This window comes from Cryptomeria japonica, chromosome 7, assembly GCF_030272615.1.
Source record: "Cryptomeria japonica chromosome 7, Sugi_1.0, whole genome shotgun sequence".
Taxonomy (NCBI): Eukaryota; Viridiplantae; Streptophyta; class Pinopsida; order Cupressales; family Cupressaceae; genus Cryptomeria; species Cryptomeria japonica.
Genome location: NC_081411.1, coordinates 846,328,648 through 846,400,736, shown reverse-complemented (window position 1 = coordinate 846,400,736; position 72,089 = coordinate 846,328,648).

The window sequence follows — 72,089 nt, the reverse complement described above, 5'->3', positions numbered from 1 at the left end:
TTACCTAAGAGCATAGTTTCAGATAGAGACTCTAAGTTTGTTGGATATTTTTGGAGAACACTTTGGAAGAAGATGAAGACAAATTTGAATTTCAATTCTACTTTTCACCCACAGACCGATGGACAGACAAAAGTAATGAATAGGAGTTTGGGAAATTTGTTGAGATGCTTAGTTGGAGAGAAAACCAGAAGTTGGGACTTGATTCTTGTACAAGCAGAATTTGCCTACAATAATTCAGTGAACAAGAGTATCGAAAGAACACCTTTTGAGATTGTTATTGGAGCACACCCTAGAGGCATATCAGAGTTGAGGGACATCAGTAATGAAGATAAGAGAAGTGTAGAAGTAGAAGAATTTGTAGAGCATATGAAGATAGTGCATACTCAAGTCACACAATATTTGGAGGACATGAACAACACGTATAAAGAGAAAGAAGATGAGAAAAGGAGACATAAGGAATTTGAAGTTGGAGATGAAGTGATGATATATCTGAGGAAAGAAATATTTCCATTTTATACCTATAACAAGTTACAAATGAGAAAGTTTGGACCTTGTAAGATCTTGAAGAAATTCAGTTCTGAAAAATGCATATGAAGTGGACTTACCAGATGGTTTGGGTCTTTCACCTATATTCAACATTGCAACCTACATCAATATCATGAGACAAAATTCAGTGAGGATAGTATAGAAAAATTGGGGAAACAGATACCCTAAAGGGAACCAAATTAGATTGAAGACATTTTGAATAGTAGGATAGGGTATAGCACCCGTAGCAACTAGTACAAAGAGTATCTTGTGAAGTGGAAGGGAAGATGAGTTGAATATTCATCATGGATTTCTTAGGCAGAGGTAGACCGACTTGGTTTTCCTCTCACCCCAACAAAGTGAGGGACTCATTTTTTCAACAACCTCAGATGTCTGATGCAAGAGCATCCCTAGTTCATGGCAATCTTGCATGAAACAAAAACATTTTCTTTTCAGTTTTTTTTTGTTTTATAGTTTCAGCATTTCCTTTTATGTTTCTTTGCATTTTCTCACCGGATCTTGCGGAGTTGGATCTTGTTCGTAGACATGTTCATCTACCTTATCCTAGGTCTGCAAGACATTTGGATATATTTTTCTAGAAACTTATCGCTTCCAGAATTTGAGACAATTTTCTGGCTTGGAACACTAGAACAGCTTGGACCTATTTTCTATTGGCGAATCTTGTGGATCATTTTTGTAGCTTGCAGAGCTTCAATTTGTTGTTTCCAACATTCTTTGGCATGTGGCCAAAATTCCCTTGGGTTCGCACTTCATTCTATGGATTTTTTCGAGGGATCTCTTTGCAAGAGGCAGACCTTGTTGTTTTACATGTTACATCTTGTTCTTCAGCATTTGTTTCATCTTGGGCCGACGCGGATCATTCTTGATCGTATAAATTAATTTAATTAAGCATTTAGAAATCTGTTTTTAGAACATAGAAGATAAATCTAAAGGTTAGGAGGTTTGGAGTGGCTCGCATTCTAGCTTGAGCCCGAATATTGTAATTGAGCATTTCTGTAATCAGGCCTGTGAGCTGAACCTTGTAAGCCCACATGTTGCCGACAGTTTGTAATTGATTTTCATGATATAAGAAAGTTTGTTTTGTATTGCCTTCATCACGATTGTATTATTTCTGACGTGTAACTCTTCCTACACGATCCAAACTATTCTCTTTGAGGACTCACTTGTCATGATAGCACCACTATAGGAAGGCGGATATCCTCCAGTTCTAGATAGTACCAAACTATTCCCCCGATCATAATGGATGGCATACTTTTTATTAAATATTCTAATGGAGTCTTACTAAGATGCATAGAGCAAAATCAAGCTAGCGGATTATTAGAACAATTTCATGATGGCTCCTCAGGTGGATATTTCTCTAAAAGGACCACAATGGTCAGGATAACAAGGATTGGTTATTATGTTGGATGTAGACAAATCCAAAGAAAGAAGACATTCAAAGTTGATGGTATTTGGAGTGGTCCATATGTTATCACAATATCTAAAGAGGCCAATGTGTTCTACCTCTCCAAGCGATATGGAAAGGTATTTTCTATCTTAGTTAATGGGATTTATCTCAAACCTTGTCTCTAAAGGTTTGATGATATTGTAAATATTAATTAGTCATTGTGTCTTTTCAAGAAGTACTCATGCATATGGGGATCACCTTATGGTGTAGTTGTAAAGTGGTTGCACTGTTAATGGTGAAACCAAGGTTCAAATACCCACTTAGCCCAAATGGTGTTAATGTTGATTTGGGCCCACCTTGGTAATTTAAAGATTGAAGGATATGCTAGTGATTTTGGTGGTGGAGATTAGACATCATATATGAGAGGACATGTGAGGAGATGTGGAGGATGAGCTTAAGGACAAACTATGCCAAACACTTGTTGAGTTGGTGTGCTCATGGAACTTATGTTAGACCCACATTGAGAATATGCTACTCATGGATCTATATCCTCATTAGCATGTGTTTCTTGGAGACACTCTATTGAGCCCACATAGGGTTTCACTCCGATGGGTTCAAGGTCCATGTTGGGCTTCTGTGCTCGTAGGTGGTGCAGGAGCACCTCTTCAACAACCTAATTATGTAACTAATGATGAAGACTAGGATCTTAGGTTCATTGTGAAATTATTTTGTGTTAAATTTTCATGTATTCAATAAAGACGCCACCTTGTAAACCAATGTCACAAATTAGGCATCTTGATAAGCCAATTTGGGCAATTTGGTCAATAGGGGTAGTAGGATGTTTGTTTTGGTGTTTGATACATTTTTAGGGTGTCTTAATGGTGTTTGGTTGATCCAATTTGTGTGGATCCCAAGCTCATGATGTTTGATAACTTTTGTGTCAAAATGCAACTTTTGAAAAGGCAACTTTTGAGAGCAAAAGTGCAACTTTTCAAAGTTGGGTTGTTGTAAGCCTCTCAACAGCTCCAACCCATTCAAAATTTAGTTGGAAACTATTGGAGAGGGCTATAAACATTTTGTAAATTATTCCCAAGGTTAGATTTATTATGGTTTGAAGTTTGGAAGAAAATAAATACTAAATAAACTGAGTTTTCCTAGGAATTTTGAGTTTGCAGAGATTGTACATCCTTGTACGGATTGAATTCGACAAAACCATTCATGGAGTAGTTGGAGGGTTGAATCACCTTCAAATTTTTGACTGTTACTCGGAAAGTAAGGGTTTGGCTAGGGTTTTACTGAAATATGGTCATATCTAGCATCTCCTTCCTCTAGAAGTTCTTTCCTTTGGTGGAATGCAATATTGATCAGTGTACATTAAGTTTTTCATGGGTTTTTATAGGGAATATGTGTTTGTGAGGAGTAAGAGACAAATCTAGGTAGGCATCTCCATGTGACTACCTCATGCAAAATTAGGACAGTCACCCTAAAACCTTGTAGCAGTGGATTCTAGGTATGCAACCCTGGAATTAGAAGTTATTTACCATCCCCCACTTGCCCATGTAGTTGGTTTTTCAATTTGGAATGAAGAAATGATGGTTTCTTTGTAAAATAGGCTTAATCGCCCTAATTAGGTCTTTAGGCCTCTAAGGGGTTTAGATCCTTAAAGTGCAGATCTTGCCAAATCATTTTGGGGATGAGTAGAACTCCTTAAAGGCTATTTGGAATGGTAATTTTTTTGTTAGGTTGTGTGCAATATTTTAGAGTTACGAGCAAAATATTCTCTAAATAGGGCTACTAGCCTAGGGGGAGGTTTCCTAAGGAGGTATAGGTCATCAATGCCTAAGTCTAAAACCAATGATTGAAACAGTTCTTATATGTCATGAGTGGACCAAATCCAAGGACCCTAAGAGAAGGAATCATGGTGAGGCATGTTGGGAATGTTGAGGCTATTTACTCATCTTGAGTAGGTGCCAGTTTAGAGGAGTGTGAATAGTACAAACCTAAAGGTGTGGAGTCCTTCTTGTAGGATGCTTGTTACCATTTGGAAGTGATCAAATTGAACCTTTTTTACCTTTCCTTATGTGTAATAAGGTCTTTGCATCAAGTGGTATCAAAGCTAAGGAGTGTAGTTTGGACCAGAGAAGAAGACAAGATGTCAAAGGAAGAGGGATCCCAAGATATCCCATCAAGGATGACCAATGCTGAGTTGGCTATCTTGGTAAAGAAGCAGATGGCAAAGAGCAGAGAAGTCGGGGCTGAGAATCATGCCTTGAGAAATGAAATAGACCATTTGAAGGGAAAAGTGGAGAGGGGAGAGAGAGACTCTGGAGGAGATGAAGAAGGGGATGAAGAGAAGATCCCTAGGCAGGAAGAACTAGAGGTTCTTGCAGACCAGAGACCCCTGATGAGTGTCCTCAAGTCCATGGAAAGAAGAACAATGGATGTGAAGTTGAATATGTCAGTATTTGCAGGCAAGATGGAGCCTGATATAGTGATGGAGTGGAAAGACTTAGATAATTTCTTTGAGAGTGAAGACATACCAGAACACCAAAGGGTGAAGATGGCCCAATCCAAAATGAAAGGGGTTGCACTGACTTGGTGGACTTTCATCCAAGATGAGAGGGTGAAAAAGGGAAAGAGAAAAGTGGCTACTTGGAAGAAGATGATGGTTTTTGTGAAGAAAGCCTATGTTCCAGTGGACTATAATGTCCAATTGCATAAGAGAAGACAAAACTTGAAGCAGAAGGAGTTAGACGTGAGTTCCTACACAGAGGAGTTCATGAAGTTGTGTGTGAAGACTAAGTTAAAGGAGAGTGAATATGAGAAGGTGGCGAGATATCTCAATGGACTAAGATTTTCCATCCAAGAAGATTTGAACCTCCACACCTTGGAGACAATCCAAAAGTGTTTTCAGTTGGCACTCAAGGTGGAGGAGAAGATAAAGAGAAGGAAGGAACAAAATAGCAAAGGAAAAGGGAGACAACAAAGAGGGGGAAGAAGTCCTTTCAGAGGCAAAGGAAGTGGTTTTGGATACCAAGGTGAGTCTAATCAAGAAGGCACCAGAGGAGGCTACAATCAAAGAGGGAACTTTAGGGGCAAAAGACAATTCTCTAGAGGAAGATCCCAAGGTAGAGGACCTCCTACATGTTACAACTTCAACCAAGAGAGGCACATGACCAATAGGTGTCCTGATAAATCTACAAGTTGTTGGCATATGCACACTCCAATGAGACATTGTAGGTGATTGAAGGTTTTGTCATTGATGACAACCTTGCAATCCTATGGCACTAGCAAGGAATTATACTGGCAAGGCATTACACCGACAAGTTGTGCACCGACATCAGCAGATCACACTCTACACTAGCACTCAGGACACCGGCACAGAGGCCGACAGGATTTTGTTATATTATATTTTGTTTATTATTGTAAAAACTTTGTAAGCCGACTTGGCAAATTGTAAAATGACTCTTATATATAAAAGAGATCATTGTAGACATTTTGTAGTGGATAAGTAAGCGATAAGGAAAAATATAAGGCCGACCTATTATGTGAAATATAGGTTGAAGGGTTTATGTAAGAAGCAGAGCAGCAACCAGTACTGGATCAGGCATTATAGATGCTATTGTAAAGCAATACAAGATATTGGATTTGTATAATCCACATTGTAAGTCAGTGAGACTTCCCATTGAGCAGTGAGCTCTAGGCAGTTGGCCTTCCTACATGTGCAGGCCCCTATTATAAGTACTATTCTCTTATTGGCCAGTGAGTGAATATTGTGGGTCACAAATCCCACCGAGGTTTTTCCCACACCGGGTTTCCTCGTTAAATCCTTGTATTATGGTGTACTTTTCATGTGGATGTTCTTGATTTTGTTTGTTGCATTATTTCTTGCATACCGGTACACTGTTATAATATGTTCTGCATGTTTTAAGTTAAGAAATTCTAATTATCAGTTAGATATTGATTCACCCCCCCTCTCAATATCTGTGGGATTCCTAACAATTGGTATCAGAGCCTAGTCCTCTATTTTCAAAAGTCTAACAACTTGAGGAAGATCTTGACACCAGTAAAGATGGAAAATCTGATGAAGCAACTTGAAGGAGCTCTTTCAGACTATGATGCAAAGAAATTGAAAAATATCAAACTAGAAGATGATTTAAGGGCAACTCAGGATATCATTCAGGCACTTCAAGAGAATCTTACTGTTGCAAGAAATAAGAGAAGAGAACTTTGTGAAAAGTTGCAAAATGAGAATGATGAAAAGGAATCACTTAATGATCAGATAAGTAAGCTGAAACAAGAGAACATGACAACAAAGAATGAGATGCGGGATATGACTATGAGATTTTGCAAAGAGATTGAGGATAGGAAGAAGAATGAACAAGAATTGACTAGAAGACTAAGTGAGCAGCAAATGAGAACACAAGACTTAGCTATGATAATGACATGCTGAAGACAGATCTGATGCACACTCAGAATGACTCCAATGAACTGATGAGAGAGAAAGAAGTCTTAGAAAGAGAATTAGAAATTGCAAATCAACATAAAGAAAAATTCAAGAAAAGCTCAGAGGAACTTGGCACCTTGCTGAAGAATCAAAAACCTAAAGGTGACACTTCTGGAATTGGCTTTGAAGTTGGTGAAAGCTCCGGTACTGCAAATACTCAGGATCATAGCAAACTGGTAAGACAACCTAATGCTTATAAATTCAATGGAAAATGCTTTAACTATAATAAGTATGGTCATAGAGAAAATGAATGTAGATCTAGAAATTATCAGAATATCAACACACCCACCGGTCAATGTTCAAAATGCAACAAAGTTGGTCACAACTCTGAAAACTGTAGAATGAATGTAAGATGTTATGTTTGTGGAAGATTTGGACATTTATCTAATCAATGCAGAACACAAATCGGCATAGGTTATGGGAAAGCTATTCAGAAGAATAATGTGACTTGTTATGCATGTAACAAGATTGGGCATATTGCAAAATTCTATAGAAGTAAACGATCACCGGTAGACAACAAAAGTTCTAGCTTGAAAGGTAAAGAAAAAGTTGAAGAGGTTAAGCAAGAATTCTCAAAATAATGGATTAGAAAAACTGATCTAAATATTGGGAATACTCCTCCACCGGTAGAACCAATCAATGCTTCACTGGTAGGATAGAGTGATGCTTCACCGGTAGCACAGAGCAGTGCTCCACTAGTAGGAAGTTCTTCATCTAATTGAAGAAAGTTTCCTTGAGGGTTTGGCAATCTAATGACACATGTGCTATTATTCCCTCGGTTAGAGATAAGAAGTTGGAAATTACTTGTTACCGGCAGACAATGTTAAGTGAATACTTAACCGACATGCATTTAATGTGGTAGATGGTGAAAAGATACTATAAATTTGAGGTTTTGGCTCCATTCCATTTCACTGAGATTTCAAATCTACGAAGAGCGCAAAGATTCCTAGATAAGGCATTTTTTAGCAAGAGGCAAGAACACTCCAAGCAATCATCCATCCTAAAGGCAGTAAAAGGTATTTTATCATGGCATCCACCTCTACAATTGAATATATAGAAAACCCTACTATTGTCAAAGTGATAAAAATACCTAGGCTCGTATTTCAATTAGTTCCCGAGGTAGCAAAGAAAGATGATACCTTAGGTGCTTTTTCTCAAATTCCTAAGGGAGTTGTTTATGCTGAAGACCCTAGAATTTACATTCACTATAACATTGAGGAAATAGGAGATGAAGAAATTAAAACCATGTTTAAAACTATGATATGTGATGAATCCAGCAATGTAAAAGATGAACACAAGATCATTGAGACCTTAGGATTTACAGAGATCCTTAGCATTCCTGAATTCCCCAAGGATGTGATTAGGATAGTCTTAAGCAGGGTACATGGTGAATTTTTCTGGCTAGATGCAATCCACAAAATCACTAAGGAAGCTGTGAAAGCTGTCATAGGGTTACCGACCATCGGTAAAAGACCAGACAAAACTAATAAGGTATCCAATGACCTAGTTACAAACCTAATTGGTGCCACATCAGATAAAAGGTCCCTAAGAGTAAATGATGTAATAGACATTAATGTGAGATTTATCAGCATGATATTAGGGTATAAAGCTACTCATGCAAATAGACTTAATTTAGTTTCAAGTTTATGCATTAAGAGTGATTATGATATGGTCACAGATAATGCAAAGATTGATGTATGTGAGTGGTTAAAGGATGAATTAATTGACAACCTTGGAAAGATTAAGATGGACAAGAAAGGAACTTTCAGGTTTTGAAATCTGTTAGTATGTCTAATGCTACATATAACCAAGCAGGTTCCTAGTATAGGCTACAAAGAACTTGGATATGATATATCGGTAGGTAAACTGTTAATAGAACTATTCAATAACATGGGAGAAGACAAGGAAAACAATATCCATGATTTCTTTCAAGCACTAAAGGCCAAAATGAAGAAAAGAATCAGGTTATCACAAAAGATTATTGACAAATATAAAGATGAAATATGCTTTGTAATCAAGAAGGATGAGATCTGGATGGAAGCAGTCATCCCTAGGACAATTTGGGTAATAGAGATGGGTTATGAAACAAATGATCATATAATTGAAACATATGCTAAAGCACTTTTGGAAGCCCCTAAAGAACCTAAGGAAGAAGTATTTGGTAGTGCAAAAACTATTGAAAGCCAAATACAATCTAAGAAAAGAGTGAAAATGGTTGAGGCAGTTGTAAGAAAAGGTTCCAGACAGGCAAAGGCCATCAAAGAAGACGTGTTAAAGAAAACCAATATAACAGAGGATGAGTTAGCAGCTCCACAACCTGAAACTCACCTATCACTGGTTGGTAATTCTTTGGAGAGTGACATGCCTGCAAATTTCAAGAGAGTTGTAAGGAAAAGAGATCCCTCACCGGAAACCACACCCTCACCTAGGAGGACAAGACAAAAACAACAAGCAGTGAGATCTCCGGTAAGAAAGGCTACACCAAAGAAGAAGAAGAGGACAAACAAGAACTTGGCCCCTCTTGATATATTGTTGAATGAAATTAGAGAGGAAGGCAAATTGAAGAATATAGAGAAAATATATGACACTCTAACAACTGATGAAAAAGAACAAGTTGAAAACAGTGTTATATTGCATATGGATATGTATAAGAAATTTTTTATGGAAGTAGTAAATGAAATTCCAGATGAACTATTTAAGAGACTAGAAGCAAGAAGACAAGTAGTAATAGAACTGGACAAGAAAATAAAGATTGAAAAGCTACTTGCTGTATATCCGGTAAATTCACCCAAAGAAATTGATGACCTAATTGCTCAAGCCAACCGGTCAATATTTTCTACTGCACACCGACACATTGCTTTAATGGTTGGAAGAGTTAATGAGGTGACTAAGGAGACAGAAAATGGATGGGATATATTCCTAGTTGAAAAATAAAAACAAGAAGAATACAGGAACCCCAAACCTATAAAAGTTTATCAGAAAGAAAGAGACAAGGGTAAAGGTAAAGTTGGTGGACCACCTAGTATCAAGGTTAAAGACAACTTACTCCCACCTCCTTTGATTACTCCACCGGTAAAAACAACAGCTACAAAAGATCAACCGGCAGTTGAAAGTATGGATGTAGAGGATGGTAATCCTAATCCTGAAGTCTTATATACTATGGATGTTGATACTCAAAAGATCAACATTGTGGTAGAAAAAGATACAGCTGATAAGACTGACATGGCTAGTGAGCCTCCAATAGCCAAGCAAACTGAGAACACATAGGAGAAACTGACTGAGGACAAAGAGCAAAAAGTAGAAACTCAGACTCAGACTAAGACAATGCAACAAATAGAGCAAAAGGCTTTGAAACAGCAACAGCAACAGGAACAGCAATAGAAGGAAACAGTGCCACTGACAACTGGAGAAGTAGAAAAACCATTGCTTAGGGAAATGCAAACACAAACAGACCTACCAGAGGTCAATACAAGATTGGTTACTTCCACTGGCGATACTCAGAATGTTGGTTCATCATCAGGCTACAAATCAACTAATGTGACTAAGGTACTATTAGATTCAATTAAAAAGATAACAGATTGCAGCTCACAAGCTTATAAGGCAATAGATGATACCATACCAATTTTGAAGGTAATTGCTCCTAACTGTAATATAGACAATAAAGATTCTTTAGGACAACTTGATACCTTGTGTAAATATATCATAGAAAACATTGAGAAAATAAAGGAAGAGACACTGAAGGATAAAGTAGAAATTGAAAAGCAGAAATTCTTTGATGAGCAAATAAAGAAGTGTAACAGAGATTTTGACACACTTCTACCGGAACTATGTAATTTATTGAAAGAGTACAAAACTCTGTACAAAGACACCTGTAAGACAAACCTTTTGACTATAGATATAGACAAGAAGATGAGCAAGGTACAGGATGAAATTAATAAACTTGCAGATAATTTTGTCAACTCACCTGATACACTATTAGTTTTTGAACAGAAGATAACAAATTTTGAGGAAGATTTACTTAAATTGGAAAGAGAGAAAGAAAGAATAGTGAATAAGGCAAAGCATCTAAGATTAAAACTAAGTCCAAGAATGGACTATCTAGCATCACTGAGGAAGGAAGTATCTGAGGCACTAATACAGGGACAGAAAACACCGGTAGAGCATTTGTAGCATCTCACCAGTACAGTTAAGAGAACAGAGACAACAATAAGAGATAGTAAAAAGTTCATGGAGAGTATAAACTTGATTTTGGCGGATCTATTTCAAATTGTAACTACCCAGTTACAAGGTTGAAACTACAAACTCTACTGACATCTTGACAACCTTTGTCATTGATGCCAAAGGGGGAGTAGTGGGATGAGAAAATTCAACAGCACCAGAATCATATGCTTAGGGGGAGCACACACATTTTTGGTAACATTTTTGGACTTCACATTTTTGGATACACTTTTGAAATTTCTCATGAGTGTTGCCATCAATGCCAAAGGGGGAGATTGTTGGCATATGCACACTCCAATGAGACATTGTAGGTGATTGGAGGTTTTGTCATTGATGGCAACCTTGCAATCCTATGGCACTGCCAAGGAATTATATCGGCAAGGCATTACACCGACAAGTTAGTCCACCGGCATCAGCAGATCACACTCTACATCGGCACTCAGGACACCGGCACCGGCACAAAGAAAGGAAGTATATCGGCACAGAGGCCGACAAGATTTTATTATATTATATTTTGTTTATTATTGTAAAAAATTTGTAAGCCGACTTGGCAAATTGTAAAATGACTCATATATAAAAGAGATCATTTTAGACATTTTGTAGTGGATAAGTAAGCGATAAGGAAAAATATAAGGTAGACCTATTATGCGAAATATAGGTTGAAGGGTTTATGTAAGAAGTAGAGCAGCAACTGGTACTGGATAAGGCATTATAGATGCTATTGTAAAGCAATACAAGATATTGGATTTATATAATCCACATTGTAAGTCAGTGAGACTTCCCATTGAGCAGTGAGCTCTAGGCAGTTGGCCTTCCTACATGTGCAGGCCCCTATTATAAGTAATATTCTCTTATTGGCCAGTGAGTGAATATTGTGGGTCACAAATCCCACCGAGGTTTTTCCCACACTAGGTTTCCTCGTTAAATCCTTATGTTATGGTGTACTTTTCATGTGGATGTTCTTGATTCTATTTATTGCATTATTTCTTGCATACCGGTACATTGTTATAATATGTTCTGCATGTTTTAAGTTAAGAAATTCTAATTATCGGTTAGATACTGATTCACCCCCCCTCTCAGTATCTGTGGGATTACTAACACAAGCTCCATGGGAGAAAGGAGGAGCAATTTGGTGCAGGAATCTGATTGCCAAAGTGTGGCAAGTGCAAACACCTACCAAAGTGTTAATGCTCCTAATAGCTATGGCTACCCTGAAAGAAGAGAGGCTTTGATGATGAGGAGAGAAGTGACCACCATGAAGGTACCTAATAATGAGCCCCCACAAAGAAAGTTTCTTTTCAAAACTACTTGCAAGGCATGAGGAAAATTATGCAAGGTCTTGATAGACTCCGGGTCTACTGAAACTTTTGTGTCACTTGAAATGGTAGAGAAGCTTAAGTTGAGAAGGTTGCCACATCCTTACCCCTAAAAGGTCTCATGGCTCACCCAAGGTCAGCAAGAAGTGGTAGAGTAGCAGGCTTGGGTAGAGTTTCAGATTAGATCATACAAAGATAGATTGATATAGCCAAGATGCATGCATGTCATCTCCTATTTGGGAAACCTTGGTAGTTTGACTTGAAGGCCTATCATGATGGGTTTAGAAACACCTATTCAATCACCAAGGATGGTAAGGTGATAGATATTTTCCCCCTGATGGAGAATGAGATAGAACAGAAGGGAAAAGATGCCAAAGTGTTGCTGGTAGAAGGGAATCAGTTCATGAAGGAAATTGCAAGATAAGGATGCAGTTTGCTATGCCCTCATTCCCAATTCTCAGATGACAAAGAAGTAGAAGTTTGCAGAGCACAAAGAAGAAGGACAAAGGCACATAGACCCTGCAATCAGACAGTTACTTGACAAGTACCAAGGCATCATCTCGGATGGAATGCCAAGATCCCTACCACCGGTGAGAGACATTATCATTGCATAGATTTGATCCCTAGATCTACCCTACCAAATAAGGAAGCATACAAGCTTACCCTAGATTAGAATGGAGAGATGGCAAGACAAACTGAGGAGTTTGTTGATTGAGGGCTAATTGGCAAAATTTTAAGCCCATGTGCAGTATTTGTTGTCCTTGCACCCAAGAAAGAAGGCACTTGGAGGCTATGCATAGACTCTAGGTCCATCAACAAGATAACCATAAGGTATAGGTTCCCAATCCCTAGGATAGATGATTTACTTGATTTCTTGGGGAGTGCTAAATATTTCACCAAAATGGATCTAAAGAGTGGATACCATCAGATTAGGATAAGGCTAGGGGATGACTGGAAAATAACTTTTAAAACCAATGAGGGGTTGTATGAATTGAAATTCATGCCATTTGGGTTGTCAAATGCCCCTAGTACCTTTATGAGGTTGATGAATGAGGTCTTGGTGGAGTTCATAGGCAAGTTTGTTATAGTATACCTTGATGATATCTTGATATTTAGCCACTTAAGGGAAGAGCACCTCAAACATACAGATATGGTCCTCAAAAGGTTGCATGAAGAGCAGCTAATGATAAATTTGGATAAGTGTTTGTTCATGCAGGAGGAGATCATCTACTTGGGCTTTGTAACCTCACAAGGTGAGTTGAAAATGGACCAAGAGAAGGTGAGTGCTATACTATCTTGGCCAACACCTAAAACTACGAATAGTGTCTGGAGTTTCCATGGCTTAGAAAATTTTTATAGGAATTTTATAAGGGGATTTAGTCATGTTTGTGCACCAATGCTTGACACCATAAAGGGAGGACAAAAGTGTAGGTTCAGTTGGACCAAGGAGGTAGATGAATCATTTGAAACTTTGAAGAAGAAGGTTGTAGAACAACCAGTCTTAGCCCTACCAGACTTCAACAAGATATTTCAGGTGGAATGTAATGCAAGCCACATGGCTATTGGAGTAGTACAAGGAAGGCCAATTGCCTTTTTTAGTGAAAAGCTAAATGATGCCAAGAGGAGATACTCAGTATGACTTAGAGATGTATGCTTTGGTTCAGTCATTTAAGAAATGGAGGCACTATTTATTGCCTAAGGAGTTCATATTTTTTACTGATAATCAGGCACTCAGTTTAATAAATAGTCAAGAGAAGTTAAACCACAGACACATGAAGTGGGTAGAGACCCTACAAGCCTTCACCTTCAATCTCAAGCACAAAAGGGGGTCAAGAACAAAGTGGTAGATTCTTTGAGCAGGAGGGTCTTAACCATCAACCAAATAAAGATGGAGAGTGTTGGTATTGACTCCTTGAAGAAAATGTATGATGTTGATGAAGATTTTGGAGAGATCTACAAGGTATGTGAGTCTTTTGGTGAGAGGTATCATGTTGAATTCTCTGATTTTTTGATACAAGATAGATTGCTATTCAAATGTGAACACTTATGCATTCCTAAGTGTTCAATGAGATTGAATATCATTAGGGAGAAGCATTGTGGAGCAATGGCAAGTCATTTTGGTCTTTACAAGACCCTTGACCTTGTGAAAAGACATTACTACTGGCCTAAGTTGCAGGCAGATGTAAGGAAGTTTGTGGAGACATGTGTAATCTGTCAGAAAGCCAAGGGAAAATCCACCAATGCAGGCTTGTACAAACCCTTACCCATTCCTTCTAGGCCATGGGAGAGCATAAGCATGGATTTTGTGTTGGGTCTACCTAGGACAAGGAGGGGGTTTGATAGTGTTTTTGTAGTGGTGGACAAATTTAGCAAAATGGCTCATTTCCTGGCATGCAAAACCTCTTGTGATGCCTCATATGTTGCACAATTTTTTTTCAGAAAGATAGTCCATATACATGGGTTACCTCTAAACATAGTTTCAGATAGGGATGTGAAGTTGATAGGAAACTTTTGGAGGACCCTATGGAAGAAGTTGGGAACCAACCTAGCTTTCTCATCCACCTACTATCCCCAAATGGATGGACAAACTGAAGTTGTCAATAGGTCCTTGGGGAACCTATTAAGATGTTTGACAAGACAACATGGAGAGAAATGGGACAACATACTATCATAAGCAGAGTTTTCATACAATGACACCATAAATAGAAGCACTGGGAAGTATCCTTTCCAAATTGTGTATGGCATCCACCCAAGAGGTGTGTTAGAGTTGAGAGAGTTACCCAAAGAAGAATCCATCAGTACAGATGGTGAAGCTTTTGCATTAGCTATCAAGGAGGTACATGATCAAGTGAAGTCTCATCTCCAACAATCTGTAGTGAAGTACAAGGTTTATGCTGACAAGAAAAAGAGAGATGTGTAGTTTGATGTTGGGGACTTAGTATGGATACATTTGAAGAAGGAGAGACTCCCAAAAGGCAAGCACACCAAGCTCATGTAGAGGAAGATTTGACCATGTCATACTTTGAAGAAATGTGGACATAATGCTTATGAAATCCAACTTCCTCCTGATCTTGGATTGTCACCCATCTTCAATATGTGTGATCTTATACCTTATAAAGGCAATGGAAATGAAGAAGAATAACCAATGCAAGTTGCAGTAGATGATATTATTCCAAAGCATGATCCACCAAAGTTGAGCAAGGTTTTGGACACTAGAGTCACAAAGAGAAAAAGGAATAAGGAGTACATAGAATATTTGGTGGCTTGGTAGGGAAAACTGGACTCTGAAGTAGTTTGGATGACAGACAAAAAAATTTCTAACCATGATGCAGACCTTCAAACTCTGATCTCAAGTGGGCTTGAGATCTCATTTCCCAGGGAGTATGGTGTAAGAGAACCTCTTCAACAAGATAATCATGCAGCTGATGATGAAGGATCTTAGGGTCATTGTGAATGTCTTTTGTGTGTCAACTTTTCATGTATTCAATAAAGACCCCACCTTGTAAACCAATGTCACAAATTAGGCATCTTGATAAAATTTGGATAATTTGGTCAATAGGGGTAGTAGGATGTTTGTTTTGGTGTTTGATAGGTTTTTAGGGTGTCTTAATGGTGTTTGGTTGATCCAAGTTGTGTGGATCCCAAGCTCATAGTGTTTGACAACTTTTGTGTCAAAATGCAACTTTTGAGAGCAAAAGTGCAACTTTTCAAAGTTGGGTTGTTGTAAGCCTCTCAATGGCTCCAACCACTTAAAAATTAAGTTGGAAACTATTGGAGAGGGATATAAACCTTTTGGACATGACTCCCAAGGTTAGATTGATTATGGTTTGAATTTTGGAAACAAATAAACATTGAATAAATTGACTTTTCTTAGGAATTCTGAGTTTGCAGAGATTGTACAGCTTGAATTGGACAAAACCATTCATGGAGTAGTTGGAGGGTTGAATCACCTTTTATTTGGTGGTGGTTTGAGGTCCTGAACATTTTTGAGTAATGATAACCCTTCAAATTTTTGACTGTTACCCGGAAAGTAAGGGTTTGGCTAGGGTTTTACTGAAATATGGCCATATCTTGCATCTCCTTCCTCTAGAAGTTATTTCCCTTGGTGGAATGCAAGATTGGTTAGTTTACATTAAGGTTTTTATGGGTTTTTGTAGGGAAGACTTGGTGAGGAGTAAGAGACAAATCTAGGTAGGCATCTCCATGTGACTACCGCATGCAAAATTAGGACACTCACCCTAAAACTTTGTAGCAGTGGATTCCAGTCATGTAACCATGAAATTAGAATTTACTTACCCTCCCCCACATTCCCATGTAGTTGGTTTTGTAGTTTGGAATGAAGAAATGATGGTTGCTTTGTAAAATAGGCCTAATCGCCCTAATTAGGTCTCTAGGCTTCTAAGGTGTTCAAACCCTTAAAACATAGATCTTGCCAAACCATTTTGGGGATGAGTATAACTCCTTAAAGGGTATCTATAATGGTAATTTTTTTGTCAGGTTGTGTGCAATATTTTAGAGTTAAGGACAAAATACTCGCTAAATAGGGCTATTAGCCTAAGAGGTAGGTTTCCTAAGGAGGTATACGACATCAATGCCTAAGTATAAAACCAATGCTTGGAATAGTTCTTATATGTCATGAGTGGAACAAATACAAAGCCCCTAAGAGAAGGAATCATGGTGAGGCATGTTGGGAATGTTGAGGATATTTACTCATCTTGAGTAGGTGCCTATTTAGAGGAGTGTGAATAGCACAAACCTAAAGGTGTGGAGTCCTTCTTGTAGGATCCTTGTTACCATTTAGAAGGGATCAAATTGAACCTTTTGGACATGTCCTTCAGTGTAAGAAGGCCTCTGCATCAATAGGTCTGGGCTATTGGATTCATGGATGAGGTCCCCCAGCTTGTGGACTCGCCTGGCGATTGGACCAAGCTACAAATATGGATGTAATCGACCATAAAAAAAAGAAGTGTCCATGCATAGGCTACTTTTCCCAAGGAGTCATGAAATTTTGGATTTCTCTAGTGACCAGTTTTAATGTAGAGCTTTTTCAGGATCAGATCAGAGAGGAGGAGAAAATTAATCCCAAATTATAGAGAGCTTTTTCAAAAAAAATTTCAAGCCTAGTTTTCAAATGTTTAGTTCAAGAATGACTAAGTACCCAATGGATCATAGACCTCTAGATTCTCTATTCTTAGTAGGTAAGAATCCCACAAAGTTACCAAAATGTTGACATTTTATGCCCCCATTAGTGCCCATTTATGAAATAATTTGAGAAAAGTTAAATAGGTTCTTCCTTAGCCTTTTACAAACCCACTTTCTCAACCACTTAAAAAAATATTATGAAGGCATTTAAGCCTCATGAAAAATAGATTTGGTTCTATTAAAACTAGTGTCAGCTCCTGACATGATTCCCACAACCCCATTGGGATTCGAAGGCCTACTTAGAATTACATGGAGGAGGCCTAACCAAGAAATTTATAAGCATCACTTGGTGTAATCTTGTAGTCTGATGGGGTCTAATAAATGGGTCTTCTTGTGAGTTGTGGTGGTGTTCTTTTATGCCATGTTGCACCTTTCCACAAGTTCCTAGGTTAGGAAGAAAGGGCCCCCAATATGGTGACCCACTGGTTTGACATTGGTCATCCTTCATGTGCATCCATGACCCCCTTTTCAAGAATCAAATCAAAGGTTGATAGTAAAGGAGGTAAGGTTTCAACATGTCAAAATATTGTGAGTTCATAAGAATAAAGAGTAAGATCCCACCCAAAGGTGTGATGGTGTCTGAAGCCACCATGCATTGTTAGGAGACAAACCAGCAATCATCTCATTAATTGAAGAGTTATATGGACCCATTTCTTTTTAAGATAGTGTGGTTAATAATGGTTAGTTGATCACGAGGATCAATGAACCCATTTTAAAAGAGTGATTATATGTATATGTGCCACCCAATGGCCCCCAACAATTTCAAAATAAGGATCAATATTTGAACCACCAAATGGTTATTAGTTAGTGTTCCTATGTAGATTTTTATTACGATGAATAGAGAAGTAAATTCTCAGCACTCCTAAATACCATATTCTTGGGCTTGAGGTAGAAGTGTCGAGCCGTTGATGATCCATGAATACATTCCATACTTCCTTAGGCTCTAGTTGCTTGTAGTCATACCTATTTAGAGTATGAAGAAACCATCTACTGTCAGAGAATGTCTAGATCAACTACAAGGTGGTAAAATCTATCAAAAATCCCTCTCTTCAATTAGTAAAACTAATGCATTTCTTTGTCTATGCTAGAAGATCAACCTTATGTCTCTATAGATTTAATTTATTCCTTTTCTGTAAACCCTAACCAAGTTAGGGTTTGAACCTTAACTATAATATCTCAGTTATTCATAATCAACAAAGGCAATTTGGTAGCCTTTTCAATGGTTTCTTCCTTTAGTTCTTTACATAATTTTTTATTCTACATCTCTTCCATTGTATTTTGACTTGTGTCTTCATGTTAATGAAAAACTATCATTCTTTTCCCTCTATCATTTTGATGTTCTATGCAAAATCTATGTTGCCTCTATATTTGAATGCATTTTTTTTTCATGTCCATATGGTGTGTTAAATCATGTTTCTGTCTACAAGTTGTGAGAATTTACTTTCCTTCGAACATCTTTTCAAAACTCTAACCTCCATATGCGTCTCTGGGAACTAACAAAAATACATAATTGTGTAGTCTTTCAATTACTTTTATTGAAATTTTGTGTTGGTCTAGGTGGGAAGAAACAAATTCTCATCTTGGTGCATCATCTCCAATTTTCTTTCATACATTAATTTCTCCCCTTTTCATGTACAAGTGGTAGATTAAGCTAAAGTGGGATTTCTAAATGTTGGGTTGGTTCAACATTCTACACCTGGATGATAGTGGAATTCAACCTTCTCCAAATATTCAACCTCTTGCATAAGGTCCCACACTTTGGGGTTGTTTCCATGTTCAAGTTGATATCTCAACAAGGGTGCACACTTTTATGACAACAAGCTCAAACCCATAGCCACAATGAATTAGAAAGGGTACATTGCCTATGATCACAATGACCCAATGAAGGTTTGAATCTTTGTAGCCACAACAATAATTTCATATTATTACCATAACACTATTCCATGAATGAATAAAATTCATTTATTATTATTTATTCATATTCCCTTTTATTCAATATTAATTAGTAGTTATTTGTTACAAAATATTTGCACCTGCATTTACACATTCTCTTAGGTCACCTTGATATATAGAACTTTCTTGTCTAGGATTAATCCTACATTTCTCATAATTTATCCTAAAGTACTCAATATTGAACCTAATTTGAATCCAAAAGATAAAAAATGAATATTTATTAGTTACAATGAGAATGTACAAGGCTATAAGCTTTTGAATCCTCTAACGGGTCATAAAATGATTTTTTCTAGAGATGTTATTTTTAGGGAGTTTAGAGATTACTTGGATGAAGACCAACCAAAGGAGAAGACAAAGATAGTTTACTTTGATATAAAGGTTGAGAAGAATGAACATGAAAATGTAGAAGAACAATTATATAGATATGACGATGGGGAAGGAAAAGAGGGTTTAAAGAGTTTAAATAAAATGCATGATAAGAAGACAAAGGAAGATGAACAAGTAGAGCCCATTAATCCCACCTTGAGTAGGTCCACGAGCCAATAGAATGAAGTTGACATGTGGATCCCACTATATTTTCATTGTAAATTTTCTTTGTTGAGTATTAATGATGAACCAAGATCTATTAATGAGGCTCTCTCTTTAGAGAAAAGTGAGTCTTATATGTGATGAATAATGATGAACTACTAAGATCCTAACTAGCACTGAGAGTGGGGGTGAATCAGTACAGACAAAAACTACTTCAACACTTTGTCTTAACAAAATGCAGCTAACTGGTTGTCTTCACCACTATACTTAACCATGGCAATATCGATTAAACATAGATACTTCAGACAACATTCAACAAATCTCAAATCTTGATAACTATTTCACTGATATAATCATGCATGAGTTGTATCAATAATACCACAAACATTTAACACTTCATGCATATCTAACTTAATCAAAATCACACAATCAGCACATGAAAAAATCACAACCTATAACACACGGATTTTTCACATGGAAACCCAAATGGGAAAAACCACGGGGGGGATGAATACCCACAAGCTTGTTTGTGAACTCTTTTGAAGTCCGCTCTGTTAGGAGCCTAGTCAGGTTAAAGACTTTGCAATAAAGGTTTTGTTAGGAACCGATCCTGTTAGAGATCACCCGATTAAGGGATGGCTATATACCCTGTTAAAGGTTGAAACCCTATTAAAGGTTACCTCGCTAGAGGATTTAAATAATTCAATAAACTTGAGCCACTTGGTTAGAGGATTTACAACAAAGCCTGTTAAAGCTACCCAGTCAAGGGATTTACCTTCTATTGAATTGGTTAGAAGACAATAGGTAAAACACTCTGATCTGATAAAAACAATTCTTGCTAAGGCAGATCCTTTTTAGTTCCTCTCTTCTACAATCACACTCTATAGATTCTTCTCTGGTTTGGAAAGTATCAAAACATGTAGACACACACACAACTTTTTCCAACAACACAATAACAAAACTCATCGACCTTATAGACAACAATTAGGTCGATAGCATAAACCCTAAACCCTAAATATTTTAGGTTTACAATTATAAGCGGTCCAATCCTGACTATCAAATATATTACATAAAATGAAATGATCTAAAATAGATCTCAAGTCATTCTGCATCATCCATTCTTCACCACATTTGGAAAACAGTAACCCATCACACGTTTTTCTTATACCTCTAAGAAAAATGCACATTCCCAAGGTAGACATTCAATGCATTCGATCTTCACACACAAGATCCTCGAATAAATCCTTCACGTGCACATAGCTGATTGCCATCTTGATCCTTATCCTTGTTCTTAACTAACTCATCACAAAACATCATCGGTTGCACTGCTCAAGCCAAACCGGAAACCCTAGAGTTGAACTGAGACTATTAACCAGTAGTCACACTTAGTGAACCCTGACACCGGTCCACTCCATCTCGGTTGACCATAACTGCTTCCAATCTTCATACTGGTGCATACTGATTCACTTGCTTGAGCACTTATTGACATCAATGACAACATATATTATCACCGCTTCATCATATGCCAACAATCTCCTCCTTTAGCATTGATGGCAATACTCGGTGTATCAGTGCTCAGTATCTGCACCATTCTCAATAACATATATTGGTTCAATCTTGAAAGATCACCACCACCACCTGGACTGGTTAGTGTGCACTTTTCTCAATCACTTCTCACACTTATACCTTCTCCCCCATATATCTTTATTATGATATATCTTCTCCCCCTTTGACAACAAAGCCAAAGTGGAGACACAAGCTTCTGATCTCCACTATGTTGCTCCCCCTATGGAGTAGAATCCTTCCACACATCAATTTTGTAAGATCTGACACAGTAGTACCTAACTAATGTGGAGCACACGACTTTAATTTACTTCATGAAGCGGCAGAACCCCTAATTCACCTCTCAAATAGGTAAATGTAGTCTTCAGTAAGGGCTTAGTGAATATGTCTGCTAGCTGCTCCTTACTAGAAACATGTTCTAATATAACCTCTTTATTCTAAACCTTTTCTCTCAAGAAGTGATACTTGAGCTCAATATGCTTGGTCCTAGCATGCAATACCGGATTTTTGGAAATATTTATTGCACTAGTATTATCACAGAAAATACTCACCAGTTCAGATATAGTCACTTTGAAGTCATTGAGTACATGCTTCATCCAGATTGCCTGAGTGCAGTTCATAAATGCTTCCACATACTTCGCTTCAGTTGTAGACTAGGAAATACAACTCTGCTTCTTGCTCATCCATGAGACTAGTCTTCCACCAAGGAATAACGTTCCATCGGTTGTGCTCTTCCGGTTGTCCACATTGCCTGCCCAATCTGCATTGGTAAACACTTTGGGATCAAATTTGCCATTGTATGGATACCAAAATCCATGATCAGCTATCCCTTTCAGGTATCTAAAAATCCTCTTTACCACTACCAAGTGGGATTCTCTTGGACTCTTATGAAAATGGGCCACTATGCCCACTGCATGAGCAATATTCGGTCTGCTATGCACCACATACTGCAACTTACCGATCATTGACCAGTACTCCTTCTCATCCGCCAACGCTATATCATCCTCCTTTGTTAATTTGCAGCCATTCACCATTGGCGTTCCAACTGGTTTTCTCTCCTCCATGCCAAAGATCTTCAATACCTCTTTGATATACTTGGACTGGGTAATGAAGATACCATCTTTCATCTGTTGAATCTGTAGGCCAATGAAAAACTTTATCTCTCCAATCAGAGACATCTCAAACTCCTTTTTCATCTCATCTGCAAATGCATGACTCATATCATCATCTCCACCGAAGATTATATCATCTATAAATACTTCACATATCAGAATCTGATCACCTTCATATTTCAGGTAGATGTTGTTGTCCTCACTTGATCTTTGAAATCCTATCTTCACAACATGAGAGTGTAACCATTCATACCATGCCCTTGGTGCCTATTTCAATCCATATAGGGCCTTGTGTAATCTGCACATGATGTCACTATCTTCTGACAAAGCAAACCCATCTGGTTGCTTAATTTGCACTTCTTCCTCCAGGATTCCATTCAAGAAGGAAGACTTCACATCCATCTGGTATACCTTAAATCCCTTGAATGCTGCAAATGCAAGTAGCATTTGGACACCTTCTAGTCTAGCCATTGGGGCAAAGGTTTCTCCATAGTCTTCTCCTTCTTCCTGAGCATATCCCTTGCATACAAGTCTTGCCTTGTTCCTTCTCACTATGCCTTCTTCATTCAGCTTGTTTTTGAAGACCCAAACAAAAGATGAACTGGGTTTAGCCTTCTGGGAACTAGTTAAGAAAGAAACAAGTGTCAAACACTACAAAGACCTCGGTGTTTCTGTACCGGTAGAAGCTTCAGTAGGAGAAGAAGAAGATGAAGTGGAAAAAGAAGAGGAAAAGCAAGCTAAAGCAGCTACGGTCATTCCTAGGTATGTAAGACTGCATCATGATCCAAAACAAATCATAGGAGACAAAGATGCAGGAATAATTACAAGGAGAAAAGTGAAAGAAAATTCTTACATGATTTCAGAATTTGAGCCTAAGACCGCTAGAGAGGCACTTACTGATAAAGACTGGATAAAGGCAATGGAAGAGGAGTTGGACTAGATAGAGATGAATGCAACATGGTCCTTGGTACCTAGGCCGAAACACAAGAATTTCATAGGTAGCTTGTTGCTGGTTTCCTCAAGCTACTCAGGGGATTCATCCACCCTGACATTGATACTCTCAACAATCTTTTGAGTCCTCCTGATGTAGAACTTTAGAGCTTTGCCTTTAGTGGAATATCCCAAAAATATTCCTTCATCACACTTAGCATCAAACTTGCTCTAGTGCTCACCTCTCTTGATATAGCATTTGCTACCAAACAGTTTGAAATAGCTCACATTGGGAGTTCTCCCATTCTAGTAATCAAAAGGGGTTTTGTCTTTACCTTTCTTAATGAGTACCCGGTTCATGGTATAGACTGTTGTGCTCACCACTTCCCTCCAAAATGTGTGAGTGATATTTCCTTGGATCAACATAGTTTTGGTTGCTTCAACCATAGTCTTGTTGTTTCTTTCTGCTATGTCATTCTATTGTGGTGTCCTTGGGGTAGATAATTGCCTCTTAATATTGTTCTCCTCATAGTACTTGTTGAATTCATCAGAAGTGAATTCACCTCCCTGATCGATTCTTAGGCATTTTATCCTTCTGTCGCTCTCCTTCTCTACCAATGCTCTAAAGGCTTTGAACTTTCCAAATGCCTCAGACTTGTATTTCAAGAATGTGATGCACATCATTCTTGAGCAATCATCGGTAAGAATCATGAAGTACTGATCTCCTTGAATACTTCTAGTTTTCATCAGACGACATAGATCGGTGTGCACTAGATCAAGTAAGTTGTCTGCTGAAAAGGACTTACCTTTGAATGTTGAGGAAGACATCTTCTAATGTTGGCATTCTCTGCACAAAGCATTCTCTAGTTTGTTTAGCAAAGGCAATCCTCTTACTACCTTGATCTTACTAGCCTTTAAAATATTGTCAAAACTTATATGACAGAGTTTCCTATGCCATATCCAACTGTCATCAAATCATGCCATTAGGCACTGACTAATCTTTGCATTCAGCTGAAATAGGTTTCCTCTAGTCTACTTACCGGTGGCAATAAGTTCACCACTCTTTCCAAATATTCTGTAGACTCCACCTTTGGACTCTAGAATGAGTCCTTTGTTGTTTAGTTGAGCAACACTCAAAAGGTTGTGCTTAAGGCCTTCCACCCAATAGACATCATCCACACTTCTCTTTGCATTCAATGACATGGATCATTTTCCTTTCACCATGCAAGGTGCATCCTTACCAAACTGGACAACACTACCATCATATTCTTCAAGAGACGGAAAATTTTTGCAGTCACCGATCAAATGGTGAGAACACCTGCTATCAATGATCCACTTGTTGGAGTTGTCAATATGTGAGACAAGGGATTTCTAGTCAGACAACTCTTCCTTGACAACCACAAACACTATGTCCTCATTCTCTTCATCCTCAAATTCCTCATCGGTAACACCTTCATCCACTGCAACAAGACAATTTCTCCTACCTACTCCTTTATACTTTCTAAACCTCTTTGGTTTATCCTTATTGTCATTGTTTGGACAGTTAACAGCTATATGTCCTATCTTATTATAGGAAAAACACTTTAGAGGAAGCTTACCTCTGTATTTTTTGGTGCCTTTTGGAAGTCTCTTGGCAATAAGAGCTTCAAACTCCATCTGAATCTCCTCATCGTCCATATGTTTGCTTGGCCTGGATTCATAACTGGTCCTGGCCTCTTTTCCTTTCCTGGTCGGTGCGGAGGAAACAGATGCTCTAAAGGTTGATTCAGTCTTCTGAACACTACCATCATAGTTATTCAATTCATATGCAATCAACTTTGCAATAATAGAGTCTAAAGATACCTTGGTTTTGTCGATAGACCTTAGCTCCTGAATAGCGGCAACCCTGATTACATAGACCGGCAAAAGTGATCTCAGAACTTTACTGACAACAGTGGCATCATCAATTGTTCCACTAGAGCTCTTGATCTCTCCAACCACTGTCTTGATTCTTATGCCATGTCTTGAATGGTCTCTCCTTCAACCATCCTCATATATTCAAACTTTACTCTAAGGCTTTCTTCCTTAGCTTGCTTGACATGTTCATCACCACCATAAATGGATTCCAGTTTGTCCCACACTTCTTTTGGATTGTCCTTATCTTGTACATCAATAAACTCTACATTGGACAAGATGCTAATAAGGGCTTCCATGACTTGCCCATTTTCTTGTATCTCTCTTTTATGATCATCGGTTAGAGTGCCAGTGGGGATTACATAGGAATTCTCAACATAGCTCCATTGTTGTGCAACTTAACTCCTGATATATATCTTCATCATGTCCTTCCATATTGTAAAGTTGTCCCTATTGAACTTAGGACCTTCCCTCTTCATCATTAAAATCAGGATCTTTTGCCTCAAGTGGTTGAGCTTAAATCACCGAGGATCTGGATGTGCTCTGATACCAATTGATGAATAATGATGAACTACTAAGGTCCTAAATGGTACTGAGAGGGGGGGGGTGAATTAATAAACACAAAAACTGCTTCAACATTTTGTCTTATGAAAATGCAGCTAACCGATTTTCTTCACCACTATACTTAACCATGGCAATATCAGTTAAACACAAATACTTCAGACAACATTCAACAGATCTCAAATCTTGATGACTATTTCACCGATATAATCATGCATGAGTTGTATCAATAATACCACAACCATTTAACACTGCATGCATATCTAACTTAATCAAAATCACACAATCATCACATGAAAAATTCACAACCCATAACACACAGATTTTTCACGTGGAAACCCAAATGGGAAAAACCACGGTGGGGATGAATACCCACAAGCTTGTTTGTGAACTCTTTTGAAGTTCGCTCTGTTAGGAGCCTAGTCCGGTTAAAGACTTTACAATTAAGGTTTTGTTAGGAACCGATCTTGTTAGAGATCACCTGGTTAAGGGATGGCTATATACCCTGTTAAAGGTTACCTCGCTAGAGGATTTAAATTACTCAATGAACTTGAGCCACCTGGTTAGAGGATTTACAACAAAGCCTGTTAAAGCTACTTGGTCAAGGGATTTACCTTCTGTCAAAATGGTTAGAAGACAACAAGTAAAACACTCTAATCTGATAACAACACTTCTTGCTAAGGTAGATCCTTTTTAGTTCCTCTCTTCTGCAATCACACTTTGCAGATTCCTCACTCTAGTTTGGCAAGTATCAAAACATGTGGAGACACACACAACTTTTTCCAACAACACAATAACAAAACTCATCGACCTTATAGACAACAATTAGGTTGGTAGCATAAACCCTAAACCCTAAACATTTTAGGTTTACAATTACAAGCAGTCCAATCCTGACTATCAAATACTTTACATATAATGAAACGATCTAAAAAGGATCTCAAGTCATTCTACATCTTCCAATCTTCACTGCATTTGGAAAATAGTAACCCATCACATGCATTTCTCATACCTATAAGAAAAATGAACATTGTTGAGGTAGACATTCAATGCATTCGATCTTCACACGCAAGATCCTCAAAGAAATCCTCACGTGCACATAGATAATGTGTTATCTTGATCCTTATCCTTGTTCTTAACTAACTCATCATAAAACATCATCAGTTGCACCACTCAAGCCAAACCAGAAACCCTAGAGCTAAACTGAGACTACCAACCAGTAGTCACACTTAGTGAACCCCGACACCGGTCCACTCCATCTTGGTTGACCATAACCGCTTCCAATCTTCATACTGGTGCATACCGGTTCACCTACTTGAGAACTTATTGACATCAACGACAACATACATTATCACCGCTTCATTATATGCCAACAATCTCTCCCTTTGGCATTGATGGCAATACTTAGTGTATCAGTTCTCAGTATCTGCACCATTATCAATAACATATACCAGTTCAATCTTGAAAAATCACCACCACCACCTGGACTGGTCAGTGTGCACTTTTCTCAATCACTTCTCACACTTATATCTTCTCCCCCATATATCTTCATTATCATATATCTTCTCCCCCTTTGAAAGCAGTGCCAAAGTGGAGGCACAAGCTTCCAATCTCCACTATGCTGCTACCCCTATGGAGTAGCATCCTTCAACACATCAATCCTATAAGATCTGATATGGTAGTACTTGACTGATGTGGAGCACATAGCTTTAGTTTATTTCATGAAGGGGCAGAACCCCTAATTCACCTCTCAAATAGGTAAATGTAGTCTTGGATAAGGGCTTAGTGAATATGTCTACTAGTTGCTCCTTACTGGAAACATTTTCTAATATAACCTCTTTATTTTGAACCTTTTCTCTCAAGAAGTGATACTTGAGCTCAATATACTTGGTCCTAGCATGCAATACCAAATTTTTGGAAATATTTATTGTAGTAGTATTATCACAGAAAATACTCACCGGTTCAGATATAGTCAATTTGAAGCCATTGAGTACATGCTACATCTAGATTGATTGAGTGTAGTTCATAAATGCTGCCACATACTTCACTTCAACTGTAGACTGGGAAATATAGCTCTGCTTCTTGCTCGTCCACAAGACTAGTCTTCCACCAAGGAAGAACACTCCACCGGTTGTGCTCGTCTATTCATCCACATTGCCTGCCCAATCTGCATTGGTAAACACTTTGAGATCAAAGTCACCATTGTATGGATACCACAATCCATGATCAATTGTCCCTTTTAGGTATCTAAGAATCCTCTTTACCGCTACCAAGTGGGATTCTCTTGGACCCTTCTAAAAATGGGCCACTATGCCCACTACATGAGCAATATTCGGTCTGCTATGCACCACATACTGCAACTTACCGGTCATTGATCGATACTCCTTCTCATCCACCAACACTATATCATCCTCCTTTGTTAATTTGCAGCTAGTCACCATCGGCGTGCCAACCGGTTTTCTCTCCTCCATGCCAAAGCTCTTCAATACCACTTTGATATACTTGGATTGGGTAATGAAGATACCTTCTTTCATCTACTGAATTTGTAGGCCAATGAAAAACTTCATCTCTCCAATCAGAGACATCTCAAACTCCTTTTTCATCTCATCTGCAAATGCATGACTCATATCATCATCTCCACCAAAGATTATATCATCTACAAATACTTCACATATCAAAATCTGATCACCTTCAGATTTCAAGTAGATGTTGTTGTCCTCACTTGTTCTTTAAAATCCTATCTTCACAAGATGAGAGTGTAACTATTGCTACCATGCCCTTGGTGCCTATTTCAATCCATATAGGGCCTTGTGTAATCTGCACACCATGTCACTATCTTCTGACAAAGCAAACCCATCTGGTTACTCAATATGCACTTCTTCCTCCAGGATTACATTCAAGAAGGCAGACTTCACATCCATCCCATATACTTAAATCCCTTGAATGCTGCAAATGCAAGTAGCATTCATACACCTTCCAGTCTAGCCACTGGGGCAAAGGTTTCTCCATAGTCTTCTCCTTCTTCTTGAGCATATCCCTTGCATACAAGTCTTTCCTTGTTCCTTATCACTGTGCCTTCTTCATTCATCTTATTTCTGAAGACCCACTTCATACCTATGACATTCTTGTGTTCCAGTCTAGGTACCAAGGACCATGTTGCATTCTTCTCTATCTAGTCCAACTCCTCTTCCATTGCCTTTATCCAGTCTTCATCGGTAAGTGCCTCTCTAGCGGTCTTATGCTTAAATTCTGCAATCATGCAAGAATTTCCTTTCACTTTTCTCCTTGTAAGTATTCATGTATCTTTTTCTCCTATGATTTTCTTTGGATCATGATGCAGTATTACATACCTAGGAATGACCGTAGCTGGTTCAGCTTACTTTTCCTCTTCTTTTTCTGCTTCATCTTCTTCTTCTCCTACTGAAGCTTCTACCGATATAGAAACACTAAGGGATTTTTAGTGTTTGTCACTTGTTTCTTTCTTAACTGGTTCCCAGAAGGCTAAACCTAGTTCATCTTCTATTTGCTTCATGTTGGTTTCCTCAGGCTTCTCAGGGGATTCATCAACCCTGACATTGATACTCTCAACAATATTCTGAGTCCTCTTGTTGTAGCACTTGAGAGCTTTGCCTTTAGTGGAATGTCCCAAAAATATTCCTTCATCACACTTAGCATAAAACTTGCTCAAGTTCTCACCTCTCTCGATATAGCATTTTCTACCAAACACTTTGAAATAACTCACATTGGGAGTTCTCTCGTTCCAATACTCATAAGGGGTTTTGTCTTTACCTTTCTTAATGAGTACCCGGTTCATGGTATAGAATGTAGTGCTCACCGCTTCCCTCCAAAATGTGTGAGTGACATTTCCTTGGATCAACATAGTTTTGGCTGCTTCAACCACAATCTTGTTGTTTCTTTCTGCTATGCCATTCTGTTGTGGTGTCCTTGGGTGGTGCAGGAGCACCTAGTTGAGTAAAAACTCTCCTTTTTGAGTATTCCATGCTTTCATGTTTGTAATGTCTTGTGTTAGGTTTATGATGTTGTTTTAGGTTGTTGTGTGTCTTTTCAAGTGGTTTTGATCTCATTTTGTGCTCAAGAGGTCAAGTATTGCCTTTCAGGATATGAGTTGACAATTTTGGGTTTTTAGGCCAAAAAGGCCAAAAATGTGTAAAATTGCCTAAAAGGACTAAAAATACTTTCCAAAGAATTGCAACATGTTTTCTAAGTGTTTTTAAGCATGTCTTAGGTGTTTAGATAAGTTGATGAGGTTAGGTTGTCAAAAATGCCTCTTGGAGCAACAAATGTTGTCATTTGGGCTTGAAAAGTTGTCATTTTTGGACATTTCTGGCATAATGAAGTTGTGGAAGCCTCATGTCCATAATGGGCTTAATAACTAACTTGAATGACTATAAAAATGCCTCCATTCTCCTTGAAAAAGGTTGGTGATTGTATTGATTAAGTTTTCCATATATGAAAGATGAAATTCTGGCTTTTAATGTGTTTTTCTCTCTTTTAGAGCAGTAGTCCGTACTGTAGCACATTTGGTCCATATTGTACCTTTTGGGAGGTGTTCCTATTGGTTATCCAATTCTCTCCAAGTGATCATTGCATTATTTTTCCATTTGCATGTTGATTAGATAAAAATTCTTTCAGTTTGTATGCTCACTTCCCTGTCAAGGGTTTGGAGTTTCAAAATGCAGCAACTTGACTAATCCAGGCCTGGAGGCCCACCAAATGGATTTGTTCATGTTGGTATGCATGTATATAATTTATATAAGTTTCTTTTATGCTAGGTTTGTGATGGAAAAGATGAGTTTGAACACTTATTAGGCAAGTTGTCTAACTTGGCTAGTATTCTTCCTTTATGCTCAAAATTTGGATTCTAAGTATCAAGTGTTGAAACAAAAATGCACAGAGGTTTGCACCTATCCTAGAAGATTTTTGAAGGGATTGGATCTCCAAAACACATCCTTTTGCATTGTAAAGTGTCACTGTTTGGTGTAGGATAGCGAATTCCCTGTTTTGGGAAAGTGATTAGTTTTTGTTTCAAAATTGGCTCAATGAATACTTTTGTATTGCCAAATGATTCCTGATGTTGTGGTAGAGTTCAAGACTTGAGTGGTAGCATATATTTACAATGGTGATATTCTATTTGTGCTCCTAACCAACTGCCTTGCAGAAATAACAGTGAAAAGTTAGAAAAACACTGAAAAATGACTATTTTTGTCATCTTCCACAGCTAGTATGCCAAGTGTTTGGCAAAATGACAAGTAGAAATTGTTTGAATAGTGATCTCTAAGGTGTGTCAGACTCTCTTAGTCATTTTTAGGCCTTGGTTTGTGAAGGAGTTGTGTATCTACTAATGCAAGCTAGAAAACCCTCTTGAAACCCTACATTTATGCCAAAAATAGTGGACATTCCTCGTTTTGCATTGATAGAGGTTTAAACCATGAAAATCATTTAGTTTGGAGATTTTTTGGATGTCCCAAGTCAACTTCCAAGGTGGGGTAAATCATCCTTGCATCCTACAAGCATTTTTCATCCAATTAGCCCTCCACGGGCTAGTAGCCCTTTTTAGGTCTATTTCACAAAAACGCTTAACCCGATTTGAATAAGGTTAAGGGGACTTGATAAGTTATTTGAATACCATTAGTAAACTTAGTAAGAACCACTGAAAATCCTTAGTAGTAGGATAAACTACATTGTTGACTTAACCCAAGCATTGGTGGGTTTGAGTAATCTAGAGCAAGACAAGGTTAAACCTTCAAACCATGAACAAAACTATGAATAGCCCTTAAACCTCTTTCTTGGAACATTGGAGGTGGTCAATTTACAGTCAAGGGATAGCAAGGTTGGAGCAAGGTGAGCAAGAATATGTTTGGAGTGGAGTGACTAGTTAAGCAAGGTAATGTGAGCTTGAGTAAGAAAGGGGTGACAATACATTGTGGGAGTGTTTGAGGGATGTATGAGGTGTTGATCAACTAGAAATCCAAAATTGAAATTACAACCAGAAGGACGACTCAAAACTTTGTCCTTGAGGGCCATTGAGGTTGTTTAAACCAGTTAAGAACCATTGAGCAACTTTTCTCACAATCTCCCTATCATAGTGGTATCAGAGCCAATGAAAGATTTAGGAGACAAGGATCATTAGAAGAAAACATGGTGACTAATGTTGAGTTAGCCAAGAAGGTAGAAGATCAAGAAGAAGAAAATAGAGCACTCAGAGAGAGGTTGGACCAGCTAGCAATGAAACTAGCTGAAGTAGAAGTCAAAACTGAAGAAGTCCATGATAAGGTTGGAGATCAGGGCAAAATGGTGGCAATAGAAGATGAGGTTCCCATACTTGACCCTGTTATTGAGCAAGAACCATTCTTGAAGGCCTTGAGAGCTATGAGTGGTAAAACCTTAGAGGGAGTGGCTCTTTTCAGTGGAAAGATGGATCCAGATGCTCTTATAGAGTGGATTGAAGGTCTAGAAAACCATTTTGAATGTGATGGAATAACTGAAGCACAAAAGGTTAAGGTAGCAAAATCAAGGTTTAGAGGGGTAGCCTTAACTTGGTGGAAGTTCATCCAAGAGGAAAGGGTGAAAGAAGGTAAGCAACCAATAGCCACCTAGAAAGCAATGGTAGCCAAAATTAGAGAAACCTATCTTCCTGAAGACTATGAAGTCCAACTTCATAGGAAAAGACAAAAATTGAGACAAAAAGACTTAGATGTCAGTAGCTACACTGAGGAGTTTCAAAAACTGCGCATGAGATCCAAGGTAGTAGAGGATGAGAGTATAAAAGTGGCAAGGTACTTGAATGGATTGAGATGGAACATCTAGGAAGAGAGAGTTTTTTATGCCCACAAACAATACACAAGTGTTATCAACTAACACTTAAGGTGGAAGAGAAAGGTAGGAGAAAGAAAGAACAAAACAATAGAGGAAGAGAGAGGGGTAGAGATGGTAGAAGCCATAGAGGAAGTTTTGGTGGAAGAGGAGATCAAACATCCCAAGGAGAATCCAAACTTATTGAGCAAAGTGGGGATTCATATAGCAAGAGCATCTATAGAGGAAGAGGATCTAGCAACCCAAGTAGAGGTAGATCTAGTGGACCAGGAAGAGGGTCCTACTTCTCCACCATGAAATGCTACAACTATTAGAAGTTGGGACACCATGCCTATAGATGTCCAGAGAAACCCACCTCATCACACGAAGGTGAAAGAAGAGTGAGTTATGTGCAAGAAAATGCATCATGTAGTAAGGCTCATGAAGTGAGCTTAGCATCAGAAGATGGGGAAATTCTGATGATGAGAAGAGTTTTGATAAAAGAACCAATCAAGGAGGAACCTACTCAAAGAAGGTCATTGTTCAGAATTAAGTGCAAGATCATGGGAAAGGTATGCAAGGTGGTCATAGATTCTAGATCCACAGATAACATAATCTCAGAAGAAGCAATTGGTAAACTCAAACTTGAGAGAATCCCACACACACATCTCTATAGAGTCACATGATTGAATAGGGAGCAACATGTCCTTGTAAATGAACAAACATGGGTAGAATTCACCATAGGAGGGTATCAAGATAAGATCCTATGTGACATTCTTCCAATCGATGCTTGCCATCTACTTCTTGGTAGACCTTGGCAATTTGATAGGAAAGCCATCCACAATGGGGAAAAGAGCTCCTACTCTTTTCAGAAGAATGGAGTTACATACAAAATTCAGTCCATAAATGATGAGAAAGAGGGTAGCAAGTCAGAAAATCAAATGTTCTAATTGTGAGTGAGAAAGAGTTCATAAGTACACTTGAAGAAGGTGAAGGAGTGGGATTTGCACTCATAGTGAAACCCAAGGAAGAAAGGATAGAAAATAAAGTTGAGATACCATATGAGGTGTAGCAGATCCTTGATAACTTCAAAGCAATAATCAGTGATGGTACACCTGCAACCTTACCACCTCCTAGAGCCATAAGCCATCAAATTGATTTCATACCTGGAGCCTCTTTACCTAATAAGGTAGCCTATAAGATGACCCCTGAACCAAAATGAAGAAGTAGCAAGACAAATACAAGAACTCTTAGACCAAGGGCTAATCAGGAAGAGCATTAGTCCTTGTGCAGTACCTACAATGTTGGCACCTAAGAAGGGTGGAATATGGAGACTTTGCACAGACTCTAGAGCCATCAACAAGATCACCTTCAGATATAGATTTCCCATACATAGGATAGAGGATTTGATGGATTTCTTGGGGGGTGCACAGTATTTCAGCAAGATTGACTTGAAGAGTGGTTACCATCAGATAAGAATCAAAGAGGGTGATGAATGGAAGACAACTTTTAAAATGAATGAGGGTCTCTATGAGTGGCTTGTCATGCCATTTGGACTCTCTAATGATCCTAGCACATTCATGAGACTCGTGAATGAAGTTTTACATGATTTAATTGGCAAGTTTGTTGTTGTGTATTTAGATGATATTCTTATTTTCAGTAAAACTAAGGAAGAGAATTTGAAGCATTTAGCTATTGTTTTGAGAAAGTTATCTGATGAACAGCTAACCATTAATCTAGAAAAGTGTGATTTCTTGAAGATAGAATTGGTCTATCTTGGTTTTGTTGTATCAGGAGGCAATCTAAAAATGGATCAATCTAAAGTTGTAGAATTAACTAGTTGGCCAACTCCTAAAACAGCCAGTGATGTCAGAAGCTTTCATGGTTTAGCACAAATTTACAGGAAATTCATCAGGGGATTCAGTGAGATTTGTGGCCCTGTGTTAGATACAATCAAAGGGGGTGTAAAGGTAAAGTTTTAGTGGATAGATGCAACCAATAAAGGGTTTGAATTATTGAAAACTAAAGTAGCTTCTCAACCAGTGCTCATTTTACCTAGTTTTGATAAACTTTTTTCTATTGAATGTGATGCTAGCAATATTGTTGTAGGAGCTATTTTAAGTCAAGACAATAGACCAGTTGCATTCTTTAGTGAGAAGTTAAATGATGCCAAGAAAAAGTACTCTTCCTATGATTTAGAACTTTATGCATTAGTACAGGCATGTAGGAAATGGAGACATTATCTTCTTCCTAAAGAGTTTGTTGTATACATAGATAATCAGGCATTAAGTTTCTTGAACTCACAGGATAAACTGAATCATAGGCATGTTAAATGGGTAGAGTACTTGCAAGATTACACTTTTACTCTTAAGCATAAGAAGGGTCAGCTGAATAAAGTAGCAGACGCTTTGAGTAGGAGGTTGTTAATTGTTCATGAGATTTAAGTACAGAGCATTGGTATTGATAGTTTTAAAGATATGTATCCTACTGATGATGATTTTGATGAAGCTTATAAAGTTTGTCAAGATTTTGAGAATCATTTCCATGGTGCATATGCTGATTTCACTTTGTAGGATGGTTTGTTATTCAAGGGTGGACAGTTATGTGTTCCAAAAGGTTCTATGAGAGATAACCTCATTCAGGAGAAGCACAATGGATGCTTAAGTGGACATTTTGGTCTCAACAAGACCTTCGAGTTGGTTCAGAGATTCTACTATTGGCCCAAGATGTAGAGAGATATTAGGAGGCATGTTGAGCAGTGTTTGGTATGCCAGAAAGAAAAAGGTAATTCCTCCAACATTGGTTTATATCAGCCTCTTCCCATTCCACATAGGCCTTGGGATTGCATTAGTATGGATTTTGTGGTAGGATTACCTAGAACTCAAGCAGGATTTGATAGCATCTTTGTAGTAGTTGACAGATTTAGCAAAATGGCTCATTTTATTCCTTGTAAGACAACACATGATTCAAGTCATATTGCTTAATTGTTTTTCAAAGAAGTTGTTAGAATACATGGTTTGCCTACTAGCATTGTTTCAAATAGAGATGTGAAATTTTTTGGTCATTTCTGGAAAACATTGTGGAAGAGACTGGGTACTAATCTCTCTTTTGGTTTAGCTTATCATCTACAAACTGATGGCCAAACTGAGGTTGTGAATAGGTCTCTTGGAAACTTTCTTAGGTGTTTGACAAAGGAATATGGATAGAGTTGGGATCAACTCATTCATCAAGCAGAGTATGCCTACAATGATAGTGTCAACTGGTCTACAGGTAAAAGCCCTTTTGAAGTTGTTTATGGTATGCATCCAAGGGGTATAATGGAGTTGATAGATATAACTAACTTGCAGCCTAAGAGTGGAACATCAGATGACATGGCTCAATCCATGAAGGAGGTTCATGAGCAAGTGAGAAAGGCTCTTCAGAATACCTCCAAAAAAGTCAAGGCAAGAGTGGATGCTACAAAGAGAGATGTTCAGTTTTTTTTAGGGGATCATGTGATGGTTCATTTGAACAAGGCAAGGCGACAAAAAGGAGTTCCAAGCAAATTTCAGATAAGGAGAATAGGCCCTTGCAAAATCTTTGCTAAGTATGGGTTAAATGCTTACAAAGTTGATTTGCCTACTGATATTTCTTTGCCTCCCATTTTTAATGTTGCAGATTTGATTGCTTTCAAGGGGTATCCACCTGAGGAGATTCAAAGAGTTTCAGATGTTTCACAATCCCTTTCTAATCTTTCTTTCCCTTTTCTCTCTATTCCTCAAGCAGAATAGGTTCTAGACTCAAAGGTTCTCACGAAGACAAGGAATCACACCTATATGGAGCACCTAATCAAATGGAAGGATAAGCCTATCTCAGAGGCCACATGGATACCTAAAGCTGAATTTTAGAAAGCTAGAATACCTTATTTTGTGCCTCAAGGAGTCACATGACTTCTTTGTCTTTGGGGAAGTATGGTGCAGGAGCACCTAGTTGAGTAAAAACTCTCATTTTTGAGTATTTCATGCTTTCATGTTTGAAATGTCTTTTTTTAGGTTTATGATGTTGTTTTAGTTTTTTGTGTGTCTTTTCAAGTGTTTTTGATCTCATTTTGTGCTCAAGTGGTCAATTTTTGCTTTTCAGGATGTGAGTTGATAATTTTGGGTTTTTAGGCCAAAAAGAGCAAAAATGTGTAAAATTGCCTAAAAGGTTTAGAAATGCTTTCCAAAGCATTACAAAATGTTTGATAAGTTTTTTTAAGATTTCTTAGGTGTTTAGATAAGTTGATGAGGTTAGGTTGTCAAAAATGCCTCTTGGAGCAACAAATGTTGTCATTTGGGCTTGAAAAGTTGTCATTTTTGGACATTTCTAGTATAATGAAGTTGTGGAAGCCTCATGTCCATACTGGGATTAATAACTAACTTTAAGGACTATAAAAAGGCCACCCTTCTCCTTGAAAAATGTTGGTGATTGTATTGATTAATTTTTCCATATATGAAAGATGAAATTCTGGCTTTTAATGTGTTTTTCTCTCTTTTAGAGCAGCAATCCGTACTGTAGCACATTTGGTCCATATTGTACCTTTTGGGAGGTGTTCCTATTGGTTATCCAATGCTCTAAAAGTGATCATTGCATTGGTTTTCCATTTCCAAGTTGATTAGATAAAAATTCTTTCATTTTGTGTGCTCACTGCCCTGTCAAGGGTTTGGAGTTTCAAAATGCAACAACTTGACTAATCCAGGCCTGGGCTCCAACAAAATGGATTTGGTCAAGTTGGTATGCATGTATCTAATATATATAAGTTTCTTTTATGCCAGGGGTGTGATGGAAAAGATGATTTTGAGCACTATGCTCAAAATTTGGATTCTAAGCATCAAATGTTGAAAACAACATAGACATGTTGGCATTTGGCATTTGGCATTATAACAGACAATGGGAGATTGTTGGCATTTCAATAAGGATATTGAGAAGGTTGTTGATGATTATGGATATAACTAATTAAGGATGTTTACTGTCTTAATATAATTATTTTGTCATTGATGTCAAGAAATTGATTTTCTAAATTCAGTATGATGTTGCCATATCTTGAGAAGTATGATTTGATGAGTAAAAGATGTTGGTAAAAGACATAGAAAGAATATGATGAATAAGGGGAGAAATAAGTTATTCAATGGGCAACTATTACCGAGTTAGACAATGATGAGATCATGATGTTTAGATTGTTTTGATATTCTACATATGTTATTGATTGAAAGGTTAATACTATATTATGTTACCGAGCAAAGAACCTAGTCGGTAAACCCTAAGGAACCTAGTCGGTAGACCCTAAGGTTATCTCTATCAGTTAATGAAGGAAAAATGTCTACCGAGTAAAGTTTATTATTTATCGAGTTGCAACCAAGTAATAACAGAATACATTGAATGATTACATGCATTATTTAATGAAGGAAGCTGATGAGCTGGCTATGATTAAATGATTGGTATGTCATGAATGAACTTTGTTAAAGAATCTATGGCAAAGGAAAATCGGCAGGAAGATCTACAACTTAGATTGAACCACAATAACCTAGCACAAGTTCCAAGAAATGTATGCAAGTTCCAAGGCAAGGTAAAACATTTTCAGATCAAAGGATACATTGAACCTGGTCAAAGTTTGAAGATCTGATGGCTATGATTGATCATGGGAAATGTGATCAAGGAGATTAAGCGGTTGGTGAATTGTTTATAAATAGGGAACTATTGATAAACAATGCATGCGGGCAAGTGTATGCACATGGATGCTACATAGTGATTACCGAGCACAGAACCTTGAAGACCTGTTTTGAATAAACAGAGTATAGAGCCCAACAGTTGGACAAGATTAGTTCTATGTCTATATTGTATTGAGCAAATAAGAATCTGCTTTAGCATTTTAGATGTGAAGTTGCAGATAGATTTTTATTACTATTATTTTGTGGAAGTGACAGAAAATCTCTTAACCTAGTGGACTTAACAGTCTTATTTGTAAAACCCTCTAGCAAGGTGACATTCTGATTGAGTGTTTGAAATCCTTTAACAAGGCCACTTCTAACAAGGTGAAGATCCTAATAGATCTGAGGGAAATCCCTTAACCGGGTCACATCTAGCAATGTGTTTGTAATCTTTAACAGGATTTGCTTTTAACCGAGCATACTCTAGAAGAGTATATTTCTTAGTGGGTCCAAAATCCCACAGTGGTTTTTCCCTATTTGGGTTTCCACGTTAAATCTGGTGTTATGAGTGTTATGATGTTCATATGCTTTTGAGTTTGCATGTTTAGCAGTTTTTGGTTATATTACTAAAGTATATGATTACCGAGGTTGAATTTGATGTTTTTATGGAAGATTAAGTTTGTATGATTCACCCCCCCCCCCTCTCATCTTATTAGCTTGGCATCTGTACTTATCTTTAAGTATCAGAACTATCAATTGGTATCAGAGCTTTGGACTCTGGAAGGAAAAGTTTAAAGGTACTTGAGGAAAAGATCCAAAGATGTATAAGAGGGATGCACCGAAGCTGAACAAGTCAAGTTTCTCTACAGGGCAGAAAAGGATGAAGTTGCACCTATCAAGAATTGGAGAATATGTTGTATATTATCTACAGAATGATTTCATCACACTGAGCACCTATCCATTGACAATGGAAGAGATAAAAGCAAAGCAAGAACATATCCAAGAAACGATTGAAATAACATCTGCATTGACCGATTCAGAGTTTAATGATCTAGAAGGCTACAATGATGCAAAGGCTATGTGGGAAAAGCTCATATTTGTGTATGGAGGGGATGAACATGTTCAAAGAGAAAAAGTGGATAGTCTAAGAGGACAACTTGATCTATGAGGATGAATGAAGGTGAGAACATAACCCAGTACAGTACAAGACTAAAAGAGTTTGTCAATCAAATCAAAGTAGCAGGTGGAACTATTGAAGAAAAGGATATAACAAGTAAGTTGTTAAGAACCCTTCTACCAGCTTATGCAATCCGAGTCTCTACAATCAATGAATTGAGGTCTGTACCTAATATGCCAGTTTCTTTAGATGCTACTATTGGTAAGCTACATGCATTTGAGTTAAGTAAATTTGATAACAGTGGGTCATCGGTAAATAAAGTTGAATCTACATTTAGTTCTTTTCATCTTGATAAATCTAATGATTACAATGAAAGAAAGTATAAGTACTCTGAAGGAGATCACAGTGGAGCAAGTGAAAGATTTCACAAGAACATGGAGGAAGTACACAAACTATATGAGGAAATCAGAAAGCAAGAAGAGTTTGAAGCACTATTAGCCAGAAGGTTATCGAGAGGCAAAGGTAAGTATAAAGGAAAACTACCTTTGAAATGTTTAAATTGTGATAAGATAGGACATAGGGCTTCTAACTATCCTGACAAAGATTCTACTGAAAAGAGAGATTACCGAGATTATAGATAGAAAGATAATCATTACAGAGGACATCGAGACTTCAGAAGAAGAGATAGAAAGTCATGTTTAATAGCCGATGAGGAATCCAATGATAACAAATCAAATGAAACTGATTCAGAGGAAGTAGTTTATGTGGCTATCAAAGATGGATCAGATGAAGAAATGTATGAAGAAAAAGCCTTGATATCTCACATAAATACTAATGATTCTTGGATCATAGATAGTGGATGCTCACATCACATGACAGGTGATAAACACAAGTTTGTTATGTTAGAAGACTATGATGGAGGCTATGTAAGATTTGGTAATGATGCACCATGTCCGGTAAGAGGTAAAGGATCCATAACACATCTTGACAATGCAAGATGCAATGATGTTTATTGGGTTGAAGGTTTGAAATACAATTTGTTGAGTGTAGCACAGCTAAACAATACAGGATACCGAATAGAATTTCAGAAAGGAATTGTCAAAGTTCATGACAAGCATGGAAAGTTAGCTACTACCGAGACACAAACAAAAGGTAACACATTTCACCTTGACTCAACTCAGAATAAATGTTTGTATGCAAAGATAGATGATACCTGGTTATGGCATAAAAGGTTTTGTCATGTAAATTTTGATAATCTGATCAAAATAAGCAAGAAGCATCGAGTAAGAGGTATACCAAGTCTTGAAAAACCTGAGAATGTTATGTGCCAAGGATGCCAGATGGGTAAAATGACAAGATCAAGCTTTACAAGTAAGTCTTACACCTCTAAGGGAATTTTAGATCTTGTGCATACTGATCTTTGTGGTCTTATGAAAGTTCAAAGTTATTATGGTGACAAATATTTTATATTATTTGTGGATGATTACTCAAGGATGATGTCAGTAATGTTTTTAAAAGAAAAATCAAAAGCTTTTCAAACGTTTAAATAAATATTCTGCAATGATCATGGTGTAGACACCTAAAATTGTCCAATCTAATTAAATAAATATTTTTATTTATTTAATTATTTTAGTCTAATTCATCTATTAATTAAATAAATCTTTATTTATTTAATTAATTCATTTATCCTCTTCTAGCCTTATTTCTCATTTAAATAAATACATTTATTTATTTAAATTGTCCTTTTCCTAAATTAAATAAATATCTTATTTATTTAATTGATCCCACTTCTTCTATTAATTAAATAAATCTTTATTTATTTAATTAATTCATTAACCTTTTCTACCCATGACAGGTTTCATCCATCTCTTAATTCATACACTACCTACCCCTTTCATTACTTTATTATTTTCTTTACCTTCCCTCTAATCATAGCCGACCTTTTTTATACCTCTTAATCTTATCCCTCCATTTCATATAGTGGCTTCTATATAAGGAGATGCTTCCTTCATTATCAAACCCTCACTCATTAACTCACTCGCGCATTCGACTACACTACGTCTTTGCACTTGCATATGCGATCCTACTTGCAACCACATTTCCATTCTTTGTTGAGCTCTTGTGCACATAAAATCTGAGAGCAAATGTATCAAGCAAGATCAATGGAGATAGGAAGAATGAAAATCCAAACCCTATTGGACATGTGATGGTACAATCTTTGTGATTTCATTTGATTTGCATTGTCTTAGGTAATCTTCATATGTTATGGTGGATCTTTATTGATTGTTAGGCTAGGGTTTTGTGGTTGAATTCATTTAGTCTTTCAATATTATTGTTAATCCACTTTCACCATAAACATTTTGGCATGCCCGGTGGGACAACCCTAGCCTAACAACAACAAAGATCCACCATAACATATGAAGATTACCTAAGACAATGCAAATCAAATGTAATCACAAAGATTATACCATCACATGTCCAATAGGGTTTGAATATCCATTCTTCCTATCTCCATTGATCTTGCTTGATATATTTGCTCTCAGATTTTATGTTCACAAGAGCTCAACAAAGAACGGAAATGTGGTTGCAAGTAGGCTTGATTGCATATGCAAGTTCGAAAGCGTAGTCGGGGCTGAATGCATAATGAGTTAGGGTTTGATAATGAAGGAAGCATCTCCTTATATAGAAGACACTATATGAAATGGAGGGATAAGATTGAGAGGTGTAAAAGAGTTGGGCTATGATTAGAGGGTAGGTAGAGAAAATAAGAAAATAATGAGAGGGGTAGGTAGTGTATGAATTAAGAGATGAATGACATGTGTCATAGGTAGAAAAGGTTAATGAATTATTTAAATAAATAAAGATTTATTTAATTAATAGAGGAAGTGGGATCAATTAAATAAATAAAATATTTATTTAATGTAGGAAAAGGATAATTTAAATAAATAAATGTATTTATTTAAATAAGAAATAAGGCTAGAAGAGGATAAATGAATTAATTAAATAAATAAGGATTTATTTAATTAATAGAAGAATTAGGCTAAAGATAATTAAATAAATAAAAAATTTATTTAATTAGACATGACAATTTTAGGTGTCTACATTGTGCCCCTCTTTGAGACAATGCAGCTTGTCGCGTTGTTTCAAAGAAGATAAGATGAACTGATACAAAGTTGCCCCAAGATGGGAATGATATGCCCCCTCAAGAGATTGGATGAAAATGTCTGAAAAGATCGCAAACAATCTCTCGATAAGAAAGAATGGCTAGAAAGGAATGACAAGATAGGATAGAGTGACAGAGTCACAGGATAAAGAAGACTAACTCAGGAAACGAGGGCTAGGGCAGTCTATAAGATAGACCACGAGGGGAATACATCCTCATTGTCATCCACACATCCAAGAGATCAGAGTGTAGAGAGAGAATAGAGCAGTAGCAGTCAGCAGCAATGGCATTGGTTCACAGATTCGATCGTGTTCGTCGATTTCAGAGGCCAATAGATGCAGGAGAGCCAGTGAGTACTACAAAACCTCCTTGTACTTTGTCGCATAAAATGTTGTCATTAATGCATGTTAGGTAGGGAAATAAATGCACGTTAGGTATATCTAGAAAAATGTCAAGCGGGGTAAAAACGTCAAGGCATGTCTATGCAATATGTAAGCATGTTTATGTAATGAAAGTGCATTTGTGTCTTCTAGGTCGAATCAATAGTTCTGTGATGAACATACACTATCGATTGGATAAGCTGCTGAGAGGATACACTCAAGCAGGTCCTCTAGGGAAGACTAGGATAGATCGAGGCACTTTGTGATAAATAGTTAGTACCAAGACATAGTACTTTGTGATGAACAGGGAGTACTAATATATGAGTAGCACTTTGTGATGAACAGAGAGTGCAAAACATGTAGTACTTTGTGATGAACAGGGAGTACCACTAGGCTAGAAGCAACACTTTGTGATGAACAGTGAGTGTCACTAGGATAGAAGCAACACTTTGTGATGAATAGTGAGTGTCACTATGATTGACATAGTTGATTTGCTTGACTGCAGGAGGACCTACCTATGCTAGAGTCATGGGAGAAATTCCCATCATCTCAGAGTTTACAACCAGAGCTGACATTTGAAGATAGAGCAGCGATTGAGGTTATGGGCTTATGATTGAGGTTATGGGCTTGCGACATATTCTATATGTGCCTGAGTTTCGAGCGAACATGGGGTTGCTAACTGCGCTAGCTGAGACATGGCACTCAAAGACTTGCACTTTCCATTTGCTAATGGGTAAGATGACAGTCACCTTAGAGGATGTATACAAGATTTTAAGGATACCGATCGATGGGGAGTTGATTCCCTATGATCGAGACGGAGACAGGGATGCCCTAAGATGAGTGTTTCAGGATCCAGGATTGGAGATGAGGGCTAGAAACGTGGCTTGGGATACCATGACATGGACAAGATTAGCACTACCAGCAGTACTAGTAGGAGTGATCAGTGGGTTCCTCTGTCCGGATAGGGCGACATGAGAGTTGGCTGTGTAGCCATATGTATTTTGACATCGTTGTATCATGACACTTATGATTATATATATACAAGATGATTCATCCTTACGGCAGCTATATGCATGTGTACCTATGTGATGTTGCTATGTGATGCTTATGATATAGATGCAAATATGTACATGAGGAAATGCAATATTTTTGTTCTTTTATGTTTTATATGTTATGCCAATGTGAATGTGAATGTATGAAATGCAGATGGATATGATGAAGATGTAAAATGTGCTAACATGTGTTGTGTGCAGGATGTAATGTAATTGTGATATCTATATGTATGTATGTTTCATGATGTATGTTTCTATGTGATGGTTATGATATGGATGCAAATATGTACATAATGAAATGCAATATTTTTGTTCTTTTATGTTTTTAATATGTTATGCCAATGCAAATGTATGAAATGTAGATGAATATGATGATGCAAATAACTATTTACATGATGAGGATGTGACATGTGCTAACATGTGTTGTGTGCAGGATATGGTGCAATTGTGATATCTATATGTATGTATGAAATGCTAATATGTGATAATGCAGGGGCAACTACATGAAATGCAAATGTTTTTGGTGCATCATTATACTCAGTCATGTGATAGCAGGCTACATGGACTCAAAAGGGATGATGGAAGTCAATCAAGAAAGCGGATGGAAGATAGAAGATATGAAAGTGAAAGAGCTTCTTGTGCATTATCATCATTGAGCTTTATTATGCCAAGTAGGTTATGACAATCAAGGCATATGTTCGACCCAGAAAGTCATTGTACCCATTTGCATGGAGATAAGACAGTTGCAAACAAGGAATGCCCTAGTTCATACTAGACTCTCAGTGTCCTCATATCCTTGGACAAGTCATAGAATTACTAAGAGACAATCCACAAACAACAAAGAAAAATAGGTGATGATATCCCATCCTTGCCTTTCTAGTCAAAGACATCTTGGAGATAGAATCTCTAGTCAGAGACATCCTGGAAAAGCTAAAAGACATGTCACCAAAAGATAAAATCAAAATAAAACCAAGACTCCACACCAACATCCACTATAGTCCTCAAGTTTAGTGTCTCTTGTCACTTGTATAAGTCTATTTGATTGTGGTCACAATGTTTACTTTCACAAAAATGATATATCACACTGAACCATAATGTTGTCTGAGTCTGTTGGAAGATTTGATTTGTTGAAGCCCATTGTTGCTGTTGTGTCTCATCTGAAACTGACTGAATCCATGAAACTGATACTTTATTGCGGAGAAGACGGAGCTTTATTACGGATTGTGATGCATTCAACTCTGACTATGCTTTCGAACTTGCATATGCAATCAAGCCTACTTGCAACCACATTTATGTTCTTTGGTGAGCTCTTGTGCACATATAAAATCTAAGAGCAAATATATCAAGCAAGATCAATGGAGATAGGAAGAATGGAGATCCAAAACCTATTGGACATGTGATGGTATAATCTTTGTGATTTCATTTAATTTGCATTGTCTTAGGTAATCTTCATATGTTATGGTGGATCTTTGTTGTTGTTAGGCTAGGGTTTTGTGGTTGAATTCATTTAGTCTTTCAATATTGTTGTTTCCATTTTCACCATAAACATTTTGGCACACCCCGTGGGACATGGATTTTTGTTAGATTTGTGTTTTTTGCAAATTTTTCTAACCCTATATTGCTGTTTTGTAAAACAATTTGGAGAATAACCTTATGCAGCTAGGGTTTTGGACACAAAATCAAGATCTTGGAGAGATTTGATCAGATCTCACAAACGGCTTGGAAATTTTGTACCAAATTTTTTTTGCAGGTTGAAGACAGTATCAGGAGCTCTCAAAACAAAATTCAGATCTATTGGAAAATATTTTAATTTTCTATGAATTTTCATAAAAAAATAATTTTGAGAGCAAATGAGCGAATTTTTTGGATTTTCTTAAATTTTTGGAAATCTCTCATAATTATACAGAGGATCTGTTCTTTGTGATTTTAATTTTGATGCAAAATATTTCCTAAAAAATTGGATCTTTAAACATTAGGATTTTTCCTTATTTTGATTAGATCTCACAAACGGCTTCAAATTTTGGCATTAATTTTTTTGTGTAGATCAGGAAAAGTATCAGACGGAGTCAGTAAAAATTTCAGAGTTTTTGGATCACATTTTCATTTTATATGAATTTTTTATGAGTTTTCATAAAAATTAATTTTGAGAGCAAATTAGCGAATTTTTTGGATTTTCTTACATTTTTTGAAATCTCTCAGAATTATACATAGGATCTATTATTTTTTATTTAAAATTTGATGCAAAATCATTCCTCAAAAATTGGATCTTTGAAAAATTAGAGTTTTGCATTATTTTACTCATATCTCACAAACTACTTGGATTTGTTGTAGAAATTTTTTATGCAGGTTTGGAAGACCATCAGGACTCTCCAGTAAAAAGTTTATATTTTTTGGATTGATTTTGCATTTTATATGATTTTTTTATGATTTTTCATAAAAAATTAATTTTGAGAGCAAATGAGCGAATTTTTTGGATTTTCTTACATTTCTGGAAATCTCTTGAAATTTTACATAATGTCTTTTTTTATGATGAATCAGATCTTTGAATTGGTCAACAAAATACATTGTTGAAGGCCCCTATTTCACAAAGTCTTTTGGATCTAAAATTTACCTAACTTGTGTGCTTGCAGAAAGGGGTGATCATTTGAAACAATCCAAACTACTAACAAATCTTTGTTGCAGGACCTTGGCAAGGGTTTTTGATCTTTATTGTGTGCCTTGTTCTCATAGACTAGCAAACACTACAATTGGTGCACTAAAATTGAACCATTGTCTTTTGTGTCTTGAGCAATAGGCTCTTTTTGTTTCATCTTTAGAGGGCCTGTCTCCCCATGTGGTCATTAGGACTACTAGTGAGGAGAGAATGACCCAAGTGGTAGCGAGGAAAACCCACCTCTTCTGAAACACTATAAACACTATGGATAACGTGTGATTATTAATTCATACCGACACTATGTCTCCCCATAAACCCGTTTGATCAAATTTATTTGATCAGTTGTAGGGTGTAACCTGTACCATCTAGGAGCCTTCTGTATTTACAAAGCTAAAAGTGTCACATGTATGGCCACATGAGTGGATTCCCTTACTAGCACCTTTTTATTTTAGAAGCCAAAATCCTTCTAGTTGTTGGGGCAGGAGGTCAGACCTCTGGTAGCGGCCCACACACAAACGGTTCTTAGTAGAGATACAAAGTTCGCCATGAGGAGTTTTCATAGGGACTGATGCTTGGTTGCACCGAGAAGTGAATGCTGAGGGTGGAGCCAGTGGAGTCAAGCATCTAAGTATCTTCTCTGAATAGTGTAGCCTCGGGGGAAACTCCATGTGGGATCAACAACTATTGTCTTGGCCAACCATAAGAATTGTGCTTGTCTTATTTTGAACAATCAAACATTCAAGACCAAACAGCAAAACATTGTGTCTTTTGTGTCTTCAAGTGTATGCAAAACATTCTTACATCAAACAACACACTTTTATTGGAGTCATTTTGAGTCTAAACACTTGCAAAAATTGAGTCCTCATCAACATTGTGTCCTCTTGTCATGAAAAACAGTCAAACATTCAGATTTGGTCACAACAAACAACTTCACAAATTGGAAAAATTTACAGTCCAACAAACAAGAGCAATCAATTTCAGAATTCTTGAGCTTCCTAAGCTATCTCTTCAGGTTTTCATCTAGTATTCAACCTATCTTTGGGTCTCACAAAGTCCATCATTGCTTTACACCTTACATTACATTCACATTTGTCTAAACTTGAGTCAAAAGGTCACTTGCTTGTCCTCATCATACTTTGTCAACACACTACATCCAACAACATTTTGCTAAGTGGTTCCTCATCAAGGTCTATCACCTTTGGTTCTCATTTGGTCTTACTTAGAGTCAAGGTCAACTTATCTCATCAAGAGAAACTATCCTCTCTTTGGAAGTCACACCTACTCTACTACATACATACTTGGTCCTACATTTTGGACATTGCAAGTAAACCTCAAATTCATTTACATTCCATCCAACTCTTGGTCTTCCATACTCTTTCCATTTTCATCTATTCTCACACATCTTGGTCAAGACCTAGTTCATGGTTGAAACCCATTCCCAAAAATATAGGAGAGAAGCTAAAGAGGCTCAAGAGTCCACAAACATGAGTGCCTATGAATATGACAATGATATCTTTTTCAATTCTGATCATACTACATTACCTGACATGGATGCTTATAGAAACATTCCAAATGTTGAGAACATGGATACTATAAACAACAATGGTACATACAATGACAATATGGACAACATTTCAGTACATTCAGCAGAAGTAGAAGACTACATTATGGATCCCCATTTCAATCGATTGGTTAAGGAAATAATGAGGAGAGATAGACAATATTTCTTACAAGTAATGGCACAAAGTGGAGCCAAGATCCCTCATGATTTTGACATGTCTCAAATAATGGAAAATCGACCTTTGCAACAACCTCACCTCGACATGGATCAAAGGAGGCCTAATAGTGGAGGCAATAGAAGACCACATATGGTGCCTAAATCACCATCATCTTTGTTTCAAAAACCAGAGGTCCCATACACACATGGTCAAGCATATGATACTCACCTTCATAGACCATTATGGAAGTCTTATGTAGAAAAATATACTCAATCACATACCAAAGCTCAGGATCAACCACCAAAGCAATTGGATATCCAGAGGCAAGCTCCAAATTTGGACACAAGGAAACCCCACATCAAATTTGGGGGCAACACACTAGAACAAACTCATGAAATTCCTATAGGGTATGGTATACATGGACAAAATAGATATTCTTTTCCTCACCATGACTCTATACTAGGTGGTCCATATACACATCATCATTATAGACCTCCTCCATATGAACATGTGTATGATCAATATCATCCATATATGCAACATGCTCCTCCACACACTAGTTCAGGATTGGGGTATGGTCCAGGAAGTCGGTCTCCGCCTAAGAAAAATTTGGAGCAACAAATCAAGGATTTACAAAAGAAAATGGAGGAGATAAATACACTGAAGCCAACTTACACAATGAGAGACATATGTCCTTATCCATTTAACAAGAGCATTCCAATGCCTCCATTTCCTACACATTTCATGACACCTAAGTTTGATAAGTATAGAGGAAAAGGGGATCCTAAGGCACACATAAGACAATTTTTCATAGCTTGCATTGAGGTAGCAGCAGAAGAGGCATATTTGATGAGATTATTCCCATAGAGCTTAGGTGATCAAGCTATGGAATGGTTCTCCCAATTTCCACCTAGTATTAAGTCATGGGGTGACTTAGCAGAGGCATTTATCCAACATTTCTCATACAACATAGAGATAGACATATCAGTCACTACTTTGTGCAACACCAAGCAAAGGGATGGAGAGTCTTTTTCATCATTTTTACAAAGATGGAGGAATTTAGCTAGCAGATGTTCTTGTAAAATTCCACAAAAACAAATGGTAGAGATGTTCACCCAGAATGTTAACAAAGACATTGTTTATGACCTAAGAAAAGCTTGTTTGTCCACTTTTAAGGACGTCATTGAAAAAGGCTTAGCAATAGAGAAGGTCCTAATTGAACAAGGAGTCATTAAGATATTCAAGGAAAACAAAGATGACTTTAAAGGAAAAGATAAGCCAAGATTTTGGAATAAAAACAAGAACAAAGTCAATGATGGTGTTGTGGATGCCAATATAGTGCGACCTAAAATCATTTTTTCTGGATCAAGCTCTACAAACAATGAAGTTAATACTCAAACAACTTCCAAATCATGAAGGACGTACACCCCATTGGGAGAACCACTTGAGTCAGTTTTCAAAAAGCTAGTGGCAAATAAGATAATCACAATTCCAGATTTGCCTCCATATGAGCCAAAGGTTAAACCAAATTGGTGGAATGATGATGAATATTGTGAATTTCATAAGAGCAAGAGACACAAGACAGGAAATTTCCATCGACTGAAGAACATCATACAAGACCTAATTAATAGAGGTAACATTGAGATCGAAGGACACTCATCCAATCAAGAACATGAGATGTTTAAGGAACCATTCCCAAAGTATGACAAGGTAAAAGCCAAAGCCACAGATGACCAAACCAACTATACCAGAGAATCTTATAACTATGATTCAACTGTCAATCACATTTCAATGGACAATTATGTCTCTACCATTATTATCAAGGACAAAATGCCTGAGAATTCTACCCAAAGACCCAAAATTATCCTAAAAGGCATTGGATCTTCTTTCGAACCTACCTCTGAATGTAATGTTACAACTCGTCGAGGTAAATTCACTTTGCAAGGTGCTCCAGCTAAAAACACTGCTTCCTCATCAACCAAGCCTAAGTATGACCTTGTAGAATAGTTAGGGAAGACACCCGCACTCATCTCCATCCTTGAGCTCTTACGCATATCCCCCGCACATAAAGCTAATCTTGACAAAATCTTGAGAGACACTGCTATCCCTACTGATCTGAACGTGGACCAGTTTCAAGCCATGGTAGGATACCTTTCTGTTCCACACTCCCTTACATTCATAGAAGTCGATGACACCTCTATAAGTCAGCCACATAATGCACCATTACACATTGAAGCCTTCATACACAAACATCGAATAAAACGAGTCCTGATAGATGGAGGAGTAGGTCTAAACATTTGTACATTGAGCACTATTAAACAATTGGGATATTCCGACAAAGCTATGAATTCTACAAACAAAATTACCATCAAAGCATATGATGATGAAGAACATTCATCCAAAGGCACAATCACCTTACCTCTAAGAGTTGGGCCAATTACAAAAGATGTGGTTTGTCAAGTCCCTGATCTAGAACTCACATACAACATATTGCTACGATGTCCATGGATTCATGAGATGAATGCAATACCATCTACATATCATCGATGTATCAAGTTTCCACACAATGGAGTTGAAGTGACCATCAAATCTGACCCAAATCCATTCATATACTGCAACAATCTACGACCTAGATCAGAAATAACAATCCTAGTCAATCCAGAAGCTATTCCTTCATTAGCATATGTGGATCCAGAATCATTGAAAGCTTCTACATCCAAACAAACAAAGATCAAAGAAAAATTCAAGGTTAAAGACCTGGGATGTGGTGAGTATATCATTCATGTTGATCAACTCCCACTATCTCCTAAGGTATTCAATCAACAGGAACAACCTACAAACAATTTTCAATGCCAAGGAACTGGGTGTCAACCTGTAGCATCCTAAAATTGCTACACTTGCAATTTCGACTGCATTTGGGCCTTCACGATGGCGGTGCAACGTTGAACCTGAATGGAGACCCCGAAACCTATTTACGACACCAAAAACTGCATTTCTCAGCACCCTGGCCTGATCCTCCTTGCACCCTGTTGTCCCGGGAGGTGGGACCATGGCGCCCAGCGCCCTGGTCCTCCAGGACTAGGGCACCCAGCGCCCTAGTCGCCCAGGACCATGGCACCCAGCGCCCTGGTCTCTGGCCCTATTTTGGGCCCGGTCTCTTATGGGGCTTCGGGTCTTTAAGTTTGCAAATTGGAAAATAATGTTTCCTGGTCGGCCTAAGGTCGGGAAAATCAGTCTATCAACCCTAATTGACAAGTATATAAACTACATTTCCTCTCCCATTTGAGGAGGGAGGCAAGAGGAAAAACATATGCGAGCAAGACGCAGAAACGATATTCAAACATTCAAGCATTCAAGCATTCAAGCATTCCTTCAAGCAATTGAGCATTCTAAGTCTCCATTCAAGGCTAAGTGTTGCATTCAAGACAAGGATTCAACCATTGAAGAGGAGACCACTTACAACACATTACATACTACATACATTACACCTTCACATGTAAGAATACAAACATTCTTACAACAAGGTATCAGTACTTGTTTACATTACAAACATTTACATTTACAACATTCTCATTTCTTGGTTAATTCCAAAACCAGGGTTTGACCTAAAGGCCAACCCCTCATCCCTAACCCCCCAATCGTCCTCTCTTTTCTATGTGTAGGTTGCAGGTACGCAGCTGTAATTGAAGATCTGGAATCCTTGTGCAGAGATGAACAGATCCCCCTTCGTTTTGCGGATTTTTCGGAGGACTGTGTGCACGCCGGGCGCCATCGTCCTGCCAACTTTCACCCAAATTTGCAGAACAGCACCGTCTCAACATTTTACTGCTAATTCCAGGTCCGCAGCTTCATCCCATATCCCTATCTCTGTTTATAAGCGAATCTTTCCTACTTTACATGCATTCCTAGTTCAATCTTTCTATCTACATTTCTTTACAAAAGAGGGTATCCTTGATGTCTTAACCCTTGAAACTCATTTAGAATCCAATCTTGCATTGCGTGGGATTGGATCTTGTGGGTTCCAACCCCTCTTTTGAATGTAAAGTCTCCCCTAAGTGAAAACCAACCCTAGTGACTCTCCCTTCTCTCTCCTTGGAGTTGGGGAGGGGAGAATAACTAGGGTTCGATTTTTCCGCTTTACATTTTGGTGAACCCAACGTGAACATCCTCATTTTGATTATTCATGGTTAGATCTAAAATTTTTGTTTCCTTAATTACATTTCCATGTTTGATCTTTTGCAAATTTTAGAGGTTGATTGCATAAAAACCCTAAAATTTTCTTTTTAGTAATTGAGCTTGTGAAATGTTTAATTGTTAATGCTTGTTTCAGATCTACCCTTCTATTGCAAATTGTCAATTCATATTTGTGCTTTAATTCTGAAAATTAAGTGGTTAAATGTCAAAACCCTAATTTTTAAGACCTTCTTGATTCAACCTTTGACTGATAATTTCACTAATCAAAACACCTCCAAATCGGCTGTAACTTTGGATTCCGCAATAAAATCACAATATCTTTCATCCCTGAAAATTTGGAAAAAATTTGCAAGGACCGTGTGCACCCCGAGTGCCATCATCCCCGACATTTTTTCCGAAATTTCGGGAGCTATATCTTACTGTATTTTTCTACTAAAATCCAGAATTTTGGCTGATTTTATCAATTTTAACACTTTCAAAATTAAAATCAAAGTTGGTCTAGCGATTGCTTGGATTGAGGCTTCTAATCATTCAAAAATTGTTGAAATTGAAATTCATATCAAAATTGTGTTTCTTACAGTCCTAAATCTGAAAAGTGTGTTAGCATTCATTCGAAATTTCAGTGTTTTATTCAAATTTTTGCAGTTTGTGACTTTTGAAATCAAGTGTTTAATTGCAACATCTTTGATTTCCACTTTCAAATTCGAATTTTGCATGAAATCGAGTCAACTCTTAAAATTCAAAGCCTGCATTGCTTTCAGTATTCCCTCTAAAATCATAAAATTCAAAATTTTAGTTTCCCCCTCTTTTTCAAGATTCGAATTTTACATTTTTCAACAATCTTGGTAGGGTTCAATTTTGAGATTGCAACTTTAATTTGGCCTATCTATAGATCGTAAAATCACTCAATTTTTTCAGATTAGCTTTAAAATCATCATAACTTTCATCCCTGAAAATTTCGAAAAAAGTTGTGAGGACCGTGTGCACTCCGTTCGCCACGGTCCCAGACATTTTTTTCGAAATTTCGGGAGATTGTCCTGATTGTATTTAACAGCTTAAATCTAGGAGATTGGCTGATTTTATTAAAATTTGCTACCTCTAAAATTCAAAATCTTCTCTCTTTCTTTAGTGCATGAGTTTTACAACAATAAGCCCTACTTACACTATTCCCGTTAGACGAAGCCTTAGAATTAAGTCTTTCCAAGGTGTAATTACTGAGGAGATGGAACCTAATTTGAATGGCCTTTTTAACGAGGACATGGGTAATTCCTCTAATCCTCTTAATGATGAAGAAGCTCTCCATGAGGTTTCTGTAGAACAACTTTCAAAATTGGATAACCAATTTGATGATTTTCGACAATGGATGTCTCAAGAATACCCTGATAGTGAAGCTCTTTCATTAATTGAGGGTCTAAAACGTATGGTTGAAAGTGATAAGAATGGAATTGATATTTTGCGTGGTATTGCACACATTGTGGATTCAAATGTGATGCCTATGAAGAGTTGTGCCGAAACCTTAGGTTATACACAACCTCCTACTCAAGTTAATCATTCTATTCCTTTGACGACTCCTATTGCTAGTATATCTACTTTTACATCAAACATAATGACTACTTCAACACAAGACATTCCTCCTATGATCACTAGTCATGGGGGCAATCCTTCTTCTTCAATCAATCCTCTTCCTTCATTCAAACCGACTTCTTCATTCATTCCTTCAATGAGTGTTCCTACTATATCTCCACAAATGAACATGACGCAAGGTGGCAATTCATTTAACCCTTCCATTCCTCCTTGTAGTGTTCCTCCTTTCCAATCATCTCCTATGACTAACTATCATAGTGTCCCACCACCTTACTCTCTACCTTCTTTCAATAACATAACACCTCCATCACAATCTAACACATCTAATATGAACTCTTCAACTGAAGCGACCATTAATAATCTTGCACAAACTGTCTCTTCTTTACAGCAACAAATTGCCTCTATGAATCAATCTAAGTTTAGTGTGCCCACATTTGATGTTGCGAGCCCACTTTCTCTTGACATTTTTCGAGCTATCCCCCCTAAACATGTTGAAATTCCGCATTTGGAGCTTTATAATGGTAAGGGTGACCCTCTAACACATGTTAAGACATTTCAAACAATATGTACTGATTTTGCTTATGACCAAAGGTTGCTTGCAAAACTGTTTACTAGAACATTAAGAGATAAAGCCCTACAATGGTATTGCTCGTTGCCTTCTTATTCTATTACTTCTTTCGAACAACTTGCAAATGCTTTTATTCAACAATTTCAAAACAATATAAGTCCTAAAGTTACTTTGATTGATTTAATGCATTGTAAACAAGGTGTTAAAGAAAAAGTGACTGATTTCATTGGTAGATATAAGCATTTGTATGCTCAAATTTCTTTTCCAGTACCTGACAATGATATTCAAAGAATCTTTATTTCTAATTTACAAAAAGATATTAGAGAAAAACTCTTGTTTTCTGAGTTTACTTCTTTCCAACAGTTGTGCGCAACTCTTCACAATTATCAACTGACTGTGAGTCAAATGGAACAAGCAAATCCTATGGCTCCGAGTGATAAGGGTGATAGTAGTCAACAACCATTTGGGAAGTTTAAACCGAATAGAGAGTCAATTAAATTCAATGAAAACATCATCAACAACAATGTGAATGCAGCATCAGGTGTGCCTCCTATTTCTAAGTTTTTCAAGAAAGAAAGAAAGTTTACTCCTTTGAATGAATCATTACATAGTATTATGAATAAGTTATTGGAACAAAATGTGCTTACTCTTCCTCCTATAAGGAAAATAGATCCTGCAAAGATTAACTCACCCTATTTTGATAACAAATCTTTTTGTCAATATCATCGTCATCCCGGGCATGATACTGAAAAATGTTTTGCTTTAAAAGGTAAAATTCAAGATTTGATTGATAATAATACTATCTCTGTTTCTGGTGTGAATGATAAAGGCAACACATCTGTAGCTCCTCCTAATCAAAATCTTCATATTTTTACTGATCCATTACCTTCTCATACCTCTAATGCGATTGATACTACTGTTTCCTCTGTCTCACCTAATGCTCTTGTGTCTATGACTCCGAATGTGATTAACTTTGTAGAGCAGCAGAAAATCCCTAAAGAACCTTCCATCACCTTTGATTCTAGTGAAACTATTAGGGCACCTGATGGTCCTTTATATATAGTTGCAAAAGTCAAGAATACACCTTGCCGTGGAGTGCTTATTAATCCTTCTTGTATGGTTAATATCATTACTGAAGAATTTCTTTTTACTTTGCAATTGAATCAAGTGATCTATGATGAAACAAATGTGGTTGTGAAATTATTTGATGCATTTTCTTCTCCTGCAATTGGTTCTATTACATTACCTATTGAGGTCCATAACAAATCCCTTGATGTGGACTTTGCTATTATTCCATCATCCGAACAATTTCGTGTGAAGCTAGGCTATCCTTGGCTATCTTCCATGAAAGCTATTGCTTCTCCTATTCACAAGTGTTTGAAATTTCCCCATAATGGTGAAGTTGTTACTGTCAATCATAGTCTCTTTAAACCTGTTGAAAGAACTTCTAGAATTCCTATTGATTACTTTTGGCCTAAACAATTCCAATCTCTTCCTCCGCGAAGTGATCATCTTTTCAAATCTTATCAAAAGTGGAAAAAAGATATGATCCTATCTCTAAGTGAACCTAGAACACCCAAACTTGACATTCCTATCATTCTTGAGAAGGAAGTTCTTCCTTTGAAAGATAAAACTAATGTCTTTCCTCAAGAAGATTCCCAACCCATCCCTATGAATATGACTATGCCTATGACTAATAAACTTCCTAAAAGTAGACCTATACCTCCTTGTCATGATGGACTTGGTCTCCTTCCTAAACCAAATTTTCCTCCTTTATATGGAGCAGTTCCTCCTCCTTCCTCTTATGGAGAGAAGAGACCTTCCTCTTATGGAGAGAAGAGACCTTCCTCTTATGGAGAGAAGAGACCTTCCTCTTCTCCTATTGTTCAACCTAAGAGACCACAACCTAAACACCCAAGTGATAAGGATGAGAACATTCCTCCTCCTCAATCTTCTCAACTTCCTACTAAGACTAGACGAAATAATTCTGCACGTGAACGCCGACGAAAGCGTCGTCTTAGAGCTAAGGCAACTGCTTCTCAAACTTTGCAATCCCCAAAAACACCTTCAGCCAGTATTATTCCATTTTCTCCTCAGCCGACGATTGAGCCGAAATCTCCTAAACATAAGATGCATGATGGTCTTGATCCTGTGTGAGTTAAAGATCCAATTTTTATAAATCTTGATGATGATATAGATGAAAATGTTATTCATGATGAAAATGTTATTCCTATTCATTCTGATAGTGAATATGAATATGTTGATGTTGATAACCATTTATCTAATGAATTTTCTAAAGCACTTATCCTAGCTCCTAGACAAGAACAACGTGGCTCGGAACATGAACATAGCCCTTGTTTGGATCTTGTGATAGCTCCGTCTACTGTGTTGGATGTTCCTCCTCTAGCGTGTTTCCTACCTTCCTGAAATATTGATCAGCAAGATCGGGGGGTAGATGACGTGCTAGACTAGTTCATTAGCATAGCAGATTCTCTCCTCCTCTCTTGATCTTTTGTTACTTCTTCTATGTGTTATTCTCATTCTTCTATTCGTTGTCTTTAGTGTTGTCTACTTGAGGACGATCCAAAGCATTAAGATCTCTTTTGGTCTCTCTCATGTTGACTCAAAAGACACATGTGTTCCCTTCTTCTAGGTGACCTTCCTTGATTTGGGAATGAAGAACAATTATGCATACATACATATGATATACATGAATTATCATACAGCATACTGACCCCGAGGAAAGCGAAGTCACCTTGTGCTTTGTGTTTTGTGTCTATTATCCTTGGGCTTATCTCACACTTGGGGGCTAAATCCTTGTGATAACGTGCTCCTTTCCTTTCTCATTTCTTATATGTATCACTACCTTAAAGAAATCACCCCCGGTGAGGCGTATGCGATCGCTTTAATGTAGGGGGGCATACATCCCGTCCATATCTTTTCAAGATACTTGAAAGTTTCTTGGCGAATTTAGCTTTGTCTTGAAAATTTTTGATATCTTTCTTACATGACTCATAGTGAGGGAACCTTACTACTGACATTCATGGTTCTCCCTCATGATCTTCCCTTTTACTTTGTCAGTCGAAGTCGTAAGATCATTAGTCCACTGGGGGCTTGGTGTATCTTGCCTCCTTGACGTGGTGAAAGTTTTTCAATGTTGTTTCCTTGTACTTTACCGGAAGTATGAGCATACGCTTATACTCCCACTAAAGTGGGGGCTAAATGTAGCATCCTAAAATTGTGACACTTGCAATTTCGACTGCATTTGGGTCTTCACGATGGCGGCGCAACGTTGAACCTGAATGGAGACCCCGAAACCTATTTACGACACCAAAAACTGCATTTCTCAGCACCCTGGCCTGATCCTCCTTGCACCCTGCTGTCCCGGGAGGTGGGACCATGGCGCCTAGTGCCCTGGTCCTTTAGGACTAGGGTGCCCAGCACCCTGGTCCCCCAGGACCATGGCGCCCAGCACCCTGGTCCTATTTTGGGCCCGGTCTCTTATGGGGCTTCGGGTCTTTAAGTTTGCAAATTGGAAAATAATGTTTCCTGGTCGGCCTAAGGTCGAGAAAATCAGTCTATCAACCCTAATTGACAAGTATATAAACTACATTTCCTCTCCCATTTGAGGAGTAAGGCAAGAGGAAAACATATGCGAGCAAGACGCGGAAACGATATTCAAACATTCAAGCATTCAAGCATTCCTTCAAGCAATTGAGCATTCTAAGTCTCCATTCAAGGCTAAGTGTTGCATTCAAGACAAGGATTCAACCATTGAAGAGGAGACCACTTACAACACATTACATACTACATACATTACACCTTCGCATGTAAGAATACAAACATTCTTACAACAAGGTATCAGTACTTGTTTACATTACAAACATTTACATTTACAACATTCTCATTTCTTGGTTAATTCCAAAACTGGGGTTTGACCTAAAGGCAAACCCCTCATCCCTAACCCCCCAATCGTCCTCTCTTTTCTGTGTGTAGGTTGCAAGTACGTGGCTATAATTGAAGATCTGGAATCCTTGTGCAGAGACGAACAGATCCCCCTTTGTTTCGCGGATTTTTCAGAGGACCGTGTGCACGCCGGGCGCCATTGTCTTGCCAACTTTCGCTCAAATTTGCAGAACAGCACCGTCTCGACATTTTACTGCTAATTCCAGGTCCGCAGCTTCATCCCATATCCCTATCTCTGTTTATAAGCGAATCTTTCCTACTTTACATGCATTCCTAGTTCAATCATTCTTTCCACATTTCTTTACAAAAGAGGGTATCCTTGCTATCACAACCCTTGAAACTCATTTAGAATCCAATCTTGCATTGCGTGGGATTGGATCTTGTGGGTTCCAACCCCTCTTTTGAATGTAAAGTCTCTCCTAAGTGAAAACCATCAACCCTAGTGACTCCCCCTTCTCTCTCCTCGGAGTTGGGGAGGGGAGAACAACTAGGGTTTGATTTTTCCGCTTTACAGAACCACCTAGTGTTATGGCTACTAAGTCTGAATGCAAATCTCCTCTAGTGGTGCAAGAATCCCTTGATATCAATACTCCTAAGAGCGGTTCTAGTGAAGAATATATTGAGTGTATCGCCAACCCTCTTGAGAACTCACATAGCCTTACCATATCATCCACTCATTCCATTTCCACTCCACTTCCAGACTTGGATCAACAAGAATTACAAAAGCCCTTACTAATCAGGGATCACATATCAAGCTTTGAAAAGAAAAATCGAAAAGTCAATAATAAAGAAAATTCCTTTAGTCCAAATCAAAATCAAAAGCTATTGGACTCTGCAAAAATCAAAGTCAAGGATAAAAATCCTATGAAGAAAAAACAACAAGAGTTGATCTCCCCTAATATAAAAATAACTGGGGGCAAAAGTTCTAAAATTTCAAATCAAAAAGCATACTTGTTGATCCTAAGTCTCCATCATACTATCCTACTTTCACTTCTTTTCGCAATCATAAGCCTTCATCAATCATCCACTTGTTCCACACATCCTTTACCTTCTGGCGATACATCATGGACCTTTAATGGATCTTCCTCGAAGGACTTTGTTATCAGGGATGCCCAAACTTCTTTAGGTGACATGCATATGGGCCTACGTAGTCCACATGCTAGTAATTCTATCTCAATTCCTTTATCAAGGAAGACAATCACTCGAGCTACACATCATTCAGTCAAGGAACAATGCAGCTACAATCATAAAGTCGAGCCTCGCACATTTGAGGTAGGCGACTTAGTTCTCAGAGAAAATCCTAAAAATCAGCAAGATAGAGAGAAGAAGGGCAAGTTCAAACCAAACTGGCTTGGTCCCTACATTATCACAGCAGCCAATGGATCTGGTACTTATTAGCTCTCAACCACAGAGGGTGAATCTTTGGAGGATCCTATCAATAGCAAGCACCTTTGCTGGTTCTACACATAGCTCTTTAGAGTATCCTAATTTTTTTTTGAAAAAAAAAATTCAAAAATTTCAAAATACAAAAAAAAATCATAAAAAATAAAAAATCATTACTTGGTGAAAACCTGGCAAACAGGCGCCTTGTGACAACAAAAAAAACAAGAAAAATAGAAAAATATTTCGTCCAACGGTGAAAACCACTTTGGTGGCGCCCTGGGCAAGTACCATGGTGAAAACTGGGTCACCAGCGCCATGCATAGAGACATTGCTCCTCCCTCCTTTAGGATTCCATTTCATCCTTTCACTTTGCACACACTCACAACCTATTCATCCACAATAAACTTACCCAATCCCATCATGGCTTGTTATTGATCTACCCAAGATTGGTTAGCCATCCATAATAATCCCTCCTTTTCACCCCTTTCCATCCAAAATAAATCAGCTCCTATCTATGGCTAAGGCAAATCCTACATCTAGTGATGGGTGTGGAACTACGAACATCACACATTTCGAGGAGTATAGTTTCTTCCACTTTTCTTTAGTCTATCCATGCACAATCTGCAATAAAGCAACATCTGCATTGCCGATCCACAATAAAGTTTCAGTTTCATGGATTCAGTCAGTTTCAGATGAGACACAACAGCAACAATGGGCTTCAAAAAATCAAATCTTTCAACAGACTCGGACAACATTATGGTTCAATGCTATCTATCCTTTTTGTGAAAGTAAACATTGTGACCACAATCAAATAGACTTATACAAGTGACAAGAGACACTAAACTTGAGGACTATAGTGGATGTTGGTGTGAGTCTTGGTTTTCTTTTGATTTTATCTTTCTGGTGACATGTCTTTTAGCTTTTCTGGGATGTCTCTGACTAGAGATTCTATCTCTAGGATGTCTTTGACTAGAAAAGTGAGGATGGGGTATCGTCACCTATTTTTCTTTTTGCTGTCTGTGGATTGTCTCTTAGTAATGCTATGACTTGTCCAAGGATATGAGGACACTGAGAGTCTAGTATGAACTGGGGCATTCCTTGTTTGCAACTTTCTTATCTCCATGCAAATAGGTACAATGACTTTCTGGGTCAAACATATGACTCGACTGTCATAACCTATTTGCCATAATAAAGCTCAATGATGATAATGAACAAGAAGCTCTTTCAGTTTCATATCTTCTATCTTCCATCCCTCTTTCTTGATTGACCTCCATAGTCCTTACCGAGTCCGCGTAGCCCGCTATCACATGACTGAGTATAATGACACGCCAAAAATATTTGCATTTCATATAGTTTGCACCTGCATTATCATATATTAATCATTTCATACATACATATAGATATCACAATCGCATCACATCCTGCACACAACACATGTTAGCACATTTTACATTTTCATCATGTAAATAGTTATTTGCTTTATCATATTCATCTACGTGTCATACATTCACATTTGCATTTGCATAACATATAAAACATAAAAAGAACAAAAATATTGCATTTCCTCATATACATATTTGCATCCATATCATAAACATCACATAGGTACACATGCATATAGCTGTCGCAATGATGAATCATCTCATATATATATATATATATATATATATATATATATATATATATATATATATATATATATATATATATAATCATAAGTGTCATGATACAATGATGTCAAAATATATATGGCTACACAACCAACCCTCGTGTCGCCCTATGTGGATAGATGAACCCACTGATCACTCCTGATAGTACTAATGGTAGTGCTAATCCTGTCCGCGTCATGGTATCCCATGCCACGTGTCCTACCCTCATCTCCAATCCTAGATCCTGGAACACTCATCTCAGGGCATCCCTGTCTCCATCTCGATCATAGGGTATCAACTCCCCATCGATCAGTATCTCGCGGTATCCTATATACATCCTCCAAGGTGACTGTCATCTCACCCATCGGCAAATGAAAACTACAAGTCTGTGAGTGTCATCTCTCTACCAACGCAGTCAGCAACCCCATGTTCGCCCGAAACTCAAGCACATACAGAATAAATCATAGACCCATAAACTCAATTGCTGCTCTATCTTCAAATGTCAGCTCTAGTCGTAAACTCTGAGACGATTGGAATCTCTCCCATGACTCCAGCATAGGTAGGTACTCCTACAGTCAAGAAAATCAATCATGTCAGTCATAGTGGCATTCTCTGTTCATCACAAAATGTTGCTCTTTATCCTAGTGCTTATATTTATCATATGGTGCTATTTATCCTAGTGACACTCACTATTCATCACAAAGTGTTGCTTTTTATCCTAGTGGTACTCATTGTTCATCACAAAGTACTACGTGTTTTTGCACTCCCTGTTCATCACAAAGTGCTACTCATATTTGCACTCCCTATTCATCACAAAGTGCTGCTCATATTTGCACTCCCTGTTCATCACAAAGTGCTACTCATATTTTAGTACTCCCTGTTCATCACAAAGTACTATGTCTTGGTACTCACTGTTCATCACAAAGTGCCTCAATCTATCCTAGTCTTCCCTAGAGGACCTGCTTGAGTGAATCCTCTCAATAGCTTATCCAATCGACAGCGTATGTTCATCACAGAATTGCCGATTCGACCTAGAAGACACAAACGCACCTTCATGACATAAAAGCGCTTACATATTGTACAAATGTGCCTACTCTGCGCAGACGTGCCTGAAATACATAGACGTGCCTCTGTTTTGCACAAACGTGCCCACATAGCACAAATGCGCTTGCACAACGCAGATGCGCTCGTATTTGACATAGATGCCTAGCCTACCTAGATGCACCTGACACCAACACAGATGCGCCTCGATGTTTTTTGACATTTTTCTAGACATACCAAAAGCACATTTATTGCACTACCTAACATGCATTTATGACAACAATTAATGCGGCAAAGTACAAGGATGTTTTGTGATACTTACCGGCTCTCCTGCATTTGCTGGCCTCTGAAATCAACGAATGCGATCGAATCTATGAATCAAAGCCATCACTGCTGACTGCTGCTGCTCTATTTTCTCTCGGCACTTTGATCTCTTGGATGTGTGGATGACAATGAGGATGTACTCCCCTTGTGGTCTATTTTATAGACCACCCTAGCCCTCATTTCCCAAGTCAGTCTTCATTATCTCATGACTCTGTCACTTTATCCGGTCAGTCCATTCTATCCTGTCTTTCTTATCGAGAGATTGTCTATGATCTTTCTAGACATATTCATCCAATCTCTCAAGGGGGCATATCATTTCCATCTTGGGGCAACTTTGTATCAGTTCATATTATCTTCTTTGAAACAACGCAACAAGCTGCATTGTCTCAAAAAGGGGCAAAATCTAGACACCTAAAATTGTCCAGTCTAATTAAATAAATATTTTTATTTATTTAATTATTTTAGCCTAATTCATCTATTAATTAAATAAATCTTTATTTATTTAATTAATTCATTTATCCTCTTCTAGCCTTATTTCTCATTTAAATAAATACATTTATTTATTTAAATTGTCCTTTTCCTAAATTAAATAAATATATTATTTATTTAATTGATCCCACTTCTTCTATTAATTAAATAAATCTTTATTTATTTAATTAATTCATTAACATTTTCTACCCATGACACATGTCATTCATCTCTTAATTCATACACTACCTACCCCTTTCATTATTTTATTATTTTATTTACCTACCCTCTAATCATAGCCGACCTCTTTTACACCTCTCAATCTTATCCCTCCATTTCATATAGTGGCTTCTATATAAGGAGATGCTTCCTTCATTATCAAACCCTCACTCATTAACTCACTCGCGCATTTGAATACACTATGTCTTTGCACTTGCATATGCAATCCTACTTGCAACCACATTTCCATTCTTTGTTGAGCTCTTGTGCACATAAAATCTGAGAACAAATGTATCAAGCAAGATCAATGGAGATAGGAAGAATGGAGATCCAAACCCTATTGGACATGTGATGGTATAATATTTGTGATTTCATTTGATTTGCATTGTCTTAGGTAATCTTCATATGTTATGGTGGATCTTTATTGATTGTTAGGCTAGGGTTTTGTGGTTGAATTCATTTAATCTTTCAATATTATTGTTAATCCACTTTCACCATTACAAGCGGTCCAATCCTGACCGTCAAATACATTACATAGAATGAAACGATCTAAAATAGATCTCAAGTCATTCTACATCATCCAATCTTCACCGCATCTGGAAAACAGTAACCCATCACGCACTTTTTTCGTACCTCTAAGAAAAATGCACATTCTCGAGGTAGACATTCAATGCATTCGATCTTCACGTGCAAGATCCTCAAAGATATCCTTCACGTGCACATAGCTGACATGGCATATTAATCCTTATCCTTATTCTTAACTAACTCATCACAAAACATTATCAGTTGCACCACTCAATCGAAACCAGAAACCCTAGAGCTGAACTGAGACTACCAACTGATAGTCACACTTAGTGCACCCCAATACCAGTCCACTCCATCCCGGTTGACCATAACCGCTTCCAATCTTCATATCGGTGCATACTAGTTCACCTTCTTGAGCACTTATTGGCATCAATGACAACATACATTATCACCGCTTCATCATATGCCAACAATATGTAGATCATGCAAGAGAAGATGATGGCCTTGGAAAGTTGTGACACTTGGGATCTTGTTAATTTTCCCAAAGGAAGAAAGACCATTAAATGCAAGTGGGTATTTGAAAAGAAGTTTAGAGTTGATGTTTTATTAGAGCAATACAAGGCCATACTACTGGCCAAGGGCTACTCCTAGAGAGACATAGTTGATTTTGATAAATTTTTCTCTTGATGCAAAATTGAGTTCTATTAGATTCTTATTGTCTATTACTAATACTTGTATTTTTGAGATAGAGAAAATAGATTTTAAAAATGCTTTCTTGCATGGGTATATTGAGGAGGAGATTTATATTTGGTTTTGTTATGAAATGAAAAGAATAATTGGTTTGTAGGTTAAAGAGATCTTTGTATGGTTTGAAGCAGTCACCCAAGATGTGGTACCAAAAGTTTGTTTCTTTTTCAATTAAGCTGGGTTATATGAGGATTGATGATGATAATTTTTTTTATATTAAGGTTATTTATTATCAGATACTATTTTTTTTTTTTATATTGATGACTTGATAATTGGTCAAGGTGATGATTAGAGAACTCAAGGTTCATTTTTATAGCATATTTGATATGAAGGACTTGGGGGATACAAAATATATTCAAGGTTAGGTTCAAAAGAATCTTTGGTTAAGCCTAAGTAAGTATGTTGATGCTATTTTGTAGAGGTTTAATATGCATGACAACAAGCTTCTTAGTATTCCATTTTCAATCGGTAATAAGTTAAAGATAAGGTATGTGTCTAAGTTTTGATGACAATTTTGAGGATATGTCTAAGGTTCCTTGAGCTAGTGTCATTGAAAGTTTTATGTATGTAATGGTTTGTGCTAGACCGTATATAGCCCAAGAAATGAGATTTATAAGTAAGTTTACATCTAATCCTGGTATAGAGCACTAGACTTTTGTTAATTGGGTGTTTAGATATTTGTGGCATACTTGTGATTATTGTTTGGGTTATCATGGTATTACTGATGCAGTTAAGTTATTAGACATATAGAGATTTTTTGATGCACATATTGGTCATGTGACTTGGATAGGCAAAGGTCCACTAGTTGCTATGTATTTACTTTGTTTGGAGGAGTAGTGAGTTGGATGAGCAAGAGGTAGCCCATAGTTTCTTTTTCCACCACTGAAGTAGAGTATATGGATATGACATATGTCTCTAAGGAGGTGATATGGCTACAGATACTTGGTATTGGTATTTATTTTAATTGCAGGACTGTGAGAATTGGATGTGATAGTTAGAGCACTATTTATTTGGCCAAGAATCTCATGTATCATTCTCATTCTAAGAATTTTGAGGTTCAAAATCACTTTGTATAAGAAATGGTTGAGAATGGTAAGGTATTGATAGAGAAGTTGATACTTTGGATATTTTTGCAAGTTGCATATTCCCTTACGAATCCATTCACCATGGAAAAGTTCTCTTGGTGCAAGAAGGTCATGTTCCTTAAAGTAGTATATAGTTGATTTTATTTATGTATCTCTTAGAGTTAATTATAATGTATAATGTCAACTAGGATAATTTTAGGATAAGGTGACATTAAAATCGAAATCCAATTCCATTCATACATCTTCATGTTCCTTGGAAAGTGTTCCCTAGGACATGAGAGAAAAATATTAAATATTTGTACTTTATACATAATTGTAATTTTATTTTCAAAAGGTTGATATGTAAAGATGATAAGGATAAATTAAAATGGAATAATTAATCCCCTTTAGGCATCCACATTGGGATATGAAGGTTCATGCATTGGGCACCAAATATTGGCAAGAGAAAAGTTGTATGTTGGGAAGTTTGAAGTGTCACCGAGAGTTACGAAGCATTCAAAAGGTCAAAGTTTTGAGTGGCTATGAGTTAGGCACCCATGTTGGAGTTTTTTGAAGGTAAATATAATTTTATAGATTGTTCACTTTCCTAGGCATGGTTTTTGCAAGTGATTTCTTGCCTCTTGTTATGGGAAATAATAGTGGTTTTCCCTCTCTCAATTTGTTATAAATTGGAGTCATGGCATAGTTGTTTCCTCATAAATGTCTTGAAAGCTTCTAGGTGATTCCAAGTTTAATTTGAGTTGTGAAGTGTATTATTGTAGCATTCTCTAATTTTAAGAGTAACAATTTACCTTCCCTCTTTCTCTAGTGGATTTTTTTCTAGAAAGGGTTTCTCCATGTAAATTAGATGTCCTTTTGGTATGTTGATCTTATATTATTGTTGAATGTTGCAATCACTTTCATAATTCAGATTTGTAATCACATAATGAAGTTGATACTATTGTGATCATCATCAATCTATAGATGTCAAACTATGTTGTAAACACTTGAGAGAAGCAACTTGTGAAATTTGGAGAAGTATCTAGTATAATTTTAAGGTCACCTAAAACAAAGTAAGGTGCCTATGGATCATTATTCACCTGGGATTGGAATTGTGTGTAGAAACTGCTAAAATTTGTAGTCGAGCTCTACAATGTGATTTTAAAGATGTTTCCTCTCTAACACCTTTGTTGTATCTACATAGGACACTTCATAATTTATATATAAACATAAATCGATAGAGGAAACCCAACAAAAGAGAATAGTTAAAGGGTTTTCTACACCAATAAAACCCATTATCAATATTCAAAGATAAATTATATGCTATGAAAATAAGAATAAGAATGTATGAAAAACTAAATCTATAGTGTGTAAGGAAGAAAGGAAGAAAATGAAGTTTTAATATCTTTAGATGAGGAAATGAATGGTCAAAAAGTAATTTGATCAAATTTGGGGACATGCGACTAATTTGATTGATTAGTTCATTAATTTAAATATATGGTTAATTTTGACTATTAGTTAATTAACTTGAGTAATTAGTTAACTAATATGATTAATGAATTAAATTGCTTGGTTGATTTATGAATTATTTTGGTTGGCTAGTTAACTAACTTAATTGATTAGTCAACTAATTTTGGTTGAATAGTTAACTAACTTGATTTATAAGACAACTAGTTTAATTCAGAGTTAACATGATTGATTCATTAGTCAACTAAGTTGGCATGTGATGACATAAAGTAAAATATGGGTGAGGATAATTAACATGTATCTATTCTAATTAATTATGTATGCATGTATTAAATGATAAGATACTTAATAAATTATGAAAGGTGGGAATAATTGATAAATTAATCAAATTGGTGTAATTAGGACACAATATGGTGATTTCAATTCCTTGTATGTTAGAGTAATAAATGATAATAAAAAAATGACAACATTAGAAGGGTCGAATCAGGGTGTCTACACTATGAAAATCATCCAACTCAGAGCAAATAAATGAAACATTAATTAGATATGAAAAGGGTAACAATAAACTAGGTGATGGAATGAGACATGGTGAGAGAGAAAAAAGTATTCTAATGGCAACAAAGATGGATAATATATTGAGAATGGAGAGAAATGTGAGGAGGAGGAGGAGAATGAAAAAAAAAAGGTAGAATTATGTGAGACCTTATGTAAATTGAAGGGGAAATAGGCCACTATAGTAGAAACTAGGGAAAATAAGGACCAAATGAGATAAAAACACTTGGGACATATTTCACAAGACTTCAATAGCTATTGTACAGATTTGTATGTAAAAGCCACAACACTACTTCATAAATCTATTCTTCCAAAAATGTTAATGCAAGAAAATAGTTTTTTCTAAAATAAGAAATAGAACTTGGAAAATGATAACATATTTTTGTAAAATGAGGGAAAGGGGAAGATATTTATAATTTTTGGCTAACATTATAGGAAAAGGAAAGGTAACAACATGTTTTGCAAGTAACAATAAATTTAGCATTTAATTTAAGTGAAAATAAGAGGTGGTTTGAGCCACCACCTTATACATATATGGGAGAAATATTGACCCTACACCCAAGGAGGCTGAACTTTCTAAGGCTAAGGGAAGAGAGGGGCATTGAAAGTTGATGATCTTAAATGAATATAATCTACAAAAAGATGGATATTTGGAAGGAAAAGGTTCACTAAAAATGAGAATAGCTATAAGAATTAAATGTAGGGTTAGAAAGACTATATGGAAAGGATAATTGAAGGAAACTTAAGGGCTAAGAAATACATGGGAAGGGGAGAAAATATGTGAGAAAGGACAATAGAAAGAGATAATGATGAAACAAGGCTAAATATGGTGTTCAAAGATCCTAAAATAAGAAAAAAAAAAAGGAACTATAGAGATTGTAATTTATATCATCATAGAACCATGAAATCAATCCATAATTGGGGTTGACATAAGAGAGCTTAAACCCAATGATCCAACAATCTCCTCTAAGTTGTTTGTAAACACTAGCTTGACGAATCCAAACATAAAGAAGGCAAAGGTGAAAAGTTCTATGTTCTAAATTTTTTCCATATCATTCTTTACAAGTTACAAATTAGATCTACGCTTCATATTGGACATGCATTTCTTGAGCTCAAACCCAAAAATCTTAGATTGAATCACATATAAATTTGAAAATATTTTATCTTTATTGCATTCATGAACATCAATTTTGTGTCCTAGCAATTAGATCATACATGATATCAACAACAATTGATATCATCAATGGGACTTCGTCTAGATTCTTTAAATCTTCTAGGGGGCTCATTCAAGGAGATCCCATCTCTCCCATTCTATTTACCATCTTGGCAGAAAGTATGAGCAGACTAATCCAAAAACTAAAGGTGAATAAATCTATTAAAGGCCTTCAACCCTTCTCTGCCAATGTGTCTTGTACTCATCAATAGTTTGTTGATGATACAATTTAAATGGGACACTCCTCTATTGGGGAGGTTTCTTCCTTCAAAGGTGCTCTTAGCTCTTATTCTTTGGTGACAGGTCAGCAAGTTAATTGGGAGAAGTCTGCTATCTTTTTTGTGAACACTCCTATTATAAGGTAGCAAAGAATTGCTAATATCATTGGGTGCTAAGTTTGTTGAAGCTCTAGAGAGGATTTAGAAAAGATTTCTTTCGTCAGGGGTAGAAGAAAAAAAAAGGATTGCCTTGGTTTCCTACGAAAAAGTGTGTAAGCCTAAGAGCAAGGGAGTTTTAGGTATTAAAGCTCTCAAAAATTTTAATAAAGCTCTACTTGCTAAACAGATATGGAGGGATTATGGCATTAAGAAAGATTGGAATCGGGTGTGGTTTGAAAAATATATTCATGACCAACCTCTCCATTCTCTTCTATACTCTGAAGACATCCCTATTGGGCCTTTCATATGGAATAGTATTATCAAATCCATAAAAGTTGCCAAAGCTGGAGCTGGATGGGTCCTTGGCAAAGGTGACAAAATTAGATTCTGGGAGGATGCTTGGATTAAAGATGAACCTCTCTTTAATCAAGACTGCAGTCAATTCATTGATGAATGTAAAAGAAGGTTTGGGTATATGGTTTGTAACTACTGCAAGGAGAACAAATGGGTAAGGTTGGATGCTATTTATGCTAGGTTTTTGTTGCTTCTGCATAATCTATTGTCCTTTTCTATTAATAAAAAAATTTATGATGTGTTTCTTTGGAAGAGTAATCCTAGGGGTAACTTCACTATTGCCTCGGCCTATAAAAACACCTTTACTCAGATCAGCAACCCAATATGGGCTAAAATTTGGAATAAAGTTCTTATTCCTAAAATTAACATGTTTTTTGTCTTGCTACTCAAAACAGGATTCTTACTATTGATAATTTGGCCCGTAGAGGTTTCATGTTTCCTAACAGGTGTGAGCTATGTCATAAAGAGGAAGAATTAGTGGATCACTTGGTTATCCATTATTCCTTCTCCTGGGAAATCTGGAGTAAATTTTGGGTAAAATGGAAAGTTGATTGGGTCATGCAAAATAGTCTCAAGGAAGTTATCTGGAAATGGATCTTTCCCACTAAATTTCCTCTAATCAAGAATCTCTGGTCCTTGATTCTTCCCATGACTTGCTAGTATATCTAGAAGGAGAGAAATAATAGAATCTTTAAAGAAGCTAAGTGCACGTCTGAGGTGTTTTTTGAAAAAAATTGCAAGGATATAAAAGAAAACATTAATATTCCTCACAGAAACAACAAGCAATGGTTTTTTGCTGACATGAATGATATTGAGAAAGGTGTCCTTACTGAATGGAATTTGATTCACAAGGTTTGAAAATTTGACAATAAGACTAGGAGAGAAAATTTTGTTTGAAGATTTCCTGATTATGACTGGGTCAAGGTGAATTTTGATGGGGCTACTAAAGGCAACCCTAGGAAGTCAGGAGGAGGAGGAGTCATCAGAAATTCTCAAGGTGTCTGCATTGTTGTTGTTGCTTCTCCCTTTGGAGTTCAAAATAATCATGTTGTTGAAGCTCGGGCCATGTTGAAAAGTCTCCAGCTTGCTCAGGGCTTCAAATTTAAAAAAATATGGTTGGAAGGGGATTCCCTCAATATCATTCAGGCTCTTAAAAGTACTAGCTCCTCCTCTTGGAGTATATTCAATATTATTGAAAGTGCCAAAAAGCTTTTAAATGATTATGATAGTATGCTCATATCCCACACTCTAAGGGAAGGTAATAAGGTTGCGGACCTTTTAGCCAATGAAGGGGTCTATTTAGAGAAGGACGTTAATTATATTGGAGAAGCCCAATGTAAAAAGAATGTTAGGGGGCAATTATTATTTGATTGTGTTAATGGTTCAAGTTAAAATCATAATTACCTTCTTGGGTCCGGATATCAAAAATAGAGATTGGGGTTATGTGAAGTGTCAGGTAATGATTATTTTTAGGCATAGTTATTATGATCACTAGTGTGATGGGGGTTATCATAATAAGTTCTAGATCTTTGGGACCATTATTATTAACCTTTTTAAATTCAAGGAAGGCACTTTGTTTTGTGAACCCTGTATTTTTCTCAAGAGCCTGCACTTAAGTCTGGGTCTGCAGATTGTGAGTTATACTGTTGAAGACTTCAACCTACATTTCAACATGGGAGGTAACCTAAACCAAAATGAGCCCTCTAGTTGTGAGAACTAGAAAAGTGAGTGAAAAGTGTGGAGGAGGCTCCATAGACATGGATTTATAGATTACATGGAAAAGTTGCATGGAAGCAAAAGATCGGTGTCTCAAGGCTTTGCTAAAGGCTGGAATAACAACAAAGTTACTTTGTTTGGGGAGACTTGGAAGATTGATGAGGATCTGGTTGCGGAGGTGATGGGATTATAGAAGGAGGGCACCAAGTTCTACAAAGATCAAAAGTTTGTTGTTGAAGCCATTAAAAACTTCTCGAAAACTGATGATGAGAAGGCTCATCTTGCCAAGAAAGACAACGTCTCTTACTACCTCCCTCATCAGGTAAAGTCCTTCTGCCAGAAGATGCTTAGGGTTTTGATGGAATTCCTGACTATTGATGGAATATTTACAAAAATTTATAAT